Source organism: Protopterus annectens, chromosome 1.part0, assembly GCF_019279795.1.
Source record: "Protopterus annectens isolate FY-2018-M chromosome 1.part0, PAN1.0, whole genome shotgun sequence".
Lineage (NCBI taxonomy): Eukaryota > Metazoa > Chordata > Ceratodontiformes > Protopteridae > Protopterus > Protopterus annectens.
In genome coordinates, this window is record NC_056725.1 from 672,248,278 (window position 1) to 672,320,366 (window position 72,089).

Genomic DNA, 72,089 nt, shown 5'->3' on the forward strand with positions numbered 1-72,089 from the left:
GGACCTTATTCTCGACTTGATTGGTGAAGTTTCATCAAAACGGAGAAGTGGTTTTTATTTACCACTATTGTTACCTAGAGAACAGGGAGGGCCGGCTGATAATTTTGTACAGTCACCAGGGAATTCATCCTTAGATGCTGCTAACAAATCGGAGGTGTTTGAGCCTCGTAGCAGACCTAATTTTTCAACAGCTTTCACCTCCCCATTTAGTATTCATTCAGGGTTTTTATGCTCTATCATTCGCAAGAATTGGTTTTTCATTACCAACACAGGACTGCATGACAGGTTGGGCACCACTCCGTCATTCATTTTTAAAAGAGGCTACAATCTTAAGGACTTATTGCAGAGAAACAATTCAACAGACCTCATGATCAAACATAAGGGTACTGCCGCCTGTGGGTGTTGCAAATGGTGCATACACCTACGGGTAGGCAATTCCTTTACTATTGGCAAAAGGAAGTTTACCATCAACCACAAGATCAACTGCAATAGTAAATCAATTGTTTATGTAGCCTTTTGCGAATGCTGTAAAGCGTTCTATGTTGGCAAGACGGACCGTCGTTTTTAGGGACCGCATTTATCAACACCTATATGCCATCAGGAATCAGAAGAGTGATAATGCTCTTGCCAAACACACACTTAATTACTGTGGTCATAGCTTCAAATTTATGGGCATTGACCAAGTATTGTGTGATAAAAGAGGGGGCCCCCAGTCACTACTATTAGAGACCCGTGAACTAGAGTGGCAACTACAACTAGATGCCTTCTCTTTTCCGGGTCTCAATGATAACTGTAATATAGCCTCTATTCTAAAATACAAGAGCTATTTAAGGTGAGGGGATCTGTTACTAGTCCCACTGTAATTTTTATTGGGTATGTGTTAGCTTACTTTGATTACATCTTTTTATAGATTGTCACTGGGGCATTTTAACGGTGTTAGTTAGTTGCTTGAGGCTTATTTAATAAATAAACAACTTCTTATTTTTACACTTACTTGTTATTTACAAGTTTACCATCACAATTTTAGCTACCAGTGTAGAATATACGTTCTAATACGTGTAACCACCAGCACAAAAGGGTAAATTAGTGAATTTATATAGCTTTAGCTCAGGTAGGTTGTTTTAGCATGATGGGGTGTATTTTATACACTGCTTACACCAATTTTATCATTTTTTATCTTTATTGATTTTTAACTGTTACTTTTTATAACCTTAAGTGTACTATTAGCTTTAATTTGGATAAGTTTTCATTTTTAAAGTGAAGCTCATTGACTTAAACCGTGCGATTTATCTTTAAACTAGAAATGGGTTGAACTAGTCACATGTTTGTAATGAGATTTAAATTAAGTGAGCTTCCAATTGTTGGTATGCTGAAGAAGCTTCTGTGTTACAGAAGCGAAAACGTTGTTTTATTTCTGTTCAAATAAAGTACGTTACATTTACTTTTACTGAACCTGGTTTCGTTGGAGCACCTTATTTCTCAGTTTGTTTTGGTGTTTTTTACGAGACAGTTTAAAAATAGTCAACTAGGTTCAAAAGGCAGGATCTGCCCTTTACAAAGCTGAACTGGGTGTGATCAAGAGTCTGTAGGTCACCAATGTCTCTGTTTAAGAGCTCCATAATGACTCTTTCCATAGCTTTGCAGACAAGGCTGGTTAAGCTTGTGTGGTGGTAGTTCCCAGGGTCTGTGGAGGCATCTCCTTTGTGGAGTGGGACCACTGTTGCTGTACGCCAGTGTTCAGGTACATATCCTGTAGCAAGGCTAAGGTTAAATATCATTTTTATATACGGGTTTAGCTCCTCTTGGAGTTCACGTAGCACGCAACTGGGGATACCATCAGGTCCCATTGATGCTGTGTTTTTGTCTTTGCTGAGTGCGGCTCTCACATGGACATCTGAGATGACAGTGAGGTTACATTCAGCTGTGATAACTATCTTCTTTTGGGGGTGAGGGAGGGAGAAAAGTGCCCTGAACCTGTCTGCCAGAATGTTGCCAATATCTGTCGGGTCACTGAAATTTATGTTGTTGTGTACCAACTCTGAGCATATCTGAGGGTTCCCACCCAGGTTTCTGACATAACTGAAGAAGGCATTGTGGTTATCTTTATTGTCTTTGGTGATTTTTGTCTCAAAGTTGACCTTGGATGTCTTTATGAGAGAATGTAGCTTTTTACTAGTGCTGATCACAGCTGCCTTCCCTTTAGGAGATTTAGCTTCTGTCTTGCATTAGTATCCTTCATTTGTTATACAGTTTGTTTATGGCTGGGGTCCACCAGACAGGCCACTTTCCCTTGGTGGAGAGGGTCTTGGTTTTATTTGTGATTGCATGGTCCATGCTTTCTTGGAGATGTCCATAGAAAGCGTCTGTGAAGGAGTCACCATTGTGTGTTGTGGTTTCCACTGGCCCAGTGGGCTTAAAGGATACCATCTCAGTCTGAAGAAGTGTGAAGTCAGCTTTTGAGACGTTTGTCACTATACTCTTTGTATTATACTAGCACCGACACATTTGTAGAAAATTTCCCAGAATTCATCAAACAAAATGGGCATGCAAAATGTAACACTTCCACAAGAGGGGTAAGCATACTGGATGTGATAATCAGAAATATGTGTACTGGATGTCAAGATGAGAAGTGAATCCCTCACTGGTAAGACCAGACCATAGAGTAATCACACTGTAGTTACACATCCCGATCCCAGTCCCTGGCCAGACTACCACAGTGAAACACATGTATAAAGCATAGCTTGCACCCCTACAAACCAATGTGGAATCCATGAAAGGCCCTGTCCAAGTCCAGAATATGGGACACACTGCAGAACATGTTATACAGGCATTCCATGAACACAGCCAAGAGTGCTTGGAGTCTGCAATCACAAATAACAACAAGACACAATGCCATACACCCAGGCATCTGGCATGCTGGACTCCAGCAATTACTAAACCATTGAAGAGAATGAGGAAGCTACCACATGATAGATCAAACATTTTAAGTGAAGTAATCAGTGATCACTAGTATGGCAATAAAATGTGTCCACACATACAATCAACTAAGGCCAGGCAAAACCAGTAGAATCTGTGAATCCAGAGGCAATGTGACACCTGTCCCAAGTATACACACAACAACAACTCACCCCAATAAATACAAATATATGTGATAGACGCAACCAGGTAGCCAAACCGGAGCCTGAGCACCCCCAAATCAGTACTGTCAAAACTAGTCAGGAGGACAAGGTAACCACATACACCACAAACCCAGTCCCACATAGACCTACAATGACTGTAAACCAAACACATAAACTCAAAAACATTCCAGAGGCCCTAATTACAAACACAAAACACCAACACAAGCCTCCAAAGCAGACACCCAATAAAACAACCTCCAGACATAGCACATGTAACACATAGTACACAAAGATGGTGTGCCAAACAGTCACAGGACAGAAGGAGAAACAACATGCCTGATACAGTTGTAATAGGTGACTCCATAGTGAGACATGCTGCTGTTCCAGGGATGGCTTGCACCTGTTACCCATGGGCGTCTGGATATTGCCTAAGGCTTTTGCAACCTACAGAGATCCTTTTGTAGGCAAGGCCGAAAAGACTAACCCACCACCATAGAAAACAAAACTGGAAAGAAACAGAAGGGTAATGCTGATCAATGCCAGATGTATAAACCTCAATATGCATGCTCCTGAGGCCCTCCCCAGTATGGAGAACATTGATGTCTGTCCAGTGATAGAAATCTGCTGCAAGCCTCGTGACAGCACACCAGCACTACCAGGTAATACCACATATCATGTGTTATGGCCACAAAACCTGGAACAAAACATAAAAGGAGGGTGAGTATCCATATTCAGCACAGACACCTATATGTCCAGTTAACTGACAATGCTTACGTCATTGCAGTCCACCCATGTGCAACCAACCGTAGGCAAGACTGCTGTACAGTCTGTAGCATGCTACAAACCACACTCTCACACACAGGAACCCCACCCCACTGTCCTGAAGACAGTGGACAGTATGAATGTAACACCAAATACAAAACAAGGTACACACAAATTACCACATAGGTGGTAAACCATTATGTATGGAAGGAGTAATCAGGGACCTAGTGACACAAGTGGACAGTAACCTGTTATGTGACAGTCACATTGCCAATTTGGCTAGGAAGACTGTCTATATTGGACACTGTATCATGAAAGGATTCACATCTACGTCAACAAATATCATTGTGCCCCTATACTGTTCCCTTATCAGACCCATATTGTAGTACAATGCCTCATTTGGGATGTACATTACCTGGCACCTGCAGCAGTTAGAAAGACCTCAAAGGTACCTCACCAAGAGTTAGAAAGGGTCTCAAATATATGTCATATGCTGCCTGGCTGTAGACACCACAGCCGAATGCAGTCACAAACTGCCAACACAGAGGCATTGTATGTCTGTTGTACAAGTCCATGTCCAACACAGAAGTAATGGACATGCTCCACCCCAGAAAACCCAAAGCCATCAGAGCTGTGTGAGTCAGAGATGTCAACCTCAACACATAATGAAATAGGATATGCTGGAGGGACAGATACATAACCCAGAGGCTCCCTACACCCTGGAACAGAATCCCACTCCATGTTAGGAAGAGCCCCTCACTGACACTCTTCAACAGGAAGTTTGAAAAATGGATGGATAATTGTAGATGTACACTGGGGGTCTTTACTGTGTCATGTCCAGACAGAGGCACAGCTAAGTAAATCATAAATGGCCATAACATTCACATAGCAAGGGATGGCAAAAGCCACATATACTGTGGCTAGGCTTACAAATGCCCTAGGGTGGATAGCTTAGTATGAACCTATGAACCTATTATGATACAAATTGTACAGGACACTAAGGATAATCCCAAGGCTGCTGCAACTGATGGTAGGAAGCGTTTTGTGAATTCCTAGATATGCTCTGGATCACACAAATATTACAAACAACATACCAAACACACACACATATTGCCAACATACATCCTGACAGGTGCAGTGCAACCCCCCCCCCCCTCATAATGCAAAATATCTTTCCCAGCAGACTGCTGCCTCCCTGACATTATGTCAGCCTTACCACAGGATATGTACCCAAAGAGCAGTGTACAACAACAGTGGTCGTTCTCAAGAAAGGTGTCACCTGAATGGATACTAAAAACAACCACCACAGAATCCTGAGAAGCTTGGTCTGCACAGCTATGGAAAGGATCAGCATGTACCGCAGACATAAAGATATTGGGGATCTATTGTCACCTGACCCTACCCAGTGTGGATTTATTAAGTGCAGACCCTGCCCCTAAACATGTGTGACTCAGTTGAAACAGTAATTGAGGTCACTGATGAGGGCAATGTGGTCCACACAGCGTAGCTGGACCTTGCAAAGCCTTCCATACAATACCCTACGTGTTCAATATAGATATGCCCACCAGCTTATATATACACCCCTATGTCACTACAGGGGTTGCAAACCAGACCAAAGACAGAACTGACATGGTCGGACATGCTGCAGCCATGTCAGACTACAAACCACATATAACAGGTATCCCACAAAGCTTGGTCCTGGGACCTTCCCTGTCTGGTATATATGCCCCATAGGTACAGGCCAACATGTAAGGACTGTGCCTGAACATGTTTGCAGAGGACTACAAACTGCCCAACATATCTGACACTCCAGCTGACACAAGCATCCCACAAAAGGGCCACATAGAAACAGACAACTGGTGCCATAGCCATGTCAGCAAGTTAAATGGAGAAAACTCTATAGTCAACCTCTGTGGATATACAGTAAGTGACCACCAATTACCACATAGGTGCTAACCCATTACATACTTAACATGTAATGCCAGACCTGGGTACACAAGGTGATAGATATCCTGCATTGGACAAACATGTGGCTGTAGTGTTAACAGAAACAATCCATATACCAACCTAATCATGAAAGTTATGACATCTAGATAAGGGGAGGTCATTGTGGTTCTGCAGTTATCCTTCATCAGCGTTACAATTGACTACAACAGCCCCTGTGGGGTGTACCTCAGCAGACACCTCAATCAACTGTAAAGTCCACAACAGTACCTCACCAGGAGTATCAAAGAGCTTGAACAGATGTAATGTGTTGCCTGATTAAACAGAGTGCAACTCCACACACTGCCATGCTAGCCACCCAGGCATAAGCTGTGCCTGATGTAGAAAGCCATGTCCAAGCTGGAATCAATGAACATGCTGCACCTTGTACAATCTGAATGGCAGTGAGCTATGCACATGAGGGACCTGAACCCCAGCACTGACATACATAGGACAAGCTGTACTGCATTATCGATAACACAGAAGCCACCCCCACGCATGAGTAAACTACCAGTACAGGTTATCCATAGAGTCACTCGTTGATTCTCCTCAACAGGAATCTTAATGAGTGGATGGGAGATGGTAGGTTTACCCTGGGTATCACTGTTATGTCACGGGTAGACAGAGGCACAGTATACTAAACATGACATATGTCATGGCAAACTACACTTACAATGTGTTGAAGAACAAACACACTCTCTGACTAGCATTAGAAATGGCCTATTGCCAATGTACACCTATGTTGTGGAATACACTACTGATGTTGGACGAGGCTGTTGTAAGTAGTTAATATCTGAACATAATGCAACATGGTCAGATGTACACAACTGGACCCTAACCAGGCTGTTGTGCTCACTATGGAAATGTAAAGCAGTGATAGGACTAAAGCCCAGGATACTGTCCACCACAGTGAAAGTACTGAACCACTACACTATACAGTACTACAGTGTTAGGTCAGTATGAACGGATGTTGACAATTGTATGCAAAGTATCCCATGCAACCCCTGCAGGCACAGTATAATCCCTGTTGTGTTCACACAAAAAGCATTTGGACAGTAACTACACAACATGACACAGAACACACAACCATAAACAGGAGATATTTGTTGAAGTTCACACTCATCCACAAATGTGATGGGCTGCAGAGTTCAACATATGGAAAGCTCACACTGGGCATGCTCACACACTTAGATAAATGAGACATCTTTCACACAACATGCCATGGGATGGCTGAACTGGGCATGCTCACACACTTAGTCCAAATATCAGTTTAGCATTTTGCCACATGTATCTGGTATATGTACGTGTTATTCCAGTAACCAACAACATTATAGCAATCTGACCAGTGCTCACACTTAAATGACTACAGAGACATACATGATATAGTGGATTTCCCCCATATGCAAACATCTTCCACAGATACACAAGTTATTCATACAAACAGGAAATGTTATGGCAATAAAGACCTGCAAACACTGCTATCAGCACCAAATAATGTGCATCTGACAGTTAAACATATGGGTGTAGAAGTCAACACTAGGCTGTTTGCCCTAGGGAATGACAGCTTATCTAGAGTGTGTGTGTGTGGGTGATTGTGGTTGGTCTGTGTGCAAGTCTGTGTGAGGGAAATGTTCCTTTTAGCAACTGTGAAAACACCCCACAGGATGCCCATTGCCCTTTCTAAACACTGATGATGTCAGCACCCTATAAGTATATCAGGAGAAAAGAACTCTCCCAGTAATGTGAATAGTGTGCTCCGCTAATGCATCCGTCTCTAGTGTCGTAACATAGTTAGGTAGGGGTTTGAATCCAGCAAGTGTGTGTGAAGGGGGATTAGTGTGTGTATGAAAGAAACATCCATTTTGGCAACTGTGAAAACACACCACAGGATGCCCATTCCGCTTTCTAAACACCGATGATGTCAGCACCCTATAAGTATATCAGGAGAAAAGAAATCTCCCAGTAATGCGAATAGTGTGCTCTACTAATGCTTCCGTCTCTAGTGTCATAACATAGTTAGGTAGGGGGTTTGAATCTAATAAGTGGCAAGTGTGTGTGAAGTGGGGTTAGTTTGTGTGTGTGCAAGTTTGCATGAAAAAATGTCCCTTTTCACAACTGGGAAAACACAGTACAGGATGCACTTACCCCTTTCTAAACAATAGCACAATTATTTATGGCTTTTGATTCCAGACATGTCACGTGTGTTTTGCTCACACAGAATGCCCATGTGTGCGGGTTGTTTCTCACAATAATGAATGACATCGATTAAACCAGTTATGGCAATGCACACATGATGTATGTGTGTGCCAAATACACATATGTACCTGTGACCTTCAATAGTTACCATGTGTGATGCCTGCCACATGTGAATACATGGTATTTGCACTGGGTAACATTATGACTGTGGTCTTCTGTGCAGGTGCTGCATGTGGGATGTGTATATACAGTGTGAGATGTAGATGCTATCAACCTAGTAGTGAGGGATACACACCTGGTCTGGGGCATATAGTCTACATGTTGTTAATGAACAGGTGCTGCATGTTTTCACCTGTTGTGGGAGTGGTAAGAAGTTGTTCCATAGCAATGCAGTGACTGCATGCTAAGAACCTTTCAGCTAGGGTGTTGTAGCTACAGTAATTCATTAGCATTCAGTAATGTCAGCATTCCTGGTGAGGGTATGATGCCAACCAAGGTCAGGGTTCTACCAGCCTGTGCCACTTGCTCAGTGAGCCCTTCCATGTTCCCTATCATGTATTCCAGTGAGGGACATCACACGTCAGCTGTAGTGGCAAGGACAATGACTGAGTCATATGTGTCCATGCATCTGACTGACATGTATGCTTGTGTTATGTGGTGGACCATAGTGCCCCATGAGCATATCACTGTGACCTTCACCTTGTCCAGCCTGGTGAGCATGACCTCACTGTACCGGACAATAAAAGTACCTAACACAACTGCAGCAGGAGTGTTGTATAGATGTACAGACTGCGCTTGTTTGGCACACAGGATTTGTGTGCTATGTGTTATGCGTGCTGTGTTCAGGCCTAACGTATGCCTGTGTGCCAGCTGCAGAGGTGTCTGCCACTCAGGTAGGATGCCATTCTTAGGCTCCACGAATGGCCCGGTGTGTTCCTGTGCTTGTATTGCTGTCAGTGTAGGTCTACATCAGACTGGTATTGCAGTCACTGTAGTATTTCATGCCACCTGACAGGTTATGCCAGTACTGGGTTCAGAGTGCTTAGTCCACAGTTTGGCTATGTGTTGCCATCTCATACATGTGTTGTACATCCATGGGTAGGGGATAGGGTTGACTGTGTATATGTGGCAGCTGTGACATTACTACATGACTCACATATTCCACAACTGTACCATAGAGGTGATTGACAACTGACCTTTGCACATGCTACCATAGTATTGAGATTGCATTGGTGATTAACAGCACATAGGGCCAATGGTGAACAAGATACATAGGTTCATAGGTTCATAGATACATAGGTTCATAGGTTCATACTAGGCTATTTGCCCTAGGGCATTTATAAACCTAGCCAGAATGTGTGTGGCTTTCACCATGCATTGTAAATCTATCTTGCTATGCCCTTTTCCAAGGTTAATATACTGTGCCTCTGTCTAACAGTGACACATAAGAGATACCCAGGGTAAACCTACAATGTCCCATCCAGTCATTAATATTCCTGAAGACAGTCACTGAGTGACTCTGCCTAACCTGTATTGGGATAATATTCCAGAGTGAAGGGAGCCTCTGAGTTATGAATGTGTCCCTCCAGCATGTCCTATGTATATCACTCCTGAGGTTCAAGTCTTTCCAGCGTGTAGCTTGATGGGATTTGGATATTCTGAGGTGCAGCATGACCATTAAGTCAGGGTTTGACATGGCTTTATATGTCAGGCAAAGATTGCCTATGAAGAGGCAGTATGCCACTGAGTAGAGCTGCTGTTTCTTTAACCAGTCACTATGTGGCATCTGTTTGAGCCCTTTGATCCTCTTGTTGAGGTACTTTTGTGGTCTTTCCAGTTGCTGCAGGTGTCTGGTAAAGTGCATGCCAACAGGGGCATTGTAGTCAATTATGGGCATGATGAGGGATGAGTAAAGAGGCACAATGTCCTCCCCTGATCTACATGTGAATCCCTTCATGATGAGGTGGCCTATATAAAATGTTTTTCTAACCACTTTGGCCATGTGGTTGTCAAATGAGAGAATGCTATCAACTTGTGTACCCCAAGGTCCATAATTCTTTCTTCTGTACTTAATGGATTAACACATATGTGGTACTTTGTGGTCACTTTGTTTTTGCCAAAGGGGATAACTATACACTTTTTGGCATTCAGCTTGAGGCCATGGCTGTGGCACAAGTTGTCTGTTTCTAAGAGGCCCTTTTGGAGGATGCATGTGTTGGCTGGAGAGTTGATTATGGCATCCAGTTTGCAGTCATCTGCGACTTGCTCAGCCACAGTCCTTCCATGTTGGCCTGTACCTCTGATAAATATATACTGAACAAGACAGATCCCAGGGCTGAGCCTTGTGGGACACCACTTGTAACTGGTTTTGAGGCTGACATGGCTCCAGCAATTCTAACCATGTGTGTTCTGCCCTTGGGCCACTGTGCAATATCCATAGTGACATAGGGGTTAATATGTACACTGGTGAGCTTCCCTAGAATGCACAAGTGGGGTATTGTATCAAAGGCTTATGCAAGGTCCAGGTAGGCTGTGTAGACCACCTTCCCCTTGACAGTGGCCTTGGTGACTGTTTCAAAGAAATCAAACAGGTTTGAGAGGCAGGATCTGCCATTAACAAAGCCAAACTGTGTATGATGCAGTGTCTGTAGGTCCCCAATATCTATATTTATGAGGTTCATGATGATCCTTGCCATAGCTTTGCAGACCAAGCTATTCAGACTTATGGGGCGATAGTGTCCAGGGTCCATTAAGGCACCACCTAAATGTAGAGGGACCACTGTTGCTGTACGCCACTCTTTGGCCACATATCGTGTAGTAAGGCTGGGATTGAACAGTAGTGTTATGTCTGGGTGTAGCTCTTCTTGGAGTTCATGTAGGACACAGCCTGGGACACTGTCTGGTCCCATTGATGCAGTGTTTATTGCTTTGGAGAGGGCAGCTCTTACCTGAGCATCTGAGATGTCAGGGGGGGGGGCAGCACTCTGCTGGGAGAAATATTTGCCCTTTTTGTGTGGAGAGGGGGAGAAGTTAGCAGTGAACCTGTCCACTAGGATGTTGGCAATGTCTGTGTGTTTGGTATTTCTTTTGACATCTTGGACTACCTCTGAGCATATCTGGGAATTACCACCCAGGTTCCTAACATAACTAAAGAAAGCCTTGTGATTATCCTCAGTGTCTTGTGGAATCTTCTCTCAAAGATGGCCTTAGACAATCTTATGAGTGCCTGTAGTTTTCTTCTAATACTCATCAGTGATGCCTTCACATTTTGGGAGTTTGTTGTATCATTTAGTAGCTTCATCCTTCTATTGTATAGTTTGTTTATGGCTGGTGTCCACCGCACAGGATGTCTGCCTTTGGAGGATTGGGTCTTGCTTTTATTTGGGATTGCATGATCCATGCATTCCTGAAGGTGTCCATAGAATGCCTTTATACAGGTATCTGTAGTCTGGTCCATATTTTCAACAGGCCTGGGGGCTTTGAAGGTTTCCACATCATTTATGAGGAGTGTGAATATGCTTTACATGAGTTGTTGACTGTATTCTTCTGTGCAGGGGTTGGCCTTGGGATGTGAATATCCAGTGAGATTAGTTTATGGTCTGATCTTACCAGTGAGGGATACACTTCTGATCTGGAGCATAGAGTCCCCATGTTGGTAATGATCAGGTTCAGTATGTTTTCCCCTCTTGTGTGAGTGGTAGCAAGTTGTTCCATAGCATTTTGGTATATAAATTCTAGTAATCTTTGGGCTAGGGTGTTGGAGCTACAGTCATGCTCCCAGTCTATGTTTGGGTAGTTTAACTCACCCAATATAATGGTGTATGGACAGACCTACATATTTCCAACTGTTTTCAGGAAGGCCAAGTGCGGTTCTTGTGTTTGTGAGGGTGGTCTGTAGCAGGCTATAACCTGGAAGGCAATTTTACCCATTGTTACTTGCATATGGATAGTCTCTGATGTTTGGTGCTTTGCCACCAACCTGGAGGTGTGGGTATCTTGGATGAATATCAATACACCCCCTCCTTTTGTGGTTTTGTGCAAGTTTTGGGCCTGAAAAGCATGGTATGAGGTATAACTTGGTAGTGCTGGGGTGCTGTTGGTAGCCCTGAATCCGGTATCTGTTACTGCACAGATAGTGATGTTCTCCATGCTGAGGAATGTTTCGAGTGTGTGCATCATCAGGTTTAGAGTCCTGCAGTGGCATATATGACTGCTCACATGGACAGATGCCAGGTAAGTCATATGCAAAGTGTCACAGACAACGTACATGTGAACAGGAGAAACAGTGACATTCTGTCAAGTGAGACATGAACATACATATAGTAAGCTATGCAGATGTCACTAGGAGTCCACAGAAGCTGTGTAACTCTGCATGGCAGGTCGGATCAGTATTCCGGGGTAACTGCAAGGAAACATGCATGCAAAAATAGCTACTGTAAGCAGGGCTGCATGTAGTCCATTGTACAACAAACAAGCTGTACCACTTTCAGTAGGTAACACTGCAAATGCTCACCAGCTGACATATGAATACCTATGTCACCAAAGGTGATACTTACCAGACCACGGACAGAAATGACATGGCCAGTCACACTGCATCCCACATGAACACATATCACAAGCAACACAGACCTCACAAAGTCAGTGTTCTTAACAGGCACAGCCCATAAGGCCAAACACAATGTGTGACACACCTATAATAGGTGATGCCATAGTCAGACACACTGACGTCCCACTCTCCAGACTGAGCAGGGTGAGGGTCACATTTAGCTACCTGTCGGGTGATAGAATGTGCCACATAACACAAGCACTCAGGTCACTCCACAGCAAGTACAAGTATGAGGCAGTCATTGTCCATGCTGGTGTGAACAACCTGAGATGTACCTCCCTGGACCACATGGAAAGAGACACAGAGGAGCTCTTACATCACCCTCTCAAACTCAGGAATCCCACACAGCCTTCATGATGACACAGGAGAGTATAGATTTCTCTGCAAACACCATCATACTGGGTGACTTCAACTACCCAAACATAGACTGTGAACATTACTCAAGCTACAATACCCAAGCTCTAGGGTTCCCATAGTTCAGAAACTCTTTAGCTATGGAACAAGTAGTCAACATTCCCACAAGAGGGGAAAATATACTAGACCTGATCATCACAAACATGAGTACAAAATGCTCACCACTTGAAGTATATCCCTCATTGTTGCAATTGAACCATATACTAATCACACTGGAGTACTGGATCCCCCACATATGCAAACCTCAAACACATCTATGTGTGTGCGGGAAATGCCCCTATTAGCAACTGTGAAAGTACACTACAGGATGCAGATTCCCCTTTTGAAACACTGATGATGTCAGCACTCTGTAAGTATATTACCTGAATTAAAGCTCCCCAGTAATATGTATAGCGCGCTCCGCTAATGCGTCTGTCTCTAGTGTTATAACATAGTTAGGTAGGGTTTGAATCCTGCAAAGGGAATGTGAGTGGGGTTTGTGTGTGTGCATAATGTTGTGAGGGAAAAGTGCCTTTTGCCAACTGGGAGAACACACTACAGGGTGCACATCCCCCTTCCTAAACACAGATGATGTCAGCACCCTCTAAGTACAGCATTAGAAAAGATTTCTCCCACTAATGCAAATAGCGCACTCTGCTAATGTGTCTGTCTCTAATGTCATAACACAGTTAGGTAGGGGTTTGAATCTTACAAATGGAAAGTATGTGTTTTAGTGTGAGTGGGGTTAGTGTGTGTGCACAATGCTGGGGGTGGGATGTGGCTTTTGCCAAATGGGGCTACGCACTGCAGGGTGCACATTTCCCTTAACAAACAGTGATGTTGACAGCACCCTATACAAACAACATGACAACAGACAACTGCCAGTACTCAGTATAGTGCTGCATACTACTGTAACATGCACATGTACCAGAACATACCTAGATAGTGTTTTGAAACCTGAATGTGGCAAGTGTGTGGATGTGGGATGTTTCTGTGTGTGCATTTCCGTATGGAAAACATGTTGGATGTGGTAATCAGGGAACCACAGTACCTGATGCACATTACACTTTTAAACTAATGAGGTTGCCTGCACCCTGTGAGTACAGGTAGAGAAGAGGAAATCGGTAGTAATCCAAATAGTGCACTTTTCAAATGTGTACCTGTCATGTGTCAACAGCTACTCATGTAGGGTAATAAATAATAGAAATGGCAGGTGAGCGTGTGCATGTGTGGGGGTAGCAGGGTGTGTGTAAATGCATGTGTGACAGAACAGATACATATAGCTGAATCTACAATACAGCACATGATGCACATTCCCATAGTCAATGGTAGCATGTGATGGTGTGCAGCTGGTACACTTTGGTAAGTAGTATGGTTGCAGATAACAATTCAGGACATTCATACAGTTACTGCAGCAGGAATGCTGGGATATACACACAATCATAGTGGAACAGTGAACAGTTACCAACATGTTACTACTTATGTTACCCTGTGCATCAGCAACGTGTTTACCTTTTCCTGCACTGATGTTGTAGTATGCAGGAGGTGGCACAGTGTCATCACATGCACAGGGTGTGGGTTAGGTATGCCCAAGCCAGCCACTGGTACCACCAATTGACATGTGTGTGTATGTGTGTTTGTGAGGGGCAGCAGTACAGGGTGGACCAGTGTTGGTGCAGTGTGTGTGTGTATGTGTTTGCCCTAGGTGTTAAATTTCTGCATGTGTGTAAGCATGCACACAGTCCCACATAATGGCTGCCATGTACAGGGTTTTGTGGACAGCCACAGACTGCACCTGTCAGGTCATCCAGATCAGTGTCTGTGGGCAATGACACGGTACCTGTGCCTGGCAGGGGTGCTACGGACCGTATCCGGTACTAACCCAGACTGGGTACTGTCATCGGAAGCGGGTGTGTGTTGACTGGACACAGTTCCCTGTTGGGACTGTCCAGAGCCACGTGCACGTGGTCTCCTGGGGCGTCCTGATGACAGCACTAACCCAGCATTGCTGGGGCTGCTGCTGGCACTTGAGGTGCGTAAGTGGGCCTGTTTTCATCCACGGCGACTGCCAGCTGGTGCAGTTGCCGGCATACGGCCACGTCGACACCGCAAACGCACACCATCGCCCTGGCCCATGGACATCTGGTTGTGGAGCAGCTGTTGTATGTCCCCACAATGTCTGTCAATGACATCTGTGAAATTACGAATAGCATTCGCAATGTCACGCATGCCATCTGTCATGGCTGTGCGACATGCTGTCAGCTCCCTCAGACCCTGTCTGGTGTACCTTTCCATACGCGCCTGTGCCTGCATAACAGTCCGAAACATAGTGGAGGTTGCACTCAAGTCACTCCAAGGCAAGTACAAATATGACTCACTCATTGTCCATGCTGGTGTGAATGACCTGACACATACCTCCCTGGACTACATGAAAAGAGACAGAAAGGAGCTCTCTGAGCATGTAGCCCAAGACAGTATGTCCCTGACCTTGAGTAGCATCTTACCCTCACCAAGAATGATGCCACAATATCAAGGCAAGATGATCACTTTCAACAATTGACTGAAGTACTGTTGTCATTCAAGGTGATCCAATGCCTGTCAGCTTGGGATGATATGCTGTACAAGCCACGATGCTTTGCTAGGGACAGCTTGCACCTGTCACCCCTGGGCTTTTGGATTTTGGCAAAGGCTCTTGCTACACCCATAGTGCCTTTATTAGGCAAGGCTCATAAGGCAAACCCACATCCATAGGTATCACAAAGGATGAGGAACTAAGAGTAATGCTACTCAACGCCAGAAGTCTAAACCTCAAGATACAGGTACTCAAAACTCTACTTAGCATTATGGACATCGATATCTGTGCAGTAACAGAAACCTGGTTCAGGTTTCCCAAGAGCACACCAGCACTACCAGGTTATACCTGTTACCATTCTTGTCGGCCCCAACACTTGGACCAAACAACAAAAGGAGGGGGAGTATCAATATTCATCAAAGATACCCACACCTCCACATTGGTGGCAAAGTACCACATAGGTGTTAAGCCATTAAGTACAGAAGAAGTAATTGGGGACCTGGGGAACAAACTTGATAGCAATCTGTCATTTGACAACCACGTGGCCAAAGTGGATTGAAAACATGTTATATAGCCCAGCTAATCATGAAGGGATTCACATGTACATCAGGGGAGGTCATCGTGCCTCTTTACTCATCCATCATCAGGCCTATAATTGAGTACAATACCCCTTTTGGGATGTACCTAACCAGACACCTACAGCAACTGGAAAAACCCCAACAGTACCTCATCAAGAGGATCAAAATGCTCAAACAGATGCCATATGCTGCCCGGTTAAAGAAAATCCAGCTGGACTCAGTGGCATACTGCCTGTTCAGAGGCAATCTGTTCCTGACGTATACAGCCATGTCCAACCCAGAAGTAATGGACATGCTGCACCTCAGGAAATCAAACTCCCATACAGCCACACACTCAAGAGACCTGAACCTTAGCACTGAAATAAATAGGACATGCTGGAGGGACAGATTCATAACCCAGAGGCTCCCTTCACTCTGTAATGAACTCACAGTACAGGTTAGGCAGAGTCCCTCATTGGCTTTCTTCCATAGGAATCTGGATGAGTGGATGGGAGATCATAGTTGTACCCCGGGTATCACTTCTATGTCACTGTTAGACAGAGGCACAGTATACTAACCTCGGAAAAGGGCATAGCAAAATAAATTTTAATTGGGTGGCAAAAGACAAACACATTCTGGCTAGGCTTATCAATGCCCTAGGGCAAATAGCCTAGTATGAACCTATGAACCTATGTGTACTGCTATACTACTTCTGCCATATGTTGCATGTGTGCGCAGGAAATGGCCAGATATTTCTGCACAGGCAACACTTCTGAAACACTCTGGGTGTTCATCCCAACATACTGTATGTGTGTTGCCATCCAACACTGTGATGTGGACACACATTACTCAGCCTGGATATACATATCCCAACAACACCACAAGCACAGTACACTACCTTGCTATGTATGTATGTAATTACACAGTTATTCACTAGTTAGGACTGTGATGCTATCCATGCAGCCCACTGGGCCAGTGGAAGCCACAACACACACTGCTGGCCCCTTTGCAAAAGCTTACCACAGACATCCCACATAGTGCATGTAATGTGCACACACATATCTAACCCAGACCGTATGCACACCACTTATTTATCCTGTCCAGTGGACTACAGATACAGGCACATTGTATAACAATAGCAGGAGGCTACTGCAGCACAGAGCAGATTCACATGAAGGCAAGGAATCTGTGGTCAGCAGTGGTAAGATGCTTCACATTCACCAAATGCACGGATATTGGCAACATTGTTGCAGACAGTTTAGGTGCAGGTATCCCCCCCCCCCCATTCTCCTACACATGTGGTATTAGTTATCACAGATGACTGTAACCTCCCTATCATCTCACATATCCAGGTGAGGGCCACCCTCAACATTGCAGAACACACAGCATCACTGTTACAAAATGGTATCCCTGGATGTGTGATACATTCACCCCTAGAGGACATAGCACCGCATTACAGACTGATATTAAACCCTGGCCATACTACAGGATATGTACCTGAACAGTGCCATACATACACAGTGGTCCCACACCAATGAGGAGGAACCTCTACTGACCCTGGGAACTACTGCATCATATGCATAACTGGCCTTGTGTTCTAAGCTATGGAAGTTTTAAGTATGGAAGACATGTACAGCAATATTACATATGTATATATATCAGGACTATGTACACACAACCTATCTCATGGACATACCTATAGATAGTGAACTATGATACATTTGGAGGTTTCACAGTAAACACAGTATTAACCTGCTACTTTGCATTACCTGTGTTTGTGTCAGCTGTTGCTGTGTCACTGGTGATAATTGCTGCTGCTGCTGCTGGTTTTGTTGCTGTGATGATGCAGTTTTTTTTATCACTGCCTTTATTGCTTTCTTTCTTTCTTTCTTTCTTTCTCTCTCTCTCTCTCTCTCTCTCTCTTTCTCCGTCGGTTTGGTGCAATGAATGTATTGCATGTGTGGAGTGTTAGTACTGGATGCTTTTGTAGGTATCTGCATAGGTCCATGTGATGGCCTCTGCACCAATTGTAAGGCAGCATTTGCTAATTGCATACAGCCAGTTGTGTACTGATTGCATGTCTCACTGTGATTTCAGGACAGTGCTATAAAAGGGTATGTGAGATAGGCATTGCCCTTTCAGATTGTAAGGGCGTGGACCATGCTGGTATGCTGTCGACAGTGTTCTGTGAGTGTGAAGGTTAGTAAGTCTCTCATGATTCATGCTGTGTTGTAAATTCAGGTTGCTGCATTTCTCTCACCTGTTCCCTGTAGTGAGTGTGTATGCATACTGACACCTACAACTATATTTCCATATGTATTAATATATATATATATCTATATATATATATATATATATATATATATATATATATATATATATATATATATATATGTACATATACATACTTTCATATATGTACATTAGCTTACATTATTAAGTACAAGCTAACAATTAGCAGGGCTGTTTCTGTTAACACTAAACTAGTATGGGAATCCAGTAATTAGGACAGTAAAGGTCTACCTGACATGCTTTGGGTAGTACACATCCTATATTGCCTTTATCTTCATTCCTACTATTACATGATATACTTATTTTAGCACTATATTCCTGTATGAGAGTCATGGCTTAGTGTTAGGTCATACAGACTAGTGTTACAATGGTCTTGTGGTAGGGCCTAATAGTATGCTTTTATTCTGCTTTCAAATTGAGTACAGGGCCTGTCAATCAAAGTGCTGAAGGCACCTTTAAGCAGTTAAAAGGGTTAGTAAGTCTCACAGGAGTCAGGCTGTGTTGTAGATTCTGGTTGCTGCATTTATCTTCACTGTTTCCTGTAGTGAGTGTGTATGAATACTGACACCTACAACTATATTTCATATGTATTAATATATATATATATATATATATATATATATATATATATATATATATATATATATATATATATATATATATATATATATATATATATATATATATGTGTGTACATATACATATATGGGAATCCAGTAATTCAGACATTAAAAATCTACCTGATATGCTTTGGGTAGTACACATCCTATATTGCCTTTATATTGATTCCTACTATTACATGTTATATTTATTTTAGCACTATGCTCTTATGTGAGAGTAATGGCTTAGTGGTATGTCATACAGACTAGTGTTGCCAAGGTCCTGGGTTCAAGACTGACAGCTGGAATTTATTTTTCTTTCGAAATGAGTACAGGACCTGTCAATCAAAAGTGCCAAAGGCACTTTTAAGCACTTAAAACCAGGTCTGCGCTCGTTTGCGAGAAGCTCACGCATGTGCACTGGTGGTGAGCTCCGCTAACACAAGAGCACACCCGCGCTACTTTCTTTGAAAGAAAAGAAAAAAGGGTGACAGGAAAGTGGTGAAAAGGGGTCAGAAAGAGGGTAAGACAGTAGGGAAACAAGCTTGGGATTTGCAGGAGGGATGTAGGTGAGGCCCATAGCTGCCCATGTCTTTCTCAGCAACAGCTGTGCATTTGTATGTAATTTGGTGTGACATTTGAAACCTTCCACCTCTGAGAGAGGTGTCAGGACAACATTAATACCTGTTGTACAGCCAATTATAATTAACAGTTTCAATGTCCAGCGGACATGTGTGCAACATGGACAGCTATGTATGGGGCGTAATTTTTTTGTGGGTACAGAGTGCCCTTTTTTTTTTTCAGGTGAGAGTGGTATGTCAGGTGAAGGTAGTCGGTATAGCTGGAGAGGTAGGTTGGGTAGGTTAACAGACAAGACAGACAAGACGCATACAGGCGGTGTATGACACATCTGGGGGGTTACACAATTGACGGCGGCGGAGGTTGGGATATCCAGGGCACATGAGCCCACAGATGGCAACAGTGGAACTGATATCCCCACCCATAGGCAGTTGCCACTGTTCCTTCACAGCCCAGGACGGGGCTGTGCTGGGGGCTGTGCAGGCAGGACAACGGGCATGCCCGTAAGCTGTGCCACCCGGGCCTCAAGCTGGCGTAGGGGCCCAAGAACAGAGTCTTGAATCTCCCTTCGCACCACAGACCGGACACCTTGGAGGGTGAGTGGACGGGCTCCTCCGGCCATGCTTGCAGAGGGGGGACAGGCCCCATCCCCTGCAGCGCTTCCACCCGAAGGTGGCACAGGGCCACCGGAGGAGGGTCCGGCCTGGGCACTAGTGCCAGGTGCAATCGCCAGATGAGGTGGGAGAGGTGGGTCCGCTGGGACCCACCTTCCCAAGCATTCTAGGTTTGTGAGTATGTTATGTTAGTTTGGGTTAGTAGCATATTATTCCATTCAAATTAGTTGTAACAGCATGCATTGGTATTCCCATTAAACAAACAGCCAGATATTAACACCATTGAACAACAGGCATATCAATATCACATGCATTATTTGAACAGAAATACACAATCAAACAACATGCAGGGTTGATTAATGGCAACAGGCCATCAGGTTTGCAGGTATGAACAGGGCACATGCAACAACGGACATGCATATATTTTTGAAACAACAGGACAAATGTCCATGGTTAATGAAATTTTCACATACCAATATTTAGTGAGTTTTTTAATTTGCAATTATAGGGTGGGGTGGAGAAAGAAAATGTTGACACATTCATAAATTATACATTGATATACATTTGTAATAGAAACACAGTTAACTTGTGGGTGATAGTTTTCAAATGATTTTTAATTGACTGTCATGCTAGACCTGTTACAGATACATCACTATCCTAGTTATTTTGAATTTGATCAGATACATCATCCTGCTACATTTTGATGACAGGGCAGGGGACAACTATGGATGTTTAGTATGTCAGACAATCATTCATTCTATCTGAAAATTGTTGACTGTGATCACCATATACAGATTTTGGCTTAAACATTCAAGATTCAGACACACTGAAATCAGACTGTACTTCTACATACAGATGTATGTAAGTGTGTATGCATATATATTTATAACAAACTCACTGACATCCACGAGGCGGTCCAATTAGAACTGGGCCATCCAACCCTGACACGCCTGGATCCATATTTCATACACATGATTCCTCCATCCCCACCTGAGTTCCACATACACACAAACCATCCATTCTCCAGTTGCTGTTCCAGCCATTACACACCTCCACACATTGCCCTCTCCCCAGCGTTAGGTACCCTATGCGTATGTTGTCTTCACTCATGTATCATCAGGCTCTCCAAACCTTTTAGTCCTTGAACATACCTGCCTTGGCTTGTGTACTGGTCGGAAGTCCAAACAACCCGCACTTTTTGGGTAGTCCCACCATGGACTACCCTGTAATTGTTTGTAAGGTAGACTTAGCAGGTGGACAATGTTACTCCCACTGGTAGTATCCTGCCTGTGGTTTGAGAAGCAATGATTTGCTCACCCCTGCCCAGCTTGATATGACATAAGATGACAGCACTAAATAATACAGGTGTTGCTGTTGTTTTCCTTCTCATTTTTTTTTGTATGCTTTATTGTCACGATGTTCATTCTTCATATATATATATATATATATATATATATATATATATATATATATATATATATATATATATATATATATATATCAACGCCATATATTATATCTGTACATACACATGCACATACGTCTACATACTTATATACATTTCCTATACTGTTGGATGCCTGTGCTGGATGGTGTGTTTATGATCACAGCAGCTGAATGTATATCCACCATGGCTTAGTAGAACTCACGTCAACTATAGTGTGCAGGGTCAGGGGTTTGCAACCTGGCAGTGCAGATTATTTTGTTAATGGCCACAACAACAGCTGTTGGCTACAGGGTGACTAAGGCACTGTAGAACATTTGTAGGCAGGTATGTGCTTGCTTGCGTGAAGCACAGCATTACTAACTTCTGGTTGCGGCGTCTTGCACTCAGTTAGCCTCTACATTGCTTCACCAGTGTAGTACTCACATACCGGCAGCCAAACAGGCTTACACCCTCTTGCTAATGCATACACACGCGCAACGTCGTGCATTTTGTTCACATCTGTCAACCGGGACAGTCAGACTGTATGCTTGTCTAATGTCAGCGGTGGCCCGGGGTTTAGAGCTCTACATTGACCCCAGCTACATATCCCAGTTAATACTGGGGTGTTCACATTCATAGAGGGTAACAGACATAACATAGCTACTTTCCCCATTAATCATGCTTAGTTAACATTGAACTGTCGGTATTATCCATGCTTAGGTCAGGTTTACATGTCAGGTATGACGGTTGACAAAGATCGGTTTAAGGTGAGGTAGGATTCCTTTTTCACAGATCTGGGTAGGTTACATGCAGGTATTCGGGGTAGGTGTAGTTATTCCATACCTGTGTGGTACAGTAGAGGCAAATAGCTAGGGAGTAGGCAGGTAGGTAGTGGGGGTGACATTGTAACTGTATAGTAGCCCGTAGGTATAATTGGATGGGCAGCAATAGGGAAGGTATGTTGGATGTTGGGATTTGTATTCGAGGCAGGACAAGAGGTGTCAGTATCACTAGTTGATGTAGTGGTATAGAGTGTGAGGTGGGAGAAGAGTTTCACAACATGGTGAGCCTGTGCTGCTCCAGGTGTGCTTGTGGTGTTCCTTCATGTGTTAGTTAAATGTGTCCTGTGGTACTATATGTGGGTTGGGGTTCCAGATACTGGCAATATAGTGGGGGGAAGAGGGTGTCACCTACGTGTACCCGTAGACATTAATAGAAATGGAACAGGGGCTGATAGGTAAGTGGTGTGCATGGGGCACAAAGGGGGGTGTTAGTAGGAGGATGTACAGGATGGCTGCAGGGAAGGTCCACAGCTGGCTATGTTGTCTACAACAACAGCTGTGCATATGCACTGCATTTGGTGTTTGCGTCAGACACTCACACCCCTGGGTGGGGGTGAGGGCTACAGTAATACCTTATGATGCCTATTACATCTGCTTACATGCCTACAGTGGGATGCTGCGACCATGTGTTCATAGGTGTTGTGTAGTGGGTTATGCAACAACACATATGGTTATACCGTACTTAGCCATGTAAACTGGACTGTGCTGTGGTGGTACCCATATCAGGAATGGCTGCCCATTAGGCGTAAGCAAGCCTGTCGACTGTACAGATTCCATGGCTTGTCCAGAGTTTGCTTCATACTATTGGTATGTTCCTCTTACAATCTGCACCTGTCTGGCAAAAACCTGGGAACTGACACCATTAAATACAGACAAGTAATTGGGTTTAGGACCCCAAAGACTTCAGCCAAGTCATGCTAATGCATAACTTATTATTCTATCAGCTTTCTAAGGTTGTAAGTGGAATATGTGCTTTCTGACCCTATTTGCTCCCCCAACGGTTTAGGTTCTGTCCAGTGGTTTTGCTCTTAGGAGTTGAAAGGTATGGCCATAAGATCTGCCCAATTCGCAATATTACTTACATCCCCGGGGCAGTCCTAATACAACTGCACCAGCCAACACCTGCACTCCTAGGCTCATAATTGCATACACATAGTTCCCCCACCTGCCCCTCCTCTACAGCACTCATCCTTACTGTGGGTGCAGGTGGAGTCTAACCACACCACTACACACTGCCCACTTTCCACTTGTCAGGACCCATGTCATACTTTGTGTCGACCCATGGGTCATCAGGCTTGCACATCCTACTGGTCCGTGTATGTGTACAGCCTGGTTGGATGAATCATTACAGGGACTGACTCCAATGATCATTAATTTTTGGGGTGTCCCACAAGGGACATTGATGTCTTTGTTTCAAGATTAGACTTGGCAGGTCTCTCCCACTGGTAGTGTCCAGCCTATGGTCTGGAAAGCAGTGGTGTGTTTACTTCTATTGTGTGTTTGTATGTTTCACCTGTCTAGGTGGGGGTGGTTGCTGCTACGTGTTACACGTTTGTTGATTGGACCCTTCACCCCCATTTGCACATATGTAATTCGTGACTGCTGTATCATATCCAAGCTATTTACATGTGTATATTTACACACATGTATATGTATATATATATATATATATATATATATATATATATATATATATATATATATATATATATATATATGTATATATCTACATTACTATATACAGATATATCTGTATATGTATACATACATGTATATGTTCATATATTGTTGTCTATACATATCTAACAACATATGGGTGTATGGGTGTCTGCATATGTATATATCTATATGTGGGTATGTATATGTATTTATATTTATATATATATATATATATATATATATATATATATATGTATATATCTGCATATATATATATATATATATATATATATATATATGTATATATCTGCATATATATATATATATATATATATATATATATATATAAATATATATATATATATATATGTATGTAAAAAAACACCAAAACCCAAATGAATAAAGCTGAAATAAAATACCAAACCCCAAGGAGCCGTGTCTCTGATACACCACAATTCAAGATTCCGTCAAGCCTCGGAATTAACTGCACATTCCTCCGATACTAACAGATAATTCATGAAAGACTTCAGACACAGTCCAAATGTTGTATAAAACAAACCAATGTGTGTTGCTCCAAACACGGTAATTCTGTAGATACTGGCTCCAGTGAGCTACCAATTCATTAGAAACTTCAGATGCAATCCAAATCTTGTACAAACAAAGTTTATTGAGTGAGCGCTTTCACGGCAAAATAAACGCCGCTTCATCAGACAAACAGTTAATGGCTAGAAAACGAAGGTTTAAATTTCATAGAGCTTCGCTTTCAGCCAACCAGAGAACAGATATCCATTTAAAGTGCTACAGCCTATTATAATGTATCAAAAATTCATTATATTCAATATAAAATACATATCATATCAGTAAAATCAGAATATGAAGACATTTAAAACTCTAAAGCATTAAAACAATAAAAACTTGCACATTATTCATATAAAAAATTAGCATAATTAAGTAAACGCTTTCAGCTAGATTATCAGTGCCTTTACCACTACATGAATTATAAACCATATACGTACTCTATTGCATTCTAGATTTGTGCAATGCTTCATTAAAAATCGATACAGTCATAAACTGAACTGTTATTTCTTATTTGCTAAATATATAATTGTTGGATTTAACATTAGCATTAGTATTATCACAAATCTAACAGAATGAAATAGAGCGCTAATATAAGCGCTCATAATACAACCAGTAGAACAAAGTTAATATCACAGTGGGGCGCACTATGTTGTAATAGTAAATTCTATACAATATAATCTATCGCAAAGATGCAAAAGATATAAAAAACAATAAAATTGGTGTATGACAATAATGGCTGCGAAATATAACCAGTGTGAAGCAATCAAGAAGCATGCATAATAAAATGCAGAATAACTGCTAGTCATCTTCACATTCTTCATATCAACAATAAAATATACCATGTCACCAAAAAAGCAACTGTAATGAAAGGGTGACATATACAATAAAGTGTAAAATGTATGAAAGGAGTGAATGACAATGATGCATATGACTTGAGACATAGAACAAAATATAGGAAGGCTGAGTGAATGGCGAACAAGGAATGTGTATGTGAATATGTATTGTAAAAGTGAACAAAAATGGGTGTATATATGAGTGAGTACAATATTCGAAAGTACTCCGTGAACCATACATCATAATAAGATGTTTACTATGTGCTTGCAAATACCTGTGTGTGTGTGTGTGTGTGTGTGTGGAGGAGCATGACAGGGGTAGATGGCTGAGAATATAGTAAAATAAGGATGTATGTATATATGAGAGGCACATGCGTGTACTTGAATGCATCATTTACACAATATTTGGATTATATTTGAAGTTTTTAATGAATTGGTAGTTCACTGGAGCCAGTATCTACAGAATTACCGTGTTTGGAGGAACACGCATTGGTTTGTTTTTTAACAACTTTTGGACTATATCTGAAGTCTTTCATGAATCATCTGTTAATATCGGAGGAATGTGCAGTTGATTCCGAGGCTTGACAGAACCTTGATTTGTGGTTTATCAGAGATACGGCTCATATATATATATATATATATATATATATATATATATATATATATATATATATATATATATATATATATATATAAATCCATGTGGGCATATGGGATGTATGGCCTTGGTCTCGCTTATCTATTGTTGTGATGGCTTAGTGGTTAACTACTATGACTATAGTGTACAGGGTTCTGGGTGTGAGCTCCTGAAGAGGCAGTTTATTCTGTTGCTGGGCAGAACTTGGGCCGTTAGATCCAGAGTGATTAAGGCACTTTAAAGTGGTTATAAGCGGCTTTGTGCGGGTTTGCCCGACGGTAAGCACTGCTAACCTCTGGTTACAGTTTCTTACACTCATTAGCTTCTACTTTGCTTACTCTGTGTGGGCAATGCTTACCCCCATGCAAACGCACTTGGACACGCTTACCACTGCTTATTTGTGCTTAGACCTGCTTACTTGTGCCTTATTCATTATGACACTAACACTGCACATGTGCATTTCATGCAGTACTCCAGTTCACATTTAATTGTCATTCTGTAGGTTATACGGCAAAACGATGTAAAATTATGTTCATATACAGATTTCCTGTGGAAAATGATTTGTGTTATAGTGGGACTCAAACCGAGAATGCCTGTTCATTAGGCGGATGCTCTAACCACTCCACTATTGCTGTGCTGCTTCATTTGTATATATACTCCTTCACTCTTTTCAGCTGCTTTAACCGTAGCTAGGCGATGGGCAAACCTGTGCACCTATGGTTAGCTGTACTCAGGGGGTTTTAAAATAAATAAATAATAGGGTTTTTTCATTTTATTTGACTGCACTGTTGCTGTTGAACACATGGGGACTGTTGGAGGGGATATGCGGACACTTGCGAGCAGTCTCACTCATTTATTTACTCATTCTTCTGTTCTACTTTGCAGGGGCATGTTTATTCTGAGAGCTCTGCTCTCAGACATGCCCCCTGCACTCGTCCATGCTCCATGTAGCATTTGGAGTTCAGGCAGAGCACCTTCATTAATATGCATGGGGCACTGACGTCCTCCTCTTAAACTGCCACTTCTGTGCAGGACTAGATTAGTCCTGCACGGAAGTTTAGTAAATCCAGGGTGTTTATGAATCTTATGAAAGCAAGGCAGTCTATCAGGACCAACCTTATGAATTCACATCAGTTGGTGCCCAGCCAAACAAATGGAACTTCCACAAAGTTTGTTTTATGTGGTGGATTAATTTCCATACTATTTATATAGAGTATACTGACTGTACTTCCTCTATATCATAATTAACTCTTAAGATGCAAAATCTTGCAGCGAGTTCCAATAAATTGACTGATTGGTCTACACTTACTTGGTATTACATCCTGTGTATGAACTCTATCTTATTTCTTCTGTTCTTGACTCTAGCCTTATTAAATTCCAATCAAACAAAACATGTTTCTTTTTTCATATCTCTTTTTAGTGTGCATCCCTATCAGAATTTTCAGTCACAGCAACAGTGACTTCTAAAATAATGAACATAATCTGTAGGGAAAAAAAAGTTTGTTCACATTTAAAAAGGAACAGGGCTAGTGCAAAGTCCTTCATGATCTCAACAGTTTTACTCTGTCCTTAACCCTCTGCACTGTTAAGTTCCTCCATGTATATATGCTCACTATTCATTTTGGTGTACATTCATTGCAAAATGTTAATCCAGCTATGATATAATCTCATGGGAAAGTTGATCAAAAGTTGATTGTAGTGCATGAAGCAGCAGGGCTACACTCTGAAGTCAGCAAAAAGATTACTTAGTTATGCATCTTTGTAAAATAGCATTGTTCAAGATGCAAGTCAGTGTATAACAGTCACCACACAACAGTATCCAAAGCTTATTCACAGCTTTAAAAGTTGTTACATACTTTGTTGGCAAACAATAAAACCAAAGTGTGACAGACTGAAGTGCCCAGCAACGTTTGATACCATTCATTCATATGACAGGCACCTTGCTTCTGCCCAGAGTGCCTGTGCCAAGCATTTTACATATTTCAGAGCTGTAAAACATTTCACACTCCTACACTTTTTTCCTGAAACTGGTAATCAGTGAAACAGATCCATGCACCTCAAAGCATTATAGTCTGGTCTCTCTGATCATCAGTACATATTACATATTCTTGACATGGATGTCAAGATTCATTTTACAAGTTTCCCATTGTTCCACTCGCAAGGTGTAGTTCTTGATATCTTCAGGAAAGACAGACCAAAATCCACAAAACCACCAAGGAATAATCCACACAACTGGCTTCAAAGCTGAACGGACTTTATTGTTGTTAAGCGCTTTTGTTCCCAACTGGAGAACTTTTCAGAATAAATTAAAATTCACACCTTCTGGAACTGTCCCAGTCTTTGTAAAATGTCCCCTATTTTCTGTCATACTTTACACTATTTTCTTTCTGGTAATTCACTGAGGATTGCGATTAAAAATTAATTGCAGACAGAAGAGTTTTGTGGTCATTGTTTTTCAGAAAAATACATGTTGATGAAAAAACGTTCTCTTAACTTTAAACTTGTCTCTCATTCTGGGCCTTTGTCATTCCATAATTTTTTGATTTGTCCCAGATTCCTGAGCAAAGATGTTAAGAGTTATGGTGTAAAGTAAACCGAGTGACAGTTTAATACACCTGATAATGCCAACCAAACAGTGACTGCACAGCATCCAGAAACACACTCGAAACAAAATCGGTCAAAATTTCTTGATAACTGTGTCTCTATCACATAATATATTGGTTATTATCGGCAACCTGATCAGAATCCTCTGTGTTCCAGTCTACATAAAACACATACATTGCCATACATTTACTTTTATCATATAAGATTTAGAGAACACGTATAGTAAGACTAAATCCTTCCTTTTATTAAGCTTATAGAAAACCGAAGTAATTTTCAAACCTACAAAAGACACATTACATTTGCTTCTTGGAAGTTTTAAGAAAAAGCAATCATTTGGATAGTTTAGACTTCTTCCTTTATCACATACTTTAAATAGTTGGTGGATAGGTTTCTTTTTGTTTTATCATGAAACGTGTTGCTGTATTCTCCTGAATATGAGTATATGAAGTGTTAAACAAAGCAAGTTTCATCACAGTGTCAGGCTTAGAGAAAGAAAACCAATGGGAAACATCAATACATTAAAAGTGATGGGAGAAATTATGATGAAAGTTACAAGTCTGTAAAGTGTGACTTCATAAAGAGCCAAGTAAAAAACACAACACAAATTAAAAAAAAATCTAGGAATAGTAGGCATTCCCAAAAAAGAAGGATATGTGATCTTGGACCTCTGCAGAGTCTGAGTAAAAAGGAATATAAATATTCACAAATGCACCATACTTTAAGCTAAAAAGACATATGATAGAGTGACAAACACCTATATACCTTTCCATTGACAGAAAAACCTAAAACTGAACTATTAAGAAAACAGGTCTATGAAGGATAACATATATATTAGTGGAATACTAAAATGAATTCCAGACAAAAGCCTTGAAGAATATCTGAAAATAAACCATGTGATCTACCTAACTCCCCCTCAACCCACCCCGCTTATAATAATTTGATTTTGAAATATGCATGCTGCACATGATGGCTAGAAAAATCACAGCCAAGGTGGCCACCTTAGTATGTGTTAAACATGTGACAAGACCAAAGACAGGTGTCTCTGGACAACAAAGGGGGAGCCATACTGAAGTACAGACAAAGTATTAAAATTGTTGTAGGTTATTTCGCAAATCTTATCAAAAGAAGTCAAGCATACACAGGGGGCAAATGATAAGCATCAAAGCTACTTGAAAAACATAGTAAAAAATACAACAAAATGTTCATCTTCCTATACCCCAAAGGTGTGTGGTATTATATTAATATAGAATAAAATAAAGCAAATTAGCAGAAGGCAAAGCAATGAGGTTTCCTGGCAGTGCATTTTGTAATAAATGAAAGAAAAGAAATTCAGAATATGCACCATTGGGACAGCCAGATGCAAACAGCGACAAATTTAAATGCAAAACAAGAACTGATAGACTTATAGAGACCACAATGTGAGGGGCACGCTTCCAGTGGGACAGAAGGAAATAATGAACAAATAACCCTAGGAATCACTTGGAGCCCAAGGCAAGAAGAGAGAGTTCAAAAAATGTGTATATGGCAGCAAAACAAAAAGAAACAGCAAGAAGAACAACTGCTTTAAATGGAGGATGAGGAGGACGCAGATGCATAGATGGTAATAAATAGAATACTAGAGACTGCAGGACAGAGTATGAGGTGGACTGCAGGCCACAGTATGATGTAGACTGCAGACCAGAGTATGAGGTGGACTACAGGCCAGTGTATGAGATGGACTGCAGATCACAGTACGAGGTAGACTGCAGGCCAGAATACAAGATGGACTGCAGGCTAGAGTACCAGGTGGACTGCAGGCTAGAGTATAAGATGGACTGCAAACCAGAGTATGAGGTGAGCTGCTGGCCAGAATACAAGATGGACTTGCCAAGGCAAGTGAGCACACAGAAAGGACGAGAGTAGGCTCACTCTCTCAGAGGCTGTAACTAGGTGAAATAAAGGAATGAGACACACTGTGACAGATGTGTGTATAAACCTAAAGCAGGACAACACAAAAAGATGAGAAGCAGTGGGGACTCTTTATTATGCAGATATGTAATGGAAATGTTGTAACATAAGCATTAATATGAGGCCTAAACAGGCAATCTCAAGTTTGTTTCTTTTGACAATGTGCTGCATAGTTGGGATATGGACTTAATAGACCAATTAATTTAAATACTAAATGACAGTTTCCTAATGCAGCAAAGTTTAAAGCATAAAAATCATTAAGATACCAGCGAAAGAAAAGCAAGCAATAGGTGTGCAAGAAAACAAAGAAAGGCATGGTATGAATAGAAAAAGTGTTAAATAATCGAAGAGATTTATTGGTTTCTTTCAATCCATTTGTTGAAAAGTGATTAAACATGCTGAAGAGGTGGGGCATGGAGTACAAAACTGAATGAGGCAACCATAGGTAGGAAAATCATGCTTAAGTGAGAGAGCAGAGCATGATGGATTAAGAATATACAAAAACTAAAGGCATAGAATGAAACATATAGTCAAGTAATAGTTTGATGAAAGTAATAATGTAGTGGTACCTTTAAATGAGTGAGGATGGTGGTGACATCATGCATTTTAAGAAGTATTTAAATTAATTCATTATGGAGTGTAATTAGATTCTGATGACGTTCCCAGTTTATGAGATGAAAGCACACAATCTGTATGTTTTTTATGTGTAAAAATAAAGACAACTGGTACTGAAGAGTTGGCTGACTATTAGTGATTCCTGCTGCTGACGGTGTTTACTTTGGGACATTTTTTCTTTGGTGTATTATAGACACTGTGGTTACTTTTGGTTGTTTTCAGTTGTTGTTGGTGTAAGTAAACTAAGCAATATGGATTTGTTGGATGATATCCCTTCCCTGTTTTTACCAGTATCAGGAAAGAGTTTAATAAAATGAGATTCTGAGCTTGCGATTGTGAAAGGAGAATTGCCTGACCTTATTGACCTTCTTAGCCAATCAGAGGGTGTAATTCATCGTCAGGAAGTAAAGGAAGGGTAGAGCAAAGCAGGGCAGGACAAGGTGATAGTCCTGAAGCATTTACGAGTAAAAAAATGGATTTGGAGCCTTCTTTGATGATGAGAAACGTGAATTTTTTTTTGCTTGAAATACCCCCAGGACAGTATAACAAGCAAAATGATGGAAACAAAATACAGATGACTGAGACTAGACCCAAACAAACAGGTACAACCTTTATTTTTAATAAAGACAGTGTTTTGCATCAAGGGACTGCCTTTGAAGCCATTTGTTGTGGGAATTCCCTTAAAGAACATAAAAAGACTGAAAAGTTGGACTATGAATGTTTGGTTAAGAAATCATTTGTTTTTTCTAATTGTGATGTTAGGAAAGACACAACTAAAAAAGCTGTGTATAATGAACCTAGTTCTAACAACAGGGGTTTGAAAGAAATGATTTATTCCTTTGAAGTAAAATGTTTAAGGTTAAAACTTTACAAATGGAAAATGCTTACCTTTCTAAATGTCGGACTAAGAAAATTGTTCCAAAGGGATTAAGAGTGTACAAATGTTCCTTTGGAATTGACTATACAGACACTGTATATGCTGAATTTGTGGAAGTGTTTAACAAACGCAGTTTAGAGTTGATGGCAAAGATCATACAAGTCAATGATGCTAAGTTATATGTTTACTATCTGATATAGAGAAATTGAACAAGGATATTCAAGAAGATTTACTGTTTCCACAATATGATAAGCTGTATGTTAAACAAATGGAAGGTATTGAAATTAAATGTGATAAGCTTTTTAAAAGGAAATGTAAGAAGATTGAAAGAGACCTAGCAGAGTATAAGGCTAAGAAAGCCTACCCACCAGCATACACACAAAAAGAAAATTATAATTTTTTGGTTAAGAACAAACATAAAAGTAAGTCATGGAACCAGTCCTCTTATATATCTAACAACAAGCAATATTATAAAAATTATGACTATAAACAAGCCCCGTACAGGAATTATTTTTTAAGGAACAGCTGGGGGAAAGGAGGGGTGGAAGACAAGCTAAAAGAGAACTGTCAACAACAGTGGAGGGACAGGGACAGGGAATGCAGATGGAGATGAACAACTGTAATGAAAAAGAAGAGATACAAAAATATGGGGTTGTAAATGCATTTAAAGGATACCACATTTATAATTACACAGAAATGGTGCTTACTAAAAAGCATTCTCCCTATTTATGAAAGGTTTAAAATATGTTCTAACAAGGAAAGTTAATTATACAGATGTAATTTTAGAGTTTAAAATTTTTATGAGGAAGCTCAATCTAGCATATATTTTTCAGAATCAAAATTCAGGTAGAAAAAATGAAAAAGAGATTAAGTTAAGAAGCACTATAAATCCGCACTTGGAGTCCACCTTAAGTGACCTAGAAAAAAACTGTCATGGATGATTTATATGCACTTAAAAGTAAAGAAGAAAAACACAGTATGGTTCATAATTTAAATTAAAAAGAACAAGTGCCATTAGAGCAGCTTAGAAAAGACAAATCTATCAGGGTCATGCAACCAGATAAGGGAAGGGGTACAGTTTATATAGGGCATTACAATACTCTCAAAAATATTAGAGATGTTTTATGATACTGAAACATACTCTAATGCCTCCCTTAATGAAATAAATATAGGACACCACCATATTGACTATTATTTGGAAGAATATTTGATAGATGAAAGGATCACACCAGAGATATACAACTTTTTAAAAGTTAAACGTCTAGTTGTAGCTACTATATTTGATATTCCCAAGACCAATAAAGGGTTGGAAGATCTTAAGTTTAGGCCCATAGTGGCAGGGCAGGGCTCTAAAACCTACCACTTTGGGGGTGGCAATAGATAAATGGCTGAAGCAAGTTTACAATAAGATTGACCACCTTTTGAATGATTCCTGGGACTTCCTTAGTAGGATTAAAAATACTATTTGAGAAGAAAATATTTATTTTCTTACGGTGGATGTGATGGATTTGTACACATCAAGTCACAGTTATGAAGGAATAGAGCTTTTCTCTGAAAGTATGAAAAGACATACTAATTTTTCTGAAGACAAAGTGAATTTGATTTCAGAATTTATGGAGTTAGTGTTGGGTTATAATTATATATACTATGAGGGAGAATATTTTAAGCAAAATAAGGGCGTAGCTATGGGGGTATCGTGTGCCCCCATCTATGCCATCCTGGTGTTGTTGGAATGGGAACAAACTAAAGTATTTCTAATGAGTGGTTTAAGTACATTAAAATGTATGTGCATTTTCTGGATGATATTTTTATTTTGTGGACAGGGACAGAGGAAAATAAAAAAACAATTTGTTGAATTTTTGAATAATTCATCCAAATTTTTGAAGTTTACTTACACAAGTAATGTGGAAAGTATTAGTTATTTGGACACACACATACAAAAAACTGTAATGGATTCAAATCAAACATTTATAGGAAATCTGTGTTTAGTATTTCCTATTTAGAGTATACTAGTAATCACCCCCACCATCAAAAGAACAATATTGTCAAAGATCAACTAGTTAGGGTTGCTCGTATGACTTCTGATGGAAATGATATTGACCAAGAATTACAAAAAGTTGTGCACTTGTTTTACGAAAGAGGGTATCCTGTCAACATGGCGAAGAAAAAGAATATGGTAAAAAAGAGTGAGGTGTTAAATTTAAACCATTGTTAGGCAATTCACTACAAGTAAAAGAAACGTCTGAAGAAGAGAAACAGTTTCATAGGGACTATGGTCATCCCATTCAGTGGACAGGTTAAACAAGTGAAAAAGATTTTTAAAAATAATTGATCCATTCTGAAGAACAACCCTAAAGTATTATCAGTGGTAGGGATGGAACCTACTTTTGTATATAAAACAGGACTTAACCTTAAAGGATTTTTTTGAACTCACTAAAAAATATGAGGTAGTAGGAAATGTTGGTACAACAAAATGTAGTGCTTGTGCACAATGCAAATATATTCAAACTAAGAACACACTAATTTTACAAAATACTTTGAAATCTAAAGTGTTCTTTGAAAAAGGAAATTGTCAAACATCAGGGGTGATTTTATTTGGCAGTTTGTAAATCCTGTCCAGCTTACAACATAAGTAAGATGGAACGGCATCTTATGGACAGGATATATGAACACCAGTATCAGATTGCTACAAAGAACTTACATAATGTACTATATAAACATTTTATAGTATGTGTAAACTTTGTTCAGTCTTCATTTGGCATTGTGGAGTGAGTCAGGCCAAATCCTGGGGGGGGGGGGGGGGGTGATTATAGGAACTACATAGAGGAAAGAGAAACTAAGTGGCAAGTAAAATTAGCAGCTACATATGCACCAGTTCTTAATGAAATGGTACCCCTCAAACTTATATTAGTGAAGAAAGCTACTTCTTAGTTTTTCACTTCAAGTACTTTTCACTTAAACAGTGGGGGGCATTTTATATTACATTTTAGATTATGTCAAAACATATGAAAACGCTTACGAGTTCAACATTTAAAATGCTTTTAAAATTTACATTTATTATTTCCTCAGATTCACTATGCCCTGCACGGCATGCAGGATCAGTGCAGGAGCTCTAGCAGGCAATATGTCTGCCGTACGATCCAGGAACAGCCTGCAGGTATGTGCACGAGAGCTCCTGCACTAATCCTGCATGGACTTGTATGCAAATCACCCTATTTGCAGGAGAAATCCATGCAAATGAGGTGATTTTGTGATCCAGGAAGCTTGCGACCATCCGTGCAGGACTAGTGCAATCTGCAGAAATGCACTCAGTTAGTAACCGAGTACATTTCTGCAAAATCCAAAACGGAGCTGTGACAGCCCCAAATAATGTCTGCATATCATTGAGGAAACATGCCAATGGCCAAGCATAAGACCTTTGGCATTGCAAACAAAACAAAAAATTAAAAAATCAACTTTTAATTTTTTTTTAGCCGATCTCGGCTGTTTAAGATTAGGGCAGCTGCGCGCAAACGGGATCGGGGGGGGGAATAGCAAAATAAACCTAAATTAAGCAGTCTAACTAAAATCAGTATTCTGCCATGCAAATCAATGGCAGGTAGAAGACAACATGGACAGTTAGTAGTGGTTGCTAAGGGGGAGGCTCAGTGTGAGATATGTAACTATGCATCAGCAGGCAATCCTATGCAAATGAGGGGAATGATAGTGAATCCCTGTTTTCCCCAGCATGTGAGTCAGGTCCCAATAGTGTAAAAGCAGGAATAGCTTGATGCAAGCCTAGGGGTTAGTTGACATCATGAGGGTGTGTGTCAGGCATACTGTAAACAGATTGGAACCCTGTGGCTCGGGTTTGCTCCTAGCTTAGCACAGCTGAGCTAGAGGGTATCTCTAAACCTACCTAGCACTCTTTACAAAGCCTAAGCGGGTGTGGGCACCACACAACAGACTTTACAGGAAGAAAAAAGAAGTTAAACTAGGAAATAGCAGCAGAGTGCACATTTGAGCACTGTTTGTGCAGCGCGCGCACTGGCTTAAACAGGAAGGCAATGGGAAGGGAAAACAGCAGTAGGAAGGTAATCAAGGAGGACTAGCTGAGCTGTCAGGTGAAACGTATCAGAATCAGCCAGTTACCCAGGCAGCAGACCAGCCCAACCCAGAACACCAACATAAACTAAGAAAACACCTTCCCCACTGTTTTTTTCCCACACTCTACACCACCAGTGTAAACAAGCGGAACACTTTTAACACTCACAGCAGAAAAGGATAGGGGCTGCAATAGCTATCTTACAAATTGTGGAAGAGGCTAAGGCTGGTGAGGATGTGAATGCTGCCGACCAACCCACAGTGAGGAGATGGAGAAGAGTGTACAGACCCAGGGTAACCTACCAGGGGCTACATGAGCTGGAGATAGTGGAGCACTATAGGATGGACAGGGACCTCCTACAGCAAATCGTTGAGTTGTACCGGCTACGCCAGACACTCAGAGGGGAACCCATCCCAGTGGATACCAAGGTATATGTAGGCCTAAGAATACTAGCTACAGGTTCCTTCCAAAGGCCAACTGGGGATATGATGGAGATTTCACAGGAATCAGCTTCCAGGGTACTCCACCACTTCCTGGATGCCATGTCAGCACATGTTGGTGAACACATATATTTCCCCAACACTCGTGAGGCATTAGCCAGCAATATGCAACTGTTCTGCCAAATAGCAGAATACCCTGAGGTAGTGGGTGCTATAGACTGCATGCACATATTCATCAAAGCACCACCCGGTGAGCAGGGTAGGGTCTACATCAACCGCAAAGGCTTCCCCTCCAACTGCCAGGTCATGTGCAATGCCCAGGGCATAATAATGAATGTGTGTGCTGGCTGCCCTGGAAGCTATCAAGATTCCCACATCTGGCATCTGACACAGCTATCCCACAGATTTGCCAATGGGGACATCCCTAGTGGGAGATGCTGGATATGCACTGGAGCCGTGGCTGATGAGACCCATCAGAAATGCACACACACCCAAACAAGAACTCCATAATGAGGCACACGCACAGACCAGAATTATAGTAGAGTGTGTGTTTGGGATGCTCAAGTCATGGTTCCAGTGCCTGGACACATCCGGTGGAGCCTTGCAGTACTCACCAGCTACATGTACCCAAATCATTCTTATATGTGCCATGCTACACAATATGATCCTGCAGAAACAGCTGCAGCAGGGACAGCACGGGGCAGGGCCACACAGCTCACCACCATTGCCAAGGCCTGCACAGGTGCAGAGTGACTCAGAGGAGGAACAACCTGGACCTGCCCCAGTAGGCAGAAAGAGGCATGCCTAGTAAGCCCTGGCCTTGGCAAAGAGGCTATGCATAGTACATACACTGACACAGGAGGGACCCAGGGAATAACACCTCTCTCTGACTCTCACATACAGTAAAAGGAATGCCAAACATTACGCTACCTGTGCCTAACCATGTGTAGGGAGTGTACTATGCGCATCCGGCATAGGCAGCCCTGCTGCACCACCCTCAGTACTAGGACACCCACAAGATAAGTGACTCACGCATGCCAATCAGTGGGGTCACATAACCAACAATAGTCACAGCCAGCAGGACAGGTGTAGACAAACACAAACAAAGGCTGTGCTATGGCCTCTGAATGAGGCCTATGGGTAACCCCCCAGGCCTACACAGACAGACTACAGCAGGTCAGGCAGTGGGATGTCAGTTCTGAAGGGTAGGATATCAGAAACCAATATGTAGGTAATTAACAGCTAAGATCTGTAGTACACCGGTATGCCTCTAGCCAGCATGATAGCTAAGAATACAGACTGAAATGGAGTTCCCGACATGCCAGTACAGTCCTAGCAAATGTGTACAAGTGTCAGGTGTGCCACCCCATCCTACTTAGAAATATAGTAAAAGTCAGGTGTGCCCCACCCCCCATCCTGTGTAGAAATGTAGAAATAGTCAGGTATGCCCTCCCTATCCTATATAGAAATATAGTAACAGTCAGGTGTGCCCCCCCCATATTGTGTAGAAATGTAGAAATAGTCAGGTGTGCCCCCCATCCTATGTAGCAATATAGTAACAACCTCCACCTTCACAGACTTCTAAAATCATTAGTAATGGTTCAGCAAACAATATTCAAAATACTTCTGTTGGAAACCAACATGCCTTGTATAACCTACAGGTCACTGCGAATTGGTCCCCAGAGGACCACACCGCTGAGAGACCTGGTATGTCAACTAACATTCAGGAAGCCCAACCAGTTCAAAATGCCCACAATTTTCAGAACTTGGCCTCACAGTACAACCTGAGGTCGAAGGGCAAAAAACCACAGTACAATACCAACAACAGGGTGAAGAATCACAAATGCAGGAGATGACTTCATTGAGTTCAAATATAACGGAACTATCTAATTTCAAGTTAAAAGAAATCCTAATGAATGTGGACAAGGACTTCAAAATTTACAACTATTCAGATACTGTTATTGGTTACCTTTAGTTGAATTACTAGTGATGGGGAACACTTTTGTTCCATCTAAAAGGGCAGACCTGGCAAAAGTATTAATTGATTTAAAATTGTATGTTAGAAAGCTAAACCTGTCACCATTGTTCACGGGCAACGATAATGTACAGATATGTGTTTTACATATATCTAGCACACCCCCCCCTTCATCCCACGTTGCAGCTATTTGAACAAATCTGTGAGTTAGACTTATATAACTCATCCAGAGTAGGATAGAATAAAACGTTTAACTTTTTCTCCAACACCTCCAAGGAATAATGTGACCTACTATATCTAATTCAGCAGGCCCAAGTCCATATTATATCACCCGACAAGGGTGGAGGGCTAATAGTGATGAATATTGTGGATTATATCAACGAAATGGAAAAAAATAGTCAGCAGTCCAACTTATCAGCTTGTATCATGTAATGAATTAAATCAAGCCTGCTCCAAAATTAGATCACATTTATATGAAATGTTTTTGGAGGCTAGTATTTCTTCTGACCTTTTCAATTACCTCAGTATGCCAGCCCCTAGAATTCCCATCATCTTCGGTGTACCCAAACTACATAAAAACATTGGGAACCCAGCAATGAGACCATTAGTAGATGCAAGGGCTAGTTTAACATACCCTTGGGCTAAATGGGTGGATTAAACCCTTAAATAATATGTTAGCCAAGAACAAAAAATTTGTAAAGATTCTTGGACATTCTTAGCTCACATCAACAACTTAGACTATAAACAATCTTTGAATGTTCTAACAATAGATGTCCGGGATCTTGATTCATCAATCCCACATGATGAAGGGATTGAACGGATTAGCAGCATATTGAGGTCAAAGGGAGCTCCATTAGATGAAGAAAGCCTAATAGAGGCGATGTTGGATGTTATCCTGAATAATAATTACATCACATTTAACAGCGAGTACTTTGTTCAAAAACAGGAGTAGCAATGGGGTCTCCATGTGGGGCGAGTTATGCAAACCTGGTTATGGCATCATGGGAGCATGAGTTTATTTTTAACAAGCCAAATATAACAAAGCAGATTTATTTCTATACACGCTTCCTTGATGATGTTTTCATAATACTCAGTGGTGACAGGGGTTCCACAGAATCAATAGTGGAATACTTTAACAGTACAACTAGCTTTTTTCTTTCATGTATGTCTTTGACACAGACAGGGTTTTGTACCTGGACATAGACCTGAGTAAAGACTTGATGAAAACCTCATATGTGTCCAAGATTTACAGAAAACATACATACTCCAACTCTTTCCTTCATTACAGCAGCTGCCATCCTTGGCACCAGAAAAAGTCAGTTGTCAAGGGATAATTTGTGAGGGCTGCTCGTATGGTCACACTTAAGTCTGACTTCTCGCATGAAAGTCACAAATTGAAGGACATGTTCCTCAAGAGAGGTTACCCTGAGGACTTGATAGATACTGTACGTGAAGCAGTTAGTATTAAGAGAGAACAAGGCATATTCAAGGGAATTCTTAGTTTGTCACTTGACAATATTGGAACAATTCGTTCTAGTTGCCATGAATGAATACACAACCAGCTTGATAACCCCCTTTAGCAGTGATGCTAAGGAGAACAAGTCAATTCTATACAAAAACTGGGAAATAATTAGGAGAGATTTTCATATCTCTGGTAAGTTTGAGAATGGTCCCGGAATTACATACATGAAAGGCACTAACTTGAAAAACTTACTGGAAGCTAGAAAGCCAGTTTTAAATTGGAAATGTGGCATGTATAGATGCCAAATGTGCAACTATTGCAAATGCATGAATACAGGTAGAGAGGTGGTCATTACGAATACCATTTACAAGACCAAATTAAGGTACACTTGCCAGTCTAAATCAGTTGTCTATGTAGCCCAGTGTGCAAGTCGTGCCACTTTTTATATCGATAAAACCGATCGTAAGTTGAGGGAATGTGTTTATGAGCATCTCTATAAAATAAGAAATCAAAATTTAGACAATGCCTTGGCTAGACATATTTCTTTGCACCCATACCACTTTTTCTTATTTAGAGCTATTGACTCAGTAACTGACGACACACATGGTGGTCCCTCTTCTTTACTATTGGAACAACTTGAACTATGTTGGCAACTTCGTACAGGATCTTGTTTTAGTCCAGGCTTAAATTAAATTGTATCTTTGGCATGCATTCTTAAATTAAGGAACTTGAGGCGATAAAAACTATTATTACTTTCAGCCACTATGTTCAAGAAAAATGAAACTAGAAATTAACAATTAAAAATTAAAAATTATAACTAGAGGGGTAGGACTCAGTGTTATTGGGTTACAAGTGTATTTTTCACCATTTTTCACCATTTTCACTTGTAACTTAATTTTACTTCATTTATGTAGGTATTTAGTTGGTTTATATGGGTGTGTGGCAATTTCCCGTACTGCAAGTGAACAATTTCTTGCAGTTTAACACTTTGGATTGATTTTGCGACAATGTTTTTAACAAAATTGTTATTACTTGTATTGATTTTAACAGAGAGGAGTTAGTATACACATACTTTTTAAATATATATATAATTTTAAATCAAAGAATTCTCATATCAAGGAATTTGTATTTTATATATATCATACATTGTAACAAATGTGTGACAGTGAGTAATATTTCTTTAAGGTAATCATGTGGTGTTTGACTTGATTGTAATGCCCATTCATTATTTAATGATGTAACTTTGTAGTATTTTTTTATCTGATGAAGTCCTGCCAGTGAGCAGGATGAAAAGCGCTTCATTAAAGATTGTTGGAACACTTGTGACTTTCTGTGCCTTTTCACTAGTTTCAGTCTACATTACTTGCCAGCAGTTTGTTCATCTGTGGAGAAATGTAGAAATAGTCAGGTGTGCCCCCCATCCTATGTAGAAATATAGTATCAGTCAGGTGTGCCCCCCAATCCTGTGTAGAAATGTAGAAACAGTCAGGTGTGTCCCCTCTGCTATGCAGAAATGTAGTAACAGTCAATGTGAAATGATCGATGGATACCCTGCAGAGATAGCATGATACCTGTCAGTGTACAACACACATGCAATACAGACAGCCATACTGCGCATGCTCACACACTTAGAGAAATGAAGGCAATGTCAGTCAACAACATACTGAAAGGTCATACTGGGCATGCTCACACACTTAAAGGAAGGCCATGTCTGCAAGCACCAGTGGACAAGACATATATGGCAGTTGCGGTTGTTAGTGTAGACACTCATCAGTATGCACTACTCATGACTTGCACTCACAGTGGATAGGAATACAGACATATATGTAAGGACAACACACTATAATAAGCCAAAGGTAGATGGACATAGATGTATGGAAGAGGGTGACTGTGACAAGGAGCCACTCAGGCCTGTCCCACCCAGCACACAGCCAAAGAGCCCCAAACACATGAGGTGCAGCCATCACTCACTGCAGATACTAGCCACCAGTATCTGTCAGTATGACAGACTATGTGGTGCACGTGCCAGCTGTGCAACATGACTGTACAAGGAAGTAGTCATCTAGCAGCTGTATACACGTACCTGTGAAATATGACCCTGTGTGTGCCTGCATGTGGTGTGTTAACCCCTAGATGAATGCGTTATGGCCCACGCACAAACACTGCCCTCCCCATAGCCGTACCATGACAACCCTGCTGAGGTCATCCAATATGAAATACACCTTTGGGAGAGTTGTTGCCCAGTAATCTCTGTGGCATGTCCCATAACTGTGTACTGCTGTAGTGTGATAAACTAGTTAGGTAGGAGCTCTAATCCCAGACTTGGCAACTGTGTGTGAGTGTGTGTTTGTGTGTGTGTCTGTCTGTCTCTAACAGTGTAGAGAGAAATGTTTTTTAGGGTAGTCACACTACCAATTCAAATGCTCAATTTTGGCAAGGCTGCTGATGTCATCCACCTAGAAATACACCTCTGGGAAGGGTGTACCACAGTAATCTCCATAGCATGTCCTGTAACTGCATACTGCTGTAGTGTGATACAGTAGTTTGTTAGGTGCTCTAATCCCAGATATGGCAAGTGTGTGTGTCTGTCTGTGTAGAGAGCAATGCTTTTTAGGGTACTCATGCTCCCTACAATTTATATACTCAACTTTGACAAGGCTGCTGATGTCATCCACCTAGAAGTACACCTCTGGAAAAATTGCAGCCTAGTAATCTCCATGGTGCATCCTGTAACTGCATACTGCTGTATTGTGATAAAGTAGTTAAGTAGGTGCTCTAATCCAAGACATGGCAAATCAGTGTTTATGTGTGTCTGTGTAGAAAGCAATGCTTTTTAGGGTACTCACACTCCCTACAATTCATACACTCAACTTTGGCAAGGCTGCTGATGTCACCCACCTAGAAATACACGTCTGGGAATGATGTAGCCCAGTAATCTCTGTAGCGTGTGCCATAACTGCATACTGCTGTAGTGTGATTTAGAACTATGGTAGGATTCCATCCCTACCAATGGCAGTTGTGTGTGTTTCAATGTCGGTGTATGGAGCAATGCATTATAGGCTAGTCACACTCACTACAATTCAAATGTCCAACTTTGGCAATCCTGCTGATGTCATCCATTGTGAAATATACCTTTGCAGAAAGAGTTTCTCCAGTAATCCCTGTGGTGTGTCCTATAACAGCTCCATGTTGTAGTGTGATATAGACATATGTTAGGGGTTCTATACCAACACATGTTGGTTGTGGATGTTTTGCGTGTGTGTCACTGTCTGTGTAGGGAGCAATGCATTTTAGGCTAATCACACTCGCTACAATTCGAATGTCCTACTTTGGCAATCCTGCTGATGTCATTCATTGTGAAATACACCTTTGGGGAATGACCTCTGCAGTAATCCCCGTGGTGTGTCCTATAACAGCTCTATGCTGTAGTGTGATATTGACCTCTGTTAGGGGTTCTATACCCACATGTGTTGGTTGTGGATGTTTTGTGTGTGTGTCACTGTTTGTGTAGGGAACAATGCATTTTAGGCTATCAAACTCACTACAATTTGAATGTCCTACTTTGGCAATCCTGCTGATGTCATTCATTGTGAAATACACCTTTGGGGAAAGAGTTCTCCAATAATCCCTGTGGTGTGCCCTATAACAGCTCCATGCTGTAGTATGATATAGACCTCTGTTAGGGGTTCTATACCCACACATGTCAGTTGTAGATGTTTTTTGTGTGTCACTGTCTCTGTAGGGAGCAATGCATTTTAGGCTAGTCACACTCACTACAATTAGAATGTCATGTTTTGGAAATCCTGATGATGTCACCCAATGTGATATATACCTTTGGGGAAAAAGTACTTCAGTGATCTCTGTGGCATGTACTATAACTGTGTAGTGCTGTAGTATAATAAACTAGTTAGGTAGGGGTTCTACTCCCAGACATAATAGGTGTGTGTTGGTAACTGGTATTCTGTTTGGAGGTGGTTGTAAGTGTGTAGCCAATGTGGAGTGGCTTTTGCATAATTCTTATATTGTGGCCCTACTATGTATCGCAATGTCCACCATACAGGACTAACAGATGTGAAATAGCTGGGAGGCTGGGGTGCAAAGCCATACCCATACAAGTGACATCATGGCCTGGCAATCACAGTTAGCAACCCCAGTATTACCCAAAGACCACTCTCAACCCATGTCTCATACACACACACATGCCTAGGCAACAGCCAATATGTGGGTGGTACACAATTTCCACTGTACAGGGATAACAGATGTGAAATAGCTGGGAGGCTCGGGTGCAAAGCCATACCCATACATATGACATCAAGACCAGGAAATCATAGTTAGCAACCCCAGTATTACCCAGAGCACACTCTCAACTCATGTCTCATACATGCACACCTGCCTAGGCATCAGCCAATATGTGGGTAGTACACTGCATATTGGCTACTGATAGAAACTATGGAGTAATAGCAGTGGGCTACAGAGGGCATGGCACCCTGTCCATCTGTCCAATATGCACATACATGCAGACAGTGCACCCTCCCCATGTTCCCCAATGGACACCTGCAACACCTGTGGTGCCATCACATGTGACCCACAAAGGACATACCACGCCTGACAACATGGCCTGTATGGACAGATGAAACTGACATCAGGGAATGCCATTAGCATGCTATCAATGTAGGTGCAGGGTAAACCTGTTGCCCATTACCAGTTCCCGCCACAGGTGGATAAGACTGGCACATCTGATGATAATCTGTGTTCACAGCATGGACCAAACACCCCAGGTATAGTTCCACATGTCACTGTACATGCATGTAGGAGGTGTGCACATCTCAGACACCATCCATGTCACGGACTAAGGAATACATACATGGCAAGTGGTGCACAACATTGGCCACACACAATAGTCACCCAGGTGACTGGCTGGGGGCTACAATACCCACCTGTGTGGACAAATGCAGAAACCACAGCCCTAAACCACAATGCAGACCATTGTCATGTGGCCTGATGCCAAGGTATACCCATCGCCTAGCCTTGTATAGCCATCTGGCACAGTTGACCACCACACACCCGTGCAGACATGCACCCATGTATGTCTGTACTGGCACCCTGTGTGTTTGTGTGTGTTGTATGGTGTGCATGTTCACATCCACACTCATTCCAACCCCCTTGGCATACGGAAGCATGCTGTCTGATGCCAGACACCTCCCAATATCCTTTGCCCACACAACCTCCGTATGACTCGTGTGGTGCATGTGATACCTGCACAGTGATGTGTTGTGGCAATCCCACTACTAATGAGTTTTAATTCTGGCCCTGCCAAGTGTGTCAATGTGTGTGCATCCCTGTGAGAGTGTGGCTGTGTTGACGGTGGCACCTGTTCATGTGGACAGGCATGTGTAAGTCACCTACTGTATAGCTACCATATCCCTGTTGTCACTTACCATCACATATATGTTTCTGAGAACTCCACAACAGGTAACACATGTGGCACATCCAGTAAGTGCATAGAACTGTGATAGCACTCCATAATCATCAGGGGTTTGATACCCTATGCTGGTAGGTGTGTGACACAAACATGCTTAGATTTACTCTCCCAATCCTCCCTGACTTGTCTTTGCCTCTGTCTGCCTCTCCCCCTCTCTCTCTAGTGGATGTGAAGACCTACACCTGCTTTGCTTAGGTAGCAGCATGTGTATTTTAAGTGATGCTCATAATCAGCTGATTGCTTCTGCATGAATTACAGCCCTCCCCTAGCTGATTGCATGTGGAACAGCTGTGGTAACATTCCCATAGCCAATTGTATGGAAACACACTCCAATATCTAGGAACATCATGTTAGTGTTTGCCCTTTTCATTCACCGTGAGCAGGAACTAGATCTGTTGTTTGGCAAACAGCATCTCAGATGGATTGGGGATTTGCCTTTAACAACATACACTGTGGAAAAAAGGCAACACACAGGAGGGGGATGTGTCTGACCTGACTACAGACAGTAAGTGCTGCTATACTGCATTTGGAGTAATGTTGGTTTAACAGTGTGTGTGTAGATATGGCTGCCCTACATGTCTCAATACCTACCATGTCAGTTTATGTTTATGAGGAATCCCCATCTGCAGGGTCATCTGCAGACACGGCGGTGTGTTGTGCCTTTGGTTTCATGTGTTACTCATGGAGCATCTATCTCTGGACTGCAGAAGGTAGTGTGAGTATTGCTGTCTGCAGATGGTGAAAGCCGTGACAGTTGCTGACTTCATATCCCTCATAGGGCATATGTTGCAACAAACCCTGCTACAACAGTAAATGTATGAGGTTATCACGGCAACGTCAATATTGGCCCTGTGTAAGTGCTTCCAGAACCAACTCTGTCAACCTTTGCACATATGTCATGCATGAAGAGGTGCATATGTGCTGTACACCATAATTAGTGTCATCATATCTAATAATAAGCCAGTGAGATATCAGCCTGCTACACATGTTATGTACAGTAGGGGGTATATTTGATGACATAACCTGGACATACTGTGGTTGTTTGTACAGTACTGAGGACTGTGTACTTATGGTGAATGTCAACAGTGTGTGTATTGTTAATATGTGCCTTGACCTGTGTACAGACTGTGGTAGTGGTCATCATCCTAGGTCCCGTTCTATCTGATGTTACATGCTGCTCTACTCTATGTTACCGTATTGGCTTACATGTTTGCAGGGCCATGCACATACATGTCCCATACCACAGTCAGCCATCAGTGGTTGGTGTGTGAGTGACACATATAAGGATGGTGTTGAACAGATAGTCCATCTACTGTAATATATGCCGATTCAGATATACATATATATATATATATATATATATATATATATATATATATATATATATATATATGTATGTATGTGTATATACACACACACACACACACACATATATATATATATATATATATATATATATATATATATATATATATATATATATATATATATATATATATCTAGATATATATACATATATATGTGTGTGTGTGTCTGTGTAACTACACATGCACACACAGAGGTATGTCTAGAATGATACATAATTATTGGGTGCACACCACACTGAACAGCCAGTATCCCTACAGTTGTAACCTCATCAGATGGATAGTGTATGAGTCACTCATACAGAGAACAATTGTTGCCTGAAACATATACCTACAGAGAAGTCAAAGAATGTAACACCACAGGTTTGCATACATTTTAAAGGTTTATCTGTGCACTATTACAGTGGTATATGGCATGTGATATAGCTGTGTAGACTTTGAAATCCATACAGACAGATGAATGCAACTCTCAAACAGATCATTTAATACATTGATCTGAAAGCATAACATATGTTGGTATCCACGCCAAGGTGTCAAGTAGTACAACAGGAAAGACAGACTGGGCCATGGATAAAAATCATTCAACAGTAAGTAATGCAGATGTACAGTCCAGCAGCTTCTAAATACACTGTGTATGCAACCCTCTAGGGGGGAAATACCTAGGCTGACACAATGGGAGGCATTTGTTACATAACAATGCATATCTGCAATCATCACAATCACACTGACAAACAGAAGAGTCCATATGGCAGTAAGCAGTAGGCCAGCAATGTTCACAAGGTGAAATGTATGGTAATGTACATCTGTATACCTTAAGTCAGCTGAATACTGGTATACCTCACATGTTGTAACACCCTAGGATAGTTATGGTGCATACCCCACCCCATAGACTGACTTACAGGGGCATATAACACTGTTACATACACTGACCTCTAGACTGCAGAGGGGCACATGTGTTGTGCAGATGAAGCCCACATATATATATGGTGCATATGTTCTGTACACCATTATTCATTGACAGATAACAGACTGCTGGACATACTATGTATAGTAGTGGTATTTCTGAGGACATTACTTGGAGATTCTGTGGTTGTCTGTACAGTACTGCAGTCTGTGTACATAGGGCAGGGGTCTGTCTGCAACCTTCACTATCCAGAGAGCCATGTATGGCCCCTCCCCCACCAAATGAAAGTAATTGGGAGCCACAACAGCTATTTGACCCCTAAAATGAAGATAAAAGAGCATATAAGGTTGCACATATAGTTATACTAAATATAAAAGGACTAAGTGTATAAGAAAAAAACCTGACGTATGTCCATAACTGTGTTTGTATGTTGTGATTGCTTGATGTGTGTGTGTGTGTGTGTGTGTGTGTGTGTGTGTGTGTGTGTGTGTGTGTGTGTGTGTGTGTGTGTGGTGTGGTAGAGTGGATATTAATCCTCAGAGGTACAGGGAACAACTACAGTGGGTTGTAAAAGCCACATGTGGCTCCAGAGCCACAGGTTGCAGAACCCCAAGTTAGGATTATTGATGACAGTATGTGTATTGCGCATACCTAACTTGGGCTGTGCACAGACTAAGGTAGATGTCATTGCTAATGGTCCTGTTCTATCTGATGTTACATGCTGCTCCAGTGTATGGTACACTACTGGCTCACATGTCTGTAGGGCCAGACACACATGTCCCATACCACAGACAGCCATCGGACCACACTGTGCCATGACCAGTGTATGTAGGGTTACTATGTGAGTGGCACATATGAGGATGGTGTTTAACAGACAGTCATTATAGTGTCATATTAAGCTTGCTTAAACGTGTCTGTGGCTGGGTTGACATTGGATGTGAGTATGCACTCACACAGGTGTCTGCCACACTGTGCTGTGACCTGCATATGTAGCCCACTCTAATCACAGGTACATGTGTATTCTCCCATACAAAATATAATCCAGTGTTGTGGCAGTCTGCGTGTAGTTTGCACAGTACTTAGTGACATGCCTAGCAGCCTAATGTAATTACCTAGTGTGCTGTTATGTCCATTTATTTGCAAGACATACTGCTGCCAGGCCACCATAACTGTTGTGTATTTCTGATAAAGCAGTGGTGTGCTGTACAGATGTACGTCAATATCTACCAGGTAGTATGTGGTCATGTGACCTCTGCACCACCAGGTATTATGTGTCAGGACAGACTGGTGTGTGTGCATGTGTAAACTGTGTGGGCATATGTAGTCCAGTATTGTCATGATATACCCATGTACATGGTTAGTCACATCCCCATTGTGAGGCATGGTCCATATGTCATGCATGAAGGAGACGTGTGCACTTCAGGACTGCCCACAGAGTTCTAGACTGTCTATATATATATATATATATATATATATATATATATATATATATATATATATATATACACACATATATAAAAATATATATACATGGCAATACATTTTTCCTGCCATGACATGTGTGAGAGAACATCACACATCAATACACAACATACCTACACACCAGTACATGGCTGCAAGATGGAGTGTGGAGTGAGGTATGTAACCCATGTTGGGAACACATTGCAATTGTATGGGAAGGTGGGGTATATATGTTGGTGAAGGGTATTAGGCACATATTGGTATGTAGGTCTGGTTGGGTGACAAACAAGACAGCATACAGGGCTGGTATATGGCACATGTGGTGGTTAAACACTGTGGACGGGTAGTTACATTTGAAATGTGGAGGCCATTGAGCCCCCACATGGGAACAAAGGGAACATGGTAGCCACCCATGGACAGTCATGACAGCATTTACATGGACATAAAGGTGCCTGGGCTGTATGCTGGGCAGGAAGGATATGCATGTTGAACTGTGTGTTTGTGTACTGCATGCCTCCAGGTGATGTAGCACATACCCCATGTCATTGTGGACCTCCCTATGCCCAATACCCACGACTTATTTAGGTGACAGACATATGTCTGTCTGTGCTCCTTGCGGGGGGACACCATCCCCTGAGATGGTTCCACATGAAGGTAGTGATTGAACAGTAGAAAATGAGGTTCCATGGTGGGCCATGGATGTAATGTGGACTGGTAACATGTGCACATTAGGTTGGAGTGGTGTTCCTGCTGGCAAACAACCCCTACATATACTGGTGTGTAACTGTCATGGAACATTTGTGGGCTGTAATAGCCCACACAATCCCAGAACATGTCCAACAGCATGCATAGATATCCCCAATACTGCAGAATGGCAGATGTGTAGCAATCACATAGCAGGCCTACCACATGCATATGTGGAAACATAGTGGCAGTGACAATGGCATGCAGGTTAAATAGCCTGTAACAGCCCTGCAACTCTAGTGTCCCCACAGGGAGCATCTCTGTAATCACATAGCAGAAGGTGTTGTACAATACAATATATGGCCCAATGGTACAAATTCTGGACACATACCAGTAGCGTAGTGTGCACATTATGTTGGAACTGATATGGTGGCGGGAGACTGATATGTGTATTATGGTAAACTTTACATATGAGTTGCTCAGACATATTTCTATCATTATGTCTTTCAGGGAGTATGGCACATCTGAGAAACCCTGCATACAGTGCCGCTGAGGAGAAGATCATCATCACCAGCATGATCCACAACTATAATCTGCTCTTCTCATGGAAAAGCATGGACCAGTAGGAGAGAGCAGCCATGTGGACTGATGTGGTCCTCAGGGTGAATGAGGTGGGGTTGCACAGCCTAACCTATGAGCAGGTCTGCCACCATTGTAGTGACCTGCTCCGGCAAGTACAATGTCGTGCCACTGCAGTGTGGAGTGACCACCTCACAACAGGGGGGGCCATAACATACATCCCCCCTCACCAGAGTGGAGGAGCTGCTCCTCAGCCTGGCAGCACCTGCCAGCCCGCAAGAGCTCCAGACCTATGCAGTCATGGAGGTGGGTGCTACTCACACACCACATATTGAGCATGCAGGTAAGGTTCCAGGGCATATCAGTAGACTACTGTATTGTATGCATCTGTACAGGTAGACCATGCATGTGTGAGATGTGGGGTATGTTGCCGTGTAGTACCGATAGGCAGTAATGCATAAACTGTAGTACATTGGCCTTCAGCTGTTGTTGTACTGTAATATTGCAGCCACCCTGTAGCAATGCCACAGCTGTGGCCACTGACATCAACTCTATCCCATGTCATTGTAGGTACCTCTGGGATACCAGCAAGGCAGCGGCCGATTTTCGGTGAGTATGGTTTAAGGTTATGCTTGGCAATTCACTGTGCATGTCATAGCTAAGGTGTAGGCCATGTACACATCTAACACACTTACCCATAATGCATGCTGTACATGTGCACTGACACAACACACACCTCACTAATGAGATTACCAGCCTCAAACACATGCAATACACAGTCTATCTCGACAACTGTGGCTACACTCCAGTGCACATTGCCCAGGCACAGCTGACATCTGCCCAACATACACAGCTATGTCATACACAGAGCAGTTGAACATGCTACATATAATGACATCCCACTCCCTCTGCTAACACATGCTCCTGGGTCCTAAACCTAATCACACATTACACAGACCATATTGGTGGGATAGGGCTTTGTCCTGGGGAATCACCACACTCTGGAACGGACTACCCATACATGTCAGGCAATGCTACTCATTGGCCCTCTTGACAGGAACACTTGCCAATTGGATGGGGAATGGGGAATACACCCTGGGTAGCATGTGGGTGCCACAGCCTGACAGGGGCACAGGGGAATAACGTTAGTGGGTGGTGCATGGCAGGGAACCCCTGTGACTAGGCATATGTAGGCCCCAGGACCAATAGAACGGTACTCACCTATGAACCTCTGTGTACCACAGGCAACATCAGCCAGAGCCTAATCATGGTCAATAATGGTCTCTACACTCACTATAGGTACAGTACAATGTCTGTGTGGTTGGTCTAATGGTAATCTACCACTCATACGTGCACCACTGATGATGACTTATGTGAATACACATCAAGCAGTCACTAAACACGTGTCCACACATGATCCAGGAACACACAGAGACTGTGATCAGCAATGGAAACACACTTGACACACAGAGAAACATCCCGCAATGGTGTGCAAACCCCTTGAGGTATGGTGCACAGGACATGCCAGGGTGCTGAACTGATGCACAGCAATGCTGGGAACATGGATGCAGTGGGTTCCAGGGGGAGGGCCATCACCTACAGACCGAAGCCATGCATCACAGCCATGTATAATGTTGGTAATGGGGATTGACTACTGTTGCAATGCATGCTGTTCAGCCCCACATATCCTGCATGCTGACATGTGTGTATTCACAGGTATGTGTGTGATACTGTACTGCACCATCGTCTGCTATTGTGTGTGTTATGGGGTTGTGGGAGCTGTTTGTAGGTGCTGTCTGGTGTAGTGTATGGGTTGCCATGTTTGTCGACTGCATGTGTGCATGCTTGTGTGTGTGGCCATGTCTGCACACGAGTGTGTCTGTGTGTGTGTGTGTGTGTGTGTGTGTGTGTGTGTGTGTGTGTGTGTGTGTGTGTGTGTGCGTGTGTGTGTGTGTATTTTTACTGTTTAGTGGTGTTGTACAGGTCTTACAGTCTGTTCCCTGTTTTCCACTCACAGGTGGCGAGGTGGGGCTGGGTCCCCCCACAGGGAATCTGATGTCACTGATACAGACAGTGACCATAAAGATAGGTGTGTTGAGGCACAGGAAGGGTCATCAGGGGCTGCAGCTGGGCCACCAGTTGACAACCCACACATATCCACACCATCCACGCACACAGTCACACTGCCTCTACACACCTCATCACCATTGGCCCTAGCTGAGGGACTGCCTATGGTTGGCATGGGCAAGGACAGTGTGGTATCTATGGCATGTGTGTCAGGACACAGCAGCCATAGCCAGATGTCTGGTGAGGTATCACATAGGGACATGTGCAGGGGTGCTCATAGGGGCACTGCTGGACATCATGCACCTGGCAGACGTGCAACCCCTATTTCAACCACACGCATGTTGCAGACTGTCATGGAGGCGCAGACATGAATGGAACTGTACACCAGGTAGGGTCTAAGGGTGCAGAGGGCTCATCACACCTCTGTAACTGACAGCATCCATGACCTAGTGGGTGCCATCTGTAATTACACCGAGGTCATGGATAGACGGTGGGGTGAGACATTGGAACTTATCCAAAATGTCATGTCCATGCATCAGGATAGGGCAGGACAGTTGCGAAGGCCATGTGGATGTATGCCAGCAACACCAGCAGCTGGAGGTCGCTGTGAAATGTTTGTGAATGTCCAAACAGTCACAGCTACTCCTGTAGCAGCCCCAGCACTGTGAGGGGGGGGCTGTCCACAACCCATCAGAGCAGACCACATGCACGTGGCCCTGGCCAGTCCCAGGAGGAACCTGAATCCAGTGGATGTCTGTCAAACTCAGGGGACAGTACTCAGTCTGGCTCTGTACCTGATACTACCTGAAGCATCCCTGCCAGGCACAGGTCCCATGTCCGTGGCCAGAGACGGTGAACTGCAAACCCTCCAAGTACACTCTGCAGCTGTCCCACAATTTGCTGTATAGGGTAGCCACATGGAGGAACTGTGTGCATGCAGACACACACACATAAACAACGAACCTAGGGCAACCACATACCTGCACACACAACATCACCAGTGGCCCATAACAATGCTCAGTCCCCTCACACACACACACACACACACACACACACACACACACACACACACACACACACACACATACACACACATGTTGTTAATTGTATGGCTCAGCCTAGGACCCTGGCAAACCGACAACACACCCTGTGCATATGATGATACCTGTGCCACTGCCTGACATCTGTAACATGGTTCTGATGCACAGGGTGACTGTACAACAGTGAAGCAATAGAATGATGTGTAGCTTGTTGTCAGCAGTAAAATGAAATGCTAATGTCTTGGAAGGTGTAGCAGTGCAGCCGTGATGCATCCTAGCTTTAATTAACAATGCTGTATTGTTGTCACCAGTATCTGTTCAGATTGTGTTGTGTTTGTCAGGGCACCACATGGTTGATGGGTGTAGTGGTGTCAGCAGGCCTTCTACACTGGAGACCAGTGAGTGTAGTGGGTGGTACACATGCCATGGCTGGGTACAACGCACAGTGCCTTTGGTTAGGATGCAGTACAGGTACAGGACTGTACACATGGAGGTATATCCCCATGCAGGTGACACATCTGTTTCACATGTAATCCCACCAAGACAGCATAGGCACAACCACACAGTGGTATATATGTGGTCTGCAATGTGGATGGCATTGAACATGCTAACAGCATGGTGTATGTTCCTCTCCCCACTCCACTGTGATCCTCACCTAAGTAACATGTTTGTGCCAATGCCGGTGGCATAGCCCTACCCTTAGGAGGGTGTGAGGTGCTCAACTACTGTGAATGGTGTAGACAACAACTAACAACATGATTACATACACTGTACAGTATTACAGACAGCTATGTGGGGGGTTAGATGCAACAGTAACTGCAATTATGGCAGTCGTGTCCACAACAGCCACACCCAGTGAGTTATAGCAACCCCAGTAGTGCTGCACACCTCAAGAGTGTGGAGGAGGGCATTGACACATCTATGACCTGTGAAGGACTGTATGCCCATGGGAAGGCGCCTGTGGTATGTTGGCATATGCCAAACAGTCCTGGTGGAAGCATATCCTGTGAACAGAGGTAGATCCTGTAACAACTACACACATTCCTACAAGTGGAATGGTGTACAAAAGCCTGCTATGATGTACATAGGCATTGTGCACCTCCTAACCCTCATCTACACCTGTCATGATTGGGTTGAGGAGGTATACGGGGTTCAAGTTGCATTCTCTGCCTTTGACAAGTCCAACATTGGCAGGGTCCCATGTGTTGAGATAACCAGTGACATTGACCATGGGTCCATTAATGGTGTGTTCCATGTCCCTGCAGACCACAGTCATCTGGCTACCGGGTGGTAGTTCACAGCTGACATGGTGGGTTTGTGGATGTCTTTGCCAGCATTGCTGAAGCCATTGTCAGGTGTAGGGCTATTGGATTGTATGAGGGATCCTAGCTATTTACTGCACTTGCCCAGGGGGTTCCCCCAACCATGACATGTCACTTGATTGTACTGCATAATATGATAGTAATGCCAGTCTTACATCCCACAGGTGGGATGGAGTACTGTTAACATGTACTGCCCTTGTCCTGTAGGGTTCTGCTTATGGGATCTGCTAAGGTTGGTATTGTATTGCAGGCCAGATGTATTTGGCTGAGGTGGGGGAATACCTATCCATGCCAGATGTATGTTGTTTGGGCCTCTCAAACCCATCAATGGTGCATGTGGACATATATGTTGTGGTTACATTCCCAGTTCCATCTACAGATGTATGTCCATATATGTCTATATTGATATATATGTGTTCACCTTTGACAGGGGGACCATCATTCCTTTGACTGGTCCATTCTGAAAACAGAAAAAACTAACCCGTTGTTTCTTACTGCACCACAGTGAAGAGAACTGCAGTTCTACAGGCACCTTCGCAGACACTCGAACTGCAAGTTGGAATACATATCATAGTGGTGGAGTGCATGACTCCCTGAACCCCCCTTCTCGGGGGCCGGGCCCCCCACAACAACCCTGCTGTGATATATGAACTCCTAGTGTGCACTACACTGGGGATAGGCAATTATTCCCCATCCCCACTATAGTGGCATCCCCAACCAAATTGCCTAATCTGCAATGCATACTGACATTCGCACATTGCACATTCTATGCATGTATTGCAGGATTGTGCAATGTTGGGAACATACTATAGGCCTACCAGCCTCCGGACACATGGACTTCTCCCTTTGAAAGGTGAGTCATATATATCCTAACATATATGCATTCCTAGTGCTGTCTATCTGTTGACATGCGGATATATACAGATATATTGTTGGCTGTATGCTTATCTATGTATATCTGTATGTATTGGCCTGTAGATATATATATATATATATATATATGTATATATATATATATATATATATATATATATATATATGCATACAGATATGTCTATACCTATATCTACATATATAGTTATGTTATATCCATTCAGTGATGAATATATATACACACACAAATACATCTACATGGTGGAATACATTCCCTGTAGTTTTATATAACCTCCCTGGATGATATGTATGTGGACACATCATGATTATGCATATCTGCCATGGCTTAGTGGTAAATTACTTTATGTATGATGTGCAGGGTTCTGGTTACAAGCCTTGTAGGACCTGTTTATTTTGTTGCTGGGCAGATCACACAGACCTGCTTACAACTGCTTTACGGTGCCTTAATCACTCGCTATCTAATGGGATGTGTTCTGGCCAGCAACAAATTAAACAACTCTGGCAAAGCTGAAACCAAGGACCCTGGACACTCTAGGCAAAACGATGTACCACTAACTGTTTCAGACACATATCAGCCAATCCTGTCATGCAACAGTGCAGAGAATGTTTACCAACATCTAGATGTCTGCGTGTGTAACTATAGTGCAACCTTAACAGATACAACATACCCATGTACATATAGATACACATGTATTCAAATATATATGTTGCTTTACTACCTCTATATACATATATATTGCTATCTATGCACATATACCTATATATCTGTTAGCAGGTTAATATATCTATATAGGTATATATGGCCATACATCTGTAGATAATAATTGCAGATTGACAAATACACCAATGTCCACATGCAACATTAATGGGGTTGAGAGGCCCCACACACTATATGTCTAGTACGAATAGGCATCCACCAACAGCCAAACACCTGCGCCCTGCAATACACTACCAAGTACAGTCTGCCTCCCACAGGACATGTAATATGTGGAAGCTGTTGACGTCCACAGGATACAGATACACATACACATATATGCTGATACAGATATACATACATGTATATATATATATATATATATATATATATATATACATATATATACATGTGACTACACATACACACGCAGATATATGTACAGGCAGATACGGAGGTGCACACAATATGGAACAGCCAATATGCCTGCAGTTAACACATGAACAACTGGACACTGTATGGGCTAAACATACGAATGTCAATCATTGCCTGCAACATATACCCATAGAAAGGTCATAGTACAGACAACACACACAGGTTTGCAGAAATTGCATTATGTACCATAACGGTCCTATATGCCATATCATATAGCTGTTCCAGTACTGACAACCATATAAACAGAGTACTGCAACTGTGAAACAGTTACACTTATACAGTAGTCTGGAAAGGTTCACAACTGTTGCAGTCCAAACCAAGCCCTTCAGAATGTACAATAGTGCCGACAGACTGGGCCACAGGGAACCACACAATCAATAGTATGTACTGCAGGTGTGTGGTTCAGCAGCCTCTAACTACACTCTGTACAATCTCTGTAGGAGGTAAAGACATTGTGTGCTCCAATGGGTTGTACCCAGAACATATCAAGGCATAACGCACAGAACAGTCTGCATTGCAGGGAGCAGTAGGCTTGCAGTACCCCAAGTCATGTTAGTAGTTGCAATATAGGTGGAGTATATGGTACTGTACATCCACATACCTGGTGGCAGCTCACCCCTGATACCCCCACATTTGTAACAGCCTAGTTCTTTTATAGTGCTCCCCACCTGGACTCAATAATACAAGACCATAAACCACTGTTACATACACTGGCCTCTGCAGTGCATAAGGGTGCATATGTGTTGTGTAGGTGATGCCCACACATATATGGCCCCAGCCCCAGTGTATGTGTGGGGGATACAACAGCAGTGTACTAATGGCTGCAATGGCAGTGTGATATACTCACAGCCCACTACAGCACAACACCCAACAGCATGAAAAATGTGCAGGGCTTGGTATGTAGATGGGGGACAGAGGCTAGAACACAGGCATATATGTGGAACACTGTTGCCATACACTAAGCAAGGTGCTGGTGTTACAGGATAGTCTGCAACATACCCTTAGTCAGGGAATTGAGGTTATATATAGACATGGATGTAGCCATGTACCGGCAGCATGCAACACACACACTGCCAGTGAAATATCTGACACAGGGCTTGTGTGGTGGATGGACATCACATGATATGCATACCTCTGCCCAGCAAGAGGTAGGCCCACAGTAGTGACCTATGCAGACAGACTGCATTCCAAGGTACAGTAGTATGTACACACACACACACACACACACACACACACACACACACACACACACACACACACACACACACACACACACCCTGTAACACCAGTACTATGCAAAGCATTACACAACTCTACCCACAGTCTGTCTGTAGTTCCTGAACCTCCTATAAATGTGTCCGCTCTGAGTGTGCATGTTCTCCTGTGAGAGGTATTGCTACCTGCTGCCTGTATCACTGATGTCCACACACAGGAAGGATGTCAGTTACACAGGAAATGTGAAGGGACCACGGCCACATGCTGTAGGGATTTATAGTGGGTGCTTGCTATGACAGTGGTAATTCAATGTAGTACACGTGCCATTTTATATATATATATATATATATATATATATATATATATATATATATATAGCTATCTGGATTGGTATGTGTACATATATTTCCATCATATGTCCTGGACATGGAGTGTAGCCATACCCCAGCCCCTACATGCACAATGTCATAGTGCAATGGCTGTCAGGGATGTATAGCAGGTATATTACTAGCCTGTTGCTACTGCCATTGAGATTGTCTTCACAGACATGGTGTGTGTGGATGCTGACATCTGCTTATAACATGTGTGCCATTGGCTACTGACAGACATTCTATGGACATCATTGTAAACTACCGCTGCTAGCATGTAATGCCCCTGTGGTGTGCAGCAGAGATATTGGCCACTTTATATGGAACTTTGGACACACCCTGTACAGTCCAGAGGTATGCACATATTCCCTTAGTGCACAACATGTGTACCAGGCCTGACAATATGGATGCAGACAGCCATGTATATGGGTATAACACACAACGACTAGTATACATTTGGCACCATAGGTATTAGAGTCACACACTCCTGTCTGGCCTGATACATAATGACTGCTGGTACAGGGGTGCCATGGACACATACTACTACCCACTAGATATTGACATACATCTGTAAAGCATCCTACTGGTCTGTCTGACATACCTGATATTTAAGGGAGGCCTGGCAGCAGGACATCTGGCAAGTATCTGCACATGATATCCCACTGGTTAAGTACATGCACTGTGCAGGCTACAGGCAGACTGGCTCATCACTGGCCTACATCTTGTATGGGGGAATGCACATATGCTTGCATATATAGCAGGCTAAACAGCCATGTCACAGCACAGGGTAAGATACACCTGTGTGACAGTGCATTACCACAACCAATGTGAACACAGCCACAGCCGCATATGGTAGGCTAGCATAATATTACAGTATATGGACTATCTGTTCTACACCATCCTCATATGTGCCAGTCACTGAATGTCCCTACATATACTGGGCTGCTACACAGTTTGGTCTGATGGCTGTCTGTGGTTTGTGACATGAGCGTGTATGGCCCTACAATGTGTATGGCAAAACGGTATCATACAGTGGGGCAGCATGTAACATCTGATAGATGGGGAGGTAGGACAATGGCATCTACCACAGTCTGTACACAGGTTAAAGTACATATTAACAATACACACACTGCCGACATTCACCATCACTACACAGACCTCAGTACTGTACAAACATCCACAGAATGACCTGCTTATATCATGAAATATAACCCCTACTGTACATGACATGTGTAGCACTCTGATATATCACTGGCTTGCTTTTAGAAATAATAGATCACTTAAGAGTCAGCTCTGTTATCGATCTTTTAATACTAAATCAACTATAATATCTGATAGACTTGGTACATATATATGTAGGAATTGTATGGCCTGTACACATATACATATTGGTAATCATTTCACACATCCCACTTTGGGTTTCAAGATAGATACTGCTTTTTATGCAGATTGTCGAACAAAAAATGTTGTCTGTTTTAGCTATTGTACTACCTGCTTCTCATTTTACATAGGGAAAACGAACAGGGTGTTTAAGGATATAATACTTGAACACCTTAGGTATATCAGGAATGTTAAAGAAACCAGTGCACTATCACTACATGTAGCTAAAGAGGGTAAAGAACATAAATTTAGCTTTATGGTACTAGAAATTCTGCATAGTACCAAGAGAGGAGGTGACATAAATAATAGAACAGAATCTAGTGAACAGAAATGGATTTTGCGCTTTCAAGCTGATGGACCTCCTGGTTTAAACAACAGAGTTTCCCTGAAACCCTTGCTTAAAGCACGCCATTAAAGCATTGATCTCTCTTTTAATATTTTATCATATATGTTTCAATAGTCCATCTTTTATTATTTTTTACTATTGTATTTGTTACGACTTTTAAGTACATATTGTTCATTTAGTCTGTTTTATTCAATTTTTTAACAATCTATATGTTCTACAGATGTATTTTATCACATGGCTTTTAGCTATGATGCACATTTTATCTGATTTTTGATTGGATGTTTTAGTGTTTAAAATGTAGCTGCTATTCTATCTTTGTTGGTCTGATGAAGCAGATGTTATTCAGAGAAAGCGCTTACCTACTACAATAAAGGACATATTGATTTTCACTGCTGTGTGGAACCAGATTATTTTTCTTTTTCTTTGACAGTGGTTTGGCTGACAGCAGATACACAGGGCCAGTATAGACATGTTGCTGTGATAACCTTGTATATTTTCCATTGTAACTGTGTTTGTTGCAACATATGTCCTATGAGGGATATAAAGTCAGTAACTGTCACGGCCTTCACCATCTACAGACTGCTATCCTCACACTACCGTCTACATTCCACAGAGGGTTGCACTGTGGATAACACATGAAACCATAGGCACAACACTGCCCAGTCTGCAGATGACCCTGCAGATGGGGATTCCTCATATACATGGAACTGACATGGCAGGTATTACTACATGTATGACAGGCATATCCAGACAAACACTATTAAACCAACATTACTCCAAATACAGTATAGCAGCACTTACAGTCTGTAGTCAAGTCAGACACATCCCCCTCCTGTTTGTTGGCCTGTTTCCACAGTGTATGTTATTGAAGGTGAATCCACAATCCATCTGGGATGCTGTTTGCCAAACAGCAGATCTAGTTTCTGCTCACAGTGACTGAAAAGGCCCAACACCACCATGAGGTTCCTAGGTATTGGAATGTGTTTCCATGCAATTGGCTATGGGATTGTTACTACAGCTGTTCCATATGCAATCAGCTAGGGGAGAGATGCAATTCATGCAGAGACCATAAGCTGATCATGAGCATCACATAAAATACACATGCTGCTGCCTAAGCAAGGCAGGTGTGGGCTCCCACATCCACCAGAGAGAGAGAGTGGGGGAGGCAGACAGAGGCAAATACATGTCAGGGAGGGGTGGGAGTTTAAAACTGAAGCATGTTTGTGACACACACCTACCAGCACTACATAGTTGTTGGGGTTGCATGTACAGTGACATATGGAACTGTACCTGGGGTGTCTGGCTCATGTTGTGAACACAGATTATCATTGGATATGCCAGTCTTGCCCACCTATGGCAGGAACTGGTACTGGGCAGTAGCTTTACCCTTCACCTACATTGATGGCATGCCAACAGCGTTCCCTAATGTCAGTGTCATCTATCCATACAGGACATGTTGTCAGGCATGGTATGTCCAGTGTGAGTCACATGTGCAGGCACCACAGGTAGTGCAGGTGTCCATTGGGGAACATGGTAGAGGTATACTGTCTGCATGTACATTCATATTGGACAGATGGGCAGGGTGACATGCCCTCTGTAGCCCACTGCTATCACTGCATAGCTACTATCAGTGGCCAATATGCAGTGTACTACCCACTTATTGCATGTTGCCTAGGCATGTGTGTTCATATGACATATGAGTGTGTGCTCTGGGTAATAGTGGGGTTGCTAACTTGGATTGTCTGACCTTGATGTCACATGTATGGGTATGGCTTTGCACCCCCAGCCTCCCAGCTAATTTACATCTGTTATACCTGTATGGTTGACTTTGTGATATATAGTAGAGCCACCATAAAATAAATTAGCAAAACCCCCTCCACAATGTCCACAGCTGACACACACTCACCTCTACACAGGATATGGGTTACACACATGCACACCTGTCATGCCTGGGAGTAAAACCCCTACTTAACTATTTTATTACACTACAGCACTACACAGTTATAGTATGCACCACAGACATTACTGGAGTACTATTTCCCTACAGGTGTATTTCACAGTGAATGACATCAGCAGGATTACCAAAGTAGGGCATTTCAACTGTACTCCAAGTGACTAGCCTAAAATGCATCGCTGCCTACACAGACAGTGAGACACACACAAAACATCCACAACTGACATGAGTGGATATAGAACCCCTGATCAAGGTCTATATCACACTACAGCATGGAGCTGTTATGGGACACACCACAGGCATTACTAAAGAGCTTTCTCCCCAAAGTGTTACTTCACAATGAATGACATCAGCAAGATTGGCAATGTAGGGCATTTGAAATGTACTGTGAGTGAGTAGCCTATGATGCATTGCTCCATAGACAGACATTGCAACACACACAAAACATACAGAACTGCCATGGGTGGAGATGGAACCCTACCACAGTCCTGCACCACACTACAGCAGTACGCAGTTACAGGATGCCCTACAGAGATTACTGGGCTATGACTTTCCCACAGGTGTATTTCTAGGTGTGTGACATCAGCAGCCTTGCCAAAGTCAAGTATGTGTATTGGACGGAGTGTGAGTGGCCTAAAAAGCATTGTTTTCTACTCAGTCAGACACACGCACAGATTTTCACACCAACACACAGTTTGTTAAGTCTGGGGTTAGAACACCTACCTCACTACTTTATCACGCTACAGCTGTATGCAGTTACAAGGCTTGCTACAGAGATTACTGGGCTATTATTTTCCCAGAGGTGTATTTCTAGGGGAGTGACATCAGCAGCCTTGACAAAGACAAGTATGTGTATTGTACGGGATGTGAGTGGCCTAAAAACATTGCTCCCTACTCAATCAGGCACACACATGCCAGGTCTGGGGTTAGAACACCTATCTCACTACTTTGACACACTACAGCAGTATGCAGTTACAAGGCATGCTACGGAGATTACTGGGCTATGATTTCCCTAGAGGTGTATTTCTAGGTGAGTGACATCAGCAGCCTTGACAAAGTGAAGTATGTGTATTGTGCGGGGTGTGAGTGGCCTAAAAACATTGCTCCCTACTCAGTCAGACACACACACACACAATTGTCAGGTCTTGGGTTTGAAGACCTATTTCACTACTTTATCACACAACAGCAGTATGCAGTTACAAGGTGCACTATGGAGATTACTGGGCTGTGATTTTCCCAGAGGCGTATTTCTAAGTGAGTGACATCAGCAGCCTTGACAAAGTCAAGTATGTGTATTGGACTAAATCAGCATAATGTATGTAATTACTTATCTAATTAGATATTGTTTATCTACTACTACTACCTCAATATGGAAATTTGTAACACTGACTGACTGGATGTACTTCTACCTGTTTTCCCTTTTTAACTACACCTATAACTAAAATCATAATACTATATATAATCAATGTTTTCTTTTTTCTCAACTGCTTTTTCATTCTTGTATTATGTCTGGAGCTTATCTCCCTGGGCCTCCACTGAAAATGGACTTTGATTCCAGTCGGACTTACCCGGTCAACAAATGTAAAATAAAAATAAAATAAAATAAAGTATGATTGGCCTGAAAAGCATTGCTCTCTATGCAGTCAGACACACACACACACACACACACACACACACACACACACACACACACACACACACACACACACACACACACACAGGCACACAGGCACACAGGCACACACGCATACACACACACACACACACACACACACACACACACACACACAGAAACAGACACATTCACACAGTTGCAAGTCTGGGGTTAGAATACCTAACTATTTTATCACACTACGGCAGTACGCAGTTACAAGACGCCCTATGGAAATTACTGGGCTATGATTTCCCCAGAGGTGTATTCCTAGGTGTGTGACATCTGCAGCCTTGCCAATGTTGTGTATATGAACTGTAGTGAGTGTGAGTAGCCTAGAAAGCATTTCTCTCTACACAGCCAGAGACTGAGATACGCACACATACACACACTCACACAGTTGACAAGTCTGGGGTAAGACTACTACCTAACTAGTTTATCAATACAGCAGTACACAGTTATGGGATGCGCCATGGGGATTACTGAGATACAGCTCCACCAATAGTGTATTTCACATTGGATGGCCTCAGCAGACTTGTCATGATACTGCTATGGGGAGAGTGGTGTGTGCATGGGTTGTAACACATTCATGTTGGGGTTGACATACCACATGCGGGCACACACAGGGTCATATGCCATAGGTACATGTATACAGCTACTAGTTGACATCTTTCTTGTACAGTCATTTTGCACAGCTGGCATGTGCAACATGCCGTCATGCTCACAGATACTGGTGGCTAGTATCTGCAGTGAGTGACACCTGCACCTCATATGTTTGGGGCCCTTTGGCTGTGTGCTGGGTGGGATAGGCTCAGATGTCTCCTTGTCACTGTCACCCTCTTCAGTACATCTATGTTCATCTACATTTGGCTTATTATAGTGTATTGTATTAACATATATGTCTGTATTCCTATCCACTGTGTATGCAAGGGAGGAGTGGTGCATACTGACATGTGTCTGCACTGAGAACTGCAACTGCCAGATATGTCTGGTCCACTGTTGTTTGCTGACATGGCCTTCTTGTGTTTAAGTGTGTGAGCATGCCCAGTATGGGCTTTCAGTATGTTGTTGACTGACATTGCCTTCATTCCTCTAAGTGTGTGAGCATGCCCAGTATGGCCATCTATATTGCATGTGTGGATCAAGTCCAGGTGGTTTGTACTGCGGTGCTGACCTTTGTGCTGTACACTGACAGGTAGCATGCTGTGTCTGCAGGGTATACATCAGTCATTTGGCATTGACTGCTGCTACATTTCTGCTTGGCTGGGGGGGGACACCAAACCATTTCTACATTTCTACCCAGGGGAGGGGGGCACACCTGACTGTTGCCATAAGTGTGCACGGGATGGTGGGGCACACCATACACTTTTACACAGGTGCTAGGACTGTACTGGTATGTCGGGTACACCATTTCAGTCTGTAGTCTTACCTATCGTGCTGGCTAGAGGCATACCAGTGTACTATAGATCATAGCTTTCACTCCCTACATATTAGTTTATGACTTCCTAGCCTTCACAACTGACATCCAACTGGCTGGCCTGCTGTAGTCTGTCTGTGTAGGGCTGGGATAGGGGTTACCCATGGGGCTCATTCAGAGACCATAGTACAGCATTTGTTTGTGTTTGTCTACACATATCCTGCTGGCTGTGCCTGTTGTTTGGTATATGACCCCCCCCCGACTGGCATGTGTGAGTCACTTACCTTGTGGGTGTCCCAGTATTGAGGGTAGTGATGCAGGGCTGCCTATGTTGGATGCACATAGTACACTCTCTATACATGGTTGAGCACAGGTAGTGTCATGTTTGGCATCCCTTTTACTGTATGTGCAAGTCGGAGAGAGGTGTCATTCCCTGGGTCCCTGCTGTGTCAGTGCATGTGCTATGCGTTGCCTCTTGGCCAAGACCAGGGCATACTGGGCATGTCTCCTTCTGCCTACTGGAGCAGGCTCAGGTTGCTCCTCCTCTGAGTCACTCTGCATCTGTACAGGCCTTGGCACTGGTGGGGGGCTGTGTGGCCCTGCCCCATGCTGTTCCTGCTGCAGCTGTTTCTGCAGGATCATATTGTGTAGCATAGCACATACCATTACTATTTGGGTACATGTAGCTGGTGAATACTGCAGGGCTCCACCGGATGTGTCCAGACACCGGAACCATGACCTGAGCATCCCAAACACATGCTCTATTATATGTCTGGCCTGTGCGTGTGCATCATTATGGCATTGTTGTTCATTGGTGTGTGTGCATTTCCGATGGGTGTCATCAGCCACGGCTCCAGTGGGTACCCAGCATTCCCACTAAGTGACCGTAGGAGATGTCCACATCAGCAAATCTGTGGTACAGCTGTGTCAGTTGCCATATGTGTGAATCATCATAGCTTCCAGAGCAGCCAGCACACACCACACATTCAGTATAATGACCTAGGCATCACATACGACCTGGCAGTTAATGGAGGGGATGCCTTTGCAGTTGATGTAGGCCCTACCTTGCTCACCAGGTGGTGCTTTGATGCATAAGTGCATGCAGTCTATAGCACCCACTACCCCAGGGTAGTTAGCTATTTGGTGGAAGAGATGCATATTGTGGGTCAACACCTCATGTGTGTTAATGAAATATGCTCACTGGCATGTGCTGACATGGCATCCAGGAACTAGTGGAATACTCTGAATGCTGATGCCTGTAAGATGCCCATGTTATCCCCAGTTGTAGTTTGGGAGGTTTCTGTGGCTAGTATACCTAAGCCTGCACATACCTTGGTATGCACTGGGATGGGTTCCTCTCGGCCAGTGTGGTGTTAGGTGTGGCCTGCACAGCTCAACGATTTTCTGTAGGAGGTCTCTGTCCACCCTATAGTGCTCCACTACCTCCAGCTCATGTAGCCCCTGGTAAGTTACCCTGGGTCTGTACACTCTTCTCTGTCTCCTCACTGTGGGTTGTTTGGCAGCATAGACATCCTCACCACCCTCAGCCTCTTGCACATGTTGCTCTATTTTGCCTGCTGCAGCCCTTCTCATTTTGTAGGTTTGGTTTTAAAATTTCCCCACTTGTATACACCGGTAGTGTAGAGTGTGGAAAAAACAGGGAAGTAGGTGTTTGCTTGGTTTATAGTGGTCTTCTGGGCTGGGCTGGTCTGCTTCCTGTGTGATTAGCTGATTCTGATACATTTCACCTGGCAGCTCATCTAGGCCTCCTGGATTACCTTCCTAGTGCTGTTTTCCCTTCCCATTGCCTCCCTGTTTAGACCCGTGTGCATGCCATGCAAACGGAGTGCTCAAATGTTCATGGAGAGGCTTTTTCCTGGTTTAACTTCCTTTTTCTTCCTGTACAACCTGGTGCACAGTGCGCACACCCGCTTACACTTTGCAAAGAGTGCTAGGCAGGTTTAGACACACCTTTAGCTTAGCTGTGCTATGCTAGGAGCAATCCCGAGCCACATGTCTCCAATCCACTTACAGTATACCTGACACACTCCCACATGATGTCACCTATATTCTAGCCTTGCACCCAGCTATTTATACTCTTGTACTCTTAGGACCTGCCTCACACACTGGGAAAATCTGGGATTCACTAACCCTTCCCTCATTTGTATAGGATTGCTTGCTAATGCATAGTTACATGTCCCACACTGAGCCTCCCCCCTTAGCAACCATTACGCACTGGCCAGGTTGTCTTCTGACTGCCATTGACTTGCATGGCAGAATACTGATTTTTGTTAGAATGCTTATTTTAGGTTTATTTTATTAATTTCCCCCTGATCCCGTTTGCACGTCGCTGCCTTATGCTTAACCAGGCGAGATCGGCGAAGATAAAATTAAACGTTGTTTATTTTTTTCTTTTACATTTTGCAATGCCAATGGCCTTCTACTTGGACATTGGCATACATCCTCAATGATTTGCAGACTTTATTTGGAGCTGTCATAGCTCTGTTTTGTAGATTGCTGAACTGTACTCGGTTACTAACTGAGTACATTTCTGCACACTGCACTCATCCTTCACGGTTGGCTGCCAGCTTCCTGGATCGCATATTACCCTCATTTGCATAGTTTCACCTGCAAATGAGGGTAATTTGCATACAGGAGCTCGGTCCATGCAGGATTAGCCTAAGAGCATACATGCATGTCCTGGGAGCTTTTTTCCTGGATCGCACGTCAGCCATATTGCCGAAAATAGCTCTTAAACTAATCCTTTACACTATAAAGAGCTTCGTAAATCCTTCATATTCCAAGGTTATTGGGTATGAAAATTCACACCTATCTGAAACTCTCTAGTGTTTGTTATGTGATTAATTGTGTAACTGCAGGCAAGAAAATGCTTATTTTGATTTACATTTTATTGTTTTCTCTCCGATGTACAATATTATTTGGAAGAAAGGGCTAGATTGCAGAGAGGAAGATTTACCTTGATTTATATTTATTTTTTTACTTCTGATTTCCAATGTTTGTTGGTAAAAGGGGATAGATTGTAGATGAAAAGATTTATATAGATTTATGTTTTATTTGTGAAGACAGACAAATTATAGCCATACCAATGTGCCCAGTCAGCCATGGATTTTCATAGGATGTACACAGGACACTCCAGAACTTAATCTGAAACCTTCCAATGTCTGTTTGTGATTTATTGTACAACTGCTCGGTAAGAACAGTTTCATTTTCATAGTTTTTACCTCTGATTTTTACTGTTTGTTGGAAGAAAGGGATATATTGTAGTTGAAAATAATTATTTTGATTTATATTTTATTTGTCTACCTTTGATTTACACTGTTTGTTGGAAGAAAGGGATAAAGTGTAGACAATGAGACTCTAGCCATCTCAAAGGACCTATGCAAAGTGCAAATAGAACACACTTAAGACAGGAAGTAATGATGACTCAGCCCATAGTAAATATAATACTATCTGTGACAGCTTTGGAATTCAGGATACAAGTAGTCAGCAATCTGAGGATTCAGGACATGTAAATGAAAATAAAAAGAAAGAAAGGAAGATGTTCACAATGAATAACTAGGAAGAAAAATACATTTATTAATGCCTATATGGCAAAGAGAATATAAGCTAAAAAGAACATGGCTTTGTTATATGGCACACAGATTACAAAGAACAATAACATTATTCAATCACAGCACATTGAGGTTACAGAAAATTATAACATTTTTCCAATAGAGAAGGTAGAAAAAAGATGCAATGAGTAGTGCAAAGGAAGAAATCAAACTGAACTTGGAAGGATTAATGAACATTACTGTAAGAACAAAAGAGAAAAAAGATTGACATTGATAACATGGCTCAGGCTATGCTTGTAAATGAAATAAGCTTTGAAAACAGTGAGATTGATTGTGGTGAACATCGTTCTTTTGTAACAACTGATAGAGCAGAGCAGACATTACTGAATTAGAATTAGAAGTGGAAGATGCTTCAGATCTGGTCAGAAATAATATACTAATAATTGGCGATTCAGTTATTAGAAGAACTGATACTTACATTTGCAGAGAGGATAATGAACACTGAATAGTGTTACACTTACCAACAGCAAAAATACAGGATGTGAATGTCGTGTTAGAATGGCTTATTATAAACAAACATGGGGATGTTTTTATTCATGTTGATACAAATGATCTTATCTTCAAAGACTCTCTTACTGTTAGTAGGGAATCCTCTTAAATAACATAGCTTGTGCAGGTGTTAGGATGTATTTTTCACAATTCACATAATCACATATAGAAGGGAGAGTCAGGTCCCTGTGAATAAAAATATTTCTTTGGGTAAATTCCTACAGAAAAAAATAGCTAATTTTAAAAAGTGGAAATTGAAGAATATTGAAGCATATTTTAGGGAAAAATGTATTTGGACAGGAAGGCGTCCACTTGTCAAAACAAGAGAATATAATTTTTGTAATAGATATGTTGTAATATTTGGCTAACATAATACATGATGTTTACCAGGTCAGAAATTTAACATTTTCCAGATAATGATATTTGGTGTGTCTGTGGTAGTTCTCAATGCTAGGACCATTAGTAATAAACATTTATTACTGCAAAATTTGTTACATTCCAGTAAGACTTGTGTTTACTGTTTGTAAACCATGGTTAAAGAATAATAAGAGGAAACCTGTCCTTTCAGGGTATACATGTTTTTATTGTAACAGACATTCTAACAAAAATCAGACAGAGGTGTTAAGGTAAAGATTAAGGATTGTTATGAGACATGTGACTATTACATGTTCAGTGATAACACCAATACTGCAGATTGTGTAACTGTGGTAATAAGACAACATTGGAACATATATAGACCACCAAAGCCAAGTGCTGATGACTTTAGGAAATTCATTAATTTCTTGGATGAAACAAAGAAGAAAAAAAATAATAGTGGCTAGGAACTTAAATTTAAGAGGAACAGACTGAAATAATACTGATTCAGCAATGGTAGTAAAAGAAATGATTTACAAAATATGTTCAGGAACAACAATTGCTGAAGAATGTAAAACAAATACCAAGGAATGGAATGAAACATACTGGGCATTGTTTATGCTCCTCAGGCAATGACTGTAACATCATCATATGTTCTACAATAGCTGATGTGCAGTAATCATGGGGATTTGAAAGTTAAATTGCTGCTAGAAAGTTCTGACAAACTGAAATCTAAACCAGTGTGTACAGAAGATTAATAACATACTATATGGGAGCAACACATACACTATGTAAAACTAATTGGAATGATTCAGCCAGTGGAAAAAAATCAGAAAAAAAGATGACAAGTTTTGAAGGGGAAATTTTTTGAATGCATAAAATAATATTAAAAAATATATACCAGAATCTAGACATACAAGGTTGGGAGGATATACTTTCATAAGAACAGGGTATTTAATTAAAATGAGAAATAAATATATAACGTGCAAATAAAGTCAAACTACAACTTTGAAAGCTGAAATAAACAAACTGGAGAGATAAATTAAACACTGTGAGACAAGATCAAGAAAAAAATGAAGAAAATTTATATAAATGTATTGATCCTAATAGGAAACCATTTATAGCTACAGGAGATGCGGTGGGAGTAAAGACATAGGAATCAACAAACTGTGAGCCGATTCTAAAATGCATTCTGAAACACAAGAGAATATAGATATATTTAGAAAATGCTGCGCAAAATAGTTGCTTCATAAAGGTGGTGCTAAATTGTCCTAGTAATGATGAGGCAACGTCGGATACTGAAATTAAATTAGAATATATTGAAAATGAACTATGCAAAACTGCCCCAAACAAAGCACAGCAAGGAGATGTTATTAGTAACAATGACCTGAGAAGACTTCAGTATGAACCTACAGTGTAATTACATTTTTTATTCACTAGGTCATTTTAGTACGGGAAAATTTGTCAAGATTTGATACATATATTTATTAAACCCATATTTAAGGGAAAAGAGGGTAGGAGAAACCCGGAGTCATATAGACTCATAAGTTTTATGTTCTTGCTGTGAAAAAATAATGGAATAGTTATTTTGGATAAATTATTATTGGAATTGAAATGGTTGAGACTTGAACCATATATCAAACCATATATCACCATTCATATGTTGAAAACAGATCTATAACCACCTGTAACATGATGCTCCCTTGTAATAAAATAGTAGCTATAAAAGAAAAATTGTGCTGTGATGTATTTTATATAGACTTAACTTCATTCAGCCTTTGACAGGGTCATGCAAAAACACTGATCAATAAATTAGAACCAGGTACTAATGTAACATTGATAAGATGGATAGCTGCATGGCTTACAAATAGGATATGGCAAGTATCATACAGCAATTGGGCAGGTGAAATTCTAAGTTACAGTGAATCAGGGTGTCCGAAAGGCTCTGTCCTAGGACCAGACTTGTTTATGTTGTATATTTCATATCTATTCTTTCATCAAATGGGTAAACTGATTGCATGTGTTACAGATAGGGAATATCTGCAAAATAATTGACCATCTGAGCACAGGAGAATAATATGCTGGTAAATCCATCAAACACTATG